Consider the following 72,089-nt stretch of genomic DNA (forward strand, 5'->3'; position numbering starts at 1 on the left):
CATGGCCCTCGGTTAAATAATTTTAATCCTTTAGAAAATCGAGATGTGCCATTTAGCAAATTTTCATGGCCCTCGCAAAGTTAACAACGCGTTAGTTGCTTTTAGGCACATTATTTAATAATTTTACCTTCTTGAACTCGGGTGCGCATTTCATGTGACCTAAATCAAATCTTAAAACGTTGAATGAAATATGTTTAGGATTGCGGGTGCATTTCATGTGGCGCGATCCAAACACGTGTTTTAAACGACGTTCAATCTTCTTTAAAAGTCAATTAAAAGCGGTTAAAAGGTTACAATTGCACATAGGTTCAAAATGTTTTAAAATCAGATTATTAAGCCAAATATAACAGTTGAGCGACCGTGCTAGAACCACGGAACTCGGGAATGCCTAACACCTTCTCCCGGGTTAACATAATTCTTTACTCGGATTTCTGGTTCGCGGATTGTTAAATAGAGTCAACCCTTTCCTCGATCCGGGATTCAACCGGTGACTTGGGACACCATAAATCTCCCAAGTGGGGCTCTGAATCTTTTAACAATAAATCCCGTTTCAATTGTCCTTTAATTGGAAAAACTCCTTTAGACCCTTTCCGGGGGTGTAAGGTAAAAAGGAGGTGTGAGAGTAGGTCATTTTGAAGTCATTTGCTTAAAGATAGAAATTTGAAGGTTTTTGGGAAGTTTGACCGAGAGTTTGACCTTTTGATATCGGGGTCAGATTCCAATTGTGAAAGTTGGAGCAAGTCCATAATTTCGAATATGACTTGTGTGCAAAATTTGAGGTTAATCAGACGTGATTTGATGGGTTTCGACATCGAATGTAGAAGTTTGAAATTTCAAAGTTCATAAAGTTTGGTTTGGAGTATGATTCATGATTTTGACATTGTTTGATGTGATTTGAGGCCTCGAGCAAGTTCGTATCATATTTTGGGACATGTTGGTATAATTGGCTAAGGTCCCGAGGACCTCGGGTGGATTTCGGAAGGTTAACGGAATGAATTTCGAACCAAAGAGTTCCCGAAATTTTCTGCAGAAAACTGTTTTGACAGCAACTAGTGCAATCATGGAGCTGGATTTGGAATCTTATATCTTAAAATTTATAAGGAATCAGAAAATTTGCAAAACATAAAAATTGTTTGCCTTGCATTTTAGTTTCCTGAAAGATAAACCATTCATGATTTGGACATTCTATCATAAAGTTATGATCGATTGAAGATGGCTGGGGGAGCAGTTTCGACAGAATTTTCTGATGCATGGAGCCGACTTTAGAAGCTCATATCTCGGAATATATAAAGATTTATATGGTGTGCAACCTATCAAATGAAAGATCTTCGAGTCTAGTTTGAACGGGATTTGAAGGGGCAACTAAGGTCTGATTTTGAGGTTCTTGGTATGTATAGTCTCGTGAGAGGATAAGGAACCTATTGATGTAAAATTTATTGGAATCCGAGACGTGGGCCCGAAGCCGGGTATGAGAAATTTCGGGATTTTTGATGTAAATTGGATATTTTTAAGTGGGCTTTGTTCCCTTAGCATATTTTAATGGTTATGTACTGATTATGGATAGATTTGTAGCATTCGGAGGTCGATTCGTGAGGCCAAGGCATCGCGGGCTAGAGTTTGGACCGGATCGAGGAGAGTAATGATTGTAAATGTTGTCCTGAGGGTATGAAACCCCCCATTGCACATCGTTGTTCTATATTGAGATGATGCACATGTTAGATGACGAGCGTGGGGTTGTGTAGTGTTGGGGATTGTGACTTAGTCCATCCTGAATACTATTTTACTGTGTATTTGATTGAAAACTATTTGCTATCATCATGTTTTGGGATGAATGCCATATTTAGGCCTCGTGACAACTATTTGAACCCTTTGGGGATTTTATTGATATTTCCTCACTGTATTGACTTTAAACATGTACTCACTCATGCTATATTCTACTTTTTTCAAAACTCAGCCATGTTTACTCTGCTTTAACACTTGAAATGATATTCCAAATAATATTTTGGGCTGAGCATCATGTTTTACTGTTGCCCAAGTGGCTTATGTGATTTTTGACTAAGTAAGGCGAAGGGCCTGTGTTGTGAGGATACTTTTGGGTCGGGCTGCACGCCGCAGTGGTGATACAGTGATTTTGATTATGAGACTGACGGCCGGAGATATGTACGCCACGAAGTGGCTTGTTGATATGAGGCCGAGAGCCTAGAGATGATGCCACGAGATGGCTTGATATTGCGCTTGGGCTGTAAGGGGCCCCTCCAGGAGTCTGCACACCCCCAGTGAGCGCGGGTACCCATTGTGATATGAGATATAGTCCGAGGGGCTGGTAATGTTCCATGTTGTTGCCCGAGGGGCTGTTTCTGTTGGTTTTTATGCCCGAGGGGCTGTTTCTGTTGGTGTTTATGCTCGAGGGGCGGATTTTCTGTGCTTATCTATTTTAGTTGCTTTGTATTTAATTGCTTAACTATTAAAAAGATATTTCTAAAGAAGTTTTAAACTGAGCTACGATGCTTAAAGAGATTTCACAACTTCATTGCTTTCTTTCTGGTTTTGTACTGCTTCTATACAGCATGTTGATGCACTTTTCTTGATTTTTTATCGCTCAGTCTTTATTTATGATTAATACTCACTGAGTTGGAGTACTCACTTTACTCCTTGCACCTTGTGTGCAGATTCAGTTATTTCTGCACCCGGTATCAGGTATTGTGTTAGCAAAGGCAGAGTCATTGGAGTTTAGCGAGGTAGCTACCCGACGTCCGCATCACTGCTTTACTCCCTCTTGATGTCATTAGATTGTATTTAGTATTTCTAAAATTCCTGTTGTATTTTAGACCTTAGTAGATGCTCGTGACTTGTGACACCCCGATGTCGGGCTGCATATATTTTCGCACTGTTTATTTAAATTTACATTATCAATATCTAATTAATTAAAAAGGCTTAGTTTGATCTATTAAAATTATTGAAATGGATTTGGGGATTGTGTCGACTGGCCTTGTTTTCACGAGAGGAGCCATCACGACTGAGTCCGGTTTGGAGTCGTGATATAATCAAAGTCCTAAAGCGGGATTTCTAAGTGATTATGCAGAAATAAACCACTTTCAGATACATAAGTCATAACATTATTAGCTTCCTAGGACTTCCTCTTTAAAAGCTTATTAGAATTCAGAGACGTCGAGTGACTAAAACAACTTCAGAGAAACGCAAGTTTTAAAAATGCCCTAAGGCTTTCCTATATGCAGAACTGTGTCTATGTTAATGCAGAAACAAGCAAGTTTTCGAAATAGAACCTTTCAGAACCTATAGGCCAAATATCTAACGGGATTAAAGCAATTATGAACGGACCCGTTTTAGAGAGTTATCGCTTGACAAAGCCAGTTTTAATAAGTAAACTAGGTGAGATAAAATCGACTCATTAGGCTAATTAGATTATCAAAGATAATTGCGAGTAGAAGTCCCTATAGGCATGGTATCTAGGTGTGTCACTGGTTTTAGGCAATTTGCAGTAACTTATTGAATCGAAATTATGTCCTCTAGGCATAGTATCTATACTTGAATTGATTTAAAACATGATGGCTTGGAACCTGGAAACATGGTTTCTAATATGACAAATGCATAATTTATGAACATGGTTTATATCTGATGCAAATGACATTAAAAGTGAAAACCTATAGACATGATGTCTATTATGCAAAATGAAATCAGATTCAACAAGAGTCACACCCTATGAACATGTTTTCTATTGAGTAAAGTAGGCAGATTTGAAAGTAAAATCCTAAGAGCAGGATTTCTACCCATATTACCCCACAACGTATACATCTACCCACCCCTTTTACTAAATTACCCCGAATATCTGTTTACAAAATATTACAGGCCAACAAATGAATTACATAAATGAAATAAAAAAACTAAGAAGCTATTCTATAGTGAGCCTGCAATAAGGACCAAGTTTCCCAAAGTCTCCAATGGTCTTTCAAACCTCATTTCCATAGACAAATCAGGGTCTAGGTGCATCAAAGTTCCCTAAGGGTCTCAAGGACCCCGGGCAATGCTTACACCTAGACATAGTAGCCAAGCATTGAACCAGTGCAGTGTGGAAAGCCAGCCTCAGTATGCCAGAGTTCCAAGGGTTCACAAGAGGATCCCAAGGCAGTACACATACTAAAGAGAGCAGAACTTATTAACTAAAAGTAGACTGAAAGTGCAGGACACATGTTTGAAAGAAGTTTATTAAAGACTGGACTTAAAGGTCTGTTTTGAAAGCAATTAGTAAAGCAATAGAGGTTGTTTGAAAGAGGTTAGAGTAGTAAAGAGAGTTAAAATACTTCAGGATAAGACCACACACATCAAGTTCACAGAATCTAAATGTATTCAGTAATCACAGAATGGTTAAAGGGTTTGGGGATACATAGACATTGCCTGCAGACACCTGACCCCAGCAGGAGTATTAGGACTGGTATGGACATGCTTAGAGATATCTTGACACTGGCATAATAACAAACCAGTCGTGAGGAACATAAATATTTAGAGGGAAATATGGATTTGGGGCTCACAAAATGGTAAGTGCACAGTAGATAAAGGAAAATAATTGTCCAGACATGCTTGAATCACACAAGGGAATACATGAGCTTAAGGGGAGGGGTGTCATACTAGCATGTTTAACTACAAACTCCACAATAAAACCATAAGTAAAAACAGGCTAGAAATAAAAGAAACATGTTGTTGTTGTGGCTGTAAATTAAACTAGGACATACTAGTGAAGATAGAAGTAAGCAGAAATGAAAGAACCAAAGAGCACAAATGATTATCCTTGGCTTGCAGTCGGCTAATGGTAATAGAATAACACAAAGATTTTAAATAAGAGAGGGATTTTTTTGAAGCCAAGTCTATCTTGTTTGTGAAAGACTTAGGGTATTTATAGTTGAAAGTAGGTAGTGGAATAAGGTAAAAAAATATAGTAGCATACTAATTTAAGAACTCAGAATCAATCACTTAGAGAATCAAGGAAGTACTTCCTTGAGTTAGGGGAATCAAGGTCAAACGAAAAGATTCAGTACCACATAAGGGGAAAGGAGGAATCAATGCATAATTAAACAAGGAAAGGAGCCAGAGTCCATTAGGCATAAAATAGTCGATTAGGACCAAATTTAGAAAGACCCAAATAAGAAAAGACTATGTAAAACTAAGTATCATAGTAAATAAGGTAATAAAATCAGTGAATTCAAACAGACGAGTAGAATTCTAGGGTCTTGAAGGAAAATCTTTCAATTGTCAATAGTTAAGAAAAATCATAATCAATCATGAGGTGTCATGATTCTGCGTGTTTCAACATCTAAATAGAGACGAATGAATAGAAGTAGCAAACAAAACAAGGTCAATTATAAAGGCAGAAAGAAATAAGAGAATGATCAAACACAGTCATATAGAGGTGATGTAAGTAGGCTGGAGATTCAACAGAGCATATTTGAAGCATGGTGACCATGAGAGATTAACAAGACCAAAGAAGATCAGGCTAACACGCAGAGCCATGGCAAAGAAAATCATGCCAACACATGGAACAAAAAGTGGAGAAAATCATGCTAACACACATAAGCAAGTAAAGGAAATCATGCTGAAACAAGTAAAGAAAAATCTTTAACACAAGTAAAGAGAATCATGCTGACACACAGATCAAGTAAAGAAAAATCTTTAAAAAATAGGGCCTTTAATAGAGTCGAGTTAAAAAGCAGTATGAACATAAAATTGGTCAAAATAAACAAGTTAAAAAGGTTTAATCATGAAGAAATTGGTTGAACCAGGTATAGAAAGAATTCCGAGAAAACCCTAATTTTCAAAGAAAGTAAGAACGGTTTAAACTAGAGGATATTTCAGAAGAAAGCTAAAAAAATAAGCAAATCATAGAAGGAAACAGGTTTAAAGCATAAAAATAACACAGATCTGAGAGATCCAAAAGAGAGTTAGGGTTTCAAAAGGAACCTAGGTAAAAATCGAAAGAACATGTTGTAACTTCGTAAATTGTATCATACATGGTGTGATTTTGCCCAAAATCGCACCAGATAAGCCTCGAACAACAGAATAAGAAACCCTAGGTCCGAATCGACATGGCCCATGACCCTTGAATGCCTTAGAGATGATGAGCAAGGTGATGAGAGTGACCATTGGAGGCTTGGGGTTTGAGAGATGTCGTTGGAGATGACCGGAGAAGAAGGTGAGTGGAGGAGCCTAGGGTTAGGTTTGAAAGAAGAGTGGAGATGAGAGAGCATCTGAAGGCGGCGCCTTTGGAAAAGTGACTTAGGGTTAGGGGTCGTTTGAAAATTAAAAAGGAAAGAAATTATTTGGACCGTTGATTTGGGAGATCAACGGTCAGGATTAAAATGGGTAGGTGGGTTCCGGGCTTGGGTATGGATTAATAGGGTATGTGTCGGTGATTTGGGTGTGAAATTGGGCTGGAAAGGGGTCCAATTTTGGCTATAATTGAAAGCCAAATTTGACTGTTATTTAAATAGCCAATTTTCCCCTATTTAATTGATAAAAACTAGTAGGTAATATCTGGAAAATAAATTAAGGTACCAAAATGATTTAAAATATATAATTAACAATTTAAAAATACAGGATCCAATTTTATGCATATAAAGTTAATTATATATAAAAATGGCTAACATTGCAATTATATTCAATTTAGCTTTAAAAATACCAAATGTAATTGTAAAAAATACATAAAAATTACATTAGCCAAATTTTGGCATAAATATAGAAATTAAATAAAAGAATTTTAAAAATAATAATATTGGAAATAATTATTGGGATTTTTATGGATAAAAGGGGAGAAAATAAATCAATTTAAACCCTTAAAATTACGGGGAAAATATTAAAAACCTTGTGCATGATTATATATGCATATATATGCTATTTTGAAGGTATTTGTGCATATTTAAATATATAGGAAAAAATTAGGTATCAACAGGTATCTTTTTGAGATTTTTATTTATTGTTTCCTATTTGTGACTTATAATTGGTACTGCCTTCCTTAATTATGCTACTAGCCTGATTTCTTGGTTTGATTTGTTCTGACCAACCTACAAATGGTCTTTGACTTATTTCCTACCTTTTTAAACCTCACTTCTGTCCGCTAATTGATTTCGTATGAGATTTTCCCTAATTTAAGGGGTCTTTCCGGATCCTATCATGTTAATTGATTGAGTTTAGCCTTAATTAATTGATTGAATGATTTGTATACCTTATTTGTGAACTCTTAATTTCATTTACCTTATTTGTTTTGTATACCTTATTTGTGAACTCTTAATTTTATTTACCTTATTTGTTTTACTCTGCTGAATGCTATATAACCTCACCATTCTGATTTTTTTTTAAAAAACACACGAACACACACGTTCAGATTCAGGCATCTATACTCACAAGCACACATTCATACACACTTACACACTTACAGTTCTTTGATTTATTGCACTGTCTAGCCGGCTGAAAGCCAAGGCTAGACCCTTGGATTTCATTCATCTTCACCTTCCTGTTTACTACTCTCTTAACTGGTATGCTTCCATTTCTGTTATCATTTTTTCTTCCATATGCTATGTAGTTAGACTTCAATATGATTCTGTTTGCCCTTTTGTTTCCTGTTAACAGCTCTCTTAACTAGTATGCCACAATTCTTGTTACCATGTTCTATTCTATATGCTATGTAGTTAGACTATTATAGACCTCAACATGTTCCTATTTGATACATGATTCATGGTCATCTTATTCTCACATGTTATGCCTAAGTTATTGTTGTTCCATGCTTGTTTGCCATGTGTTTCTTGCTTGCATTCTCCCTGACTAGTATGCCTCAAATCCTATTAATTTGCTTTGTTCTATTTGTGGTGGGCTTACCTTAGCATGTCTGGCCCTTGATTTCTGTTTACTTCTTTCTAGACTAGCGAGTTTTAGTTCTTGCTATCCTGTGCTATATGTTTGTTTGGCTAATTATTTCAAACTCATGCATGCTTTATATTCAATATATGTCTATATGATTCCACCTAGTGATAGTTAATAAACTAAGTTATGTGAAACACTATCTAAATCAGTTGTATATTCCCTGTTCTGAACATGATACTGCAAACATGTAATGTGGCTAACTCTGTTTGTTAATTCAAGTGTCCTTGCCTTTTGTAATAACTGATATCCAGTCTAAACAAATACCAATCTTCCTGAATCATGTGCTGAGTATGGACTCTGTTTGTACAACTCTATTTGCAAACCTTGTAGCCTGAATATATTTGCTTCTAAAACTAAGTTGTTTCTAAAAATTGTGCCCCTTACCTTCTATGTACTGGTTTTCAAGTTGCTACTCTTAGTCCTTCAGGTTTCTACCACCCCCAGTGTGAGCACTACCTAGGGTCCCTCAGACTCCTTTGAACTCTGACACATTGGGGCTGGTTTTCCAATCTTTTATGAATTCTGTGTTGAACACATGGCTTTAGGGTGAGCACTGCCCGGGGTCTTTAAGGCACTTTAGGAACTTTGACACACTGAAAGTTTGGTTTAATGTTCTATGAATGGATCCCTGCTACTGTTTCAAGACTGTTGTGCTGAAGACTTGGCTCTCAGATTTATATTGGGCCTGCTAAGGCTCCCTGTAGTATAATGATTCTTATTGTGTAATTTATTCATATTGGCATGTAATAATCTCTGTAATAAACAGATATGGGTTTATTAGTAAAAGTTGTGGGTCTATTCTCATATCTCCTATTGAAATTGGGTAGAAATCCTGTCTATAGGACTTAGCTATGTTGATTGCACTATATGGATATTGTACTGTGATCCTGGATGTAGGATTTTAATGATTGTTTGATTCTATTAGAAACCATGCTTATCGGACTTTATGTTTAATTCTGCACATTAGAAATCATGCTTATAGGATCTACATGTATTTTCAACTCAACATGCACTAATGACCATGTCCATAGATTTCTGTCTGTTTGATTAACAAAATTTTCCTGGCGTTGTGCTTGAAAAATTCTCCCCCACATGTGATTAATAGATATCATGCCTATAGGTTTATAATTATAGATACAATACCTATAGGATTTCAAAAATCAGTTTTTGTACTTAGAAATCATGCATATAGGTTTCCAATTGTAGATACCATGCCTATAGGGTTTTAAAATCAGTTTCTGCATTCAGAAATCATGCCAATAGGAAATAAAGGAATCAATTTATGCATTTAGAAAGCATGCCTATAGGATTTAAGATAAAATCTGCCTATTAAAAATTAGTAGTCAATTTACAGCTTAGATGCCATGTCTATAGGGTTCTGCCCGACTATCACTTAGGCAAGCTTATAAGCTAATTAAATTTTGAGTCTAAAAACTATGATTGCTTATTTGACGTATGCTAGGATTCAGAGTATTAACGAAAATCAGTAGGCAACTGATGGGTACTCGTCTGCTCGCTTAATAAACTATTGTACATTATGTTTATGTCCATTAGATATCCTGTATAGGATCCTAACATCATTTGTTTGAATAGCGTGCATTTGTTTGTCTACTTGTGGAGGTTAATATGAGCCCACTTAATTGCTCCTTATGTGACAGTCCTACTTGACTTTTGTTTGTCGCTTAGTTTTCTCCTTTTAAACAACATATGTGTGTTTAGAATCACCTTAAATAGAGGCCCTAAACACCTCCAGGTCCAGAGGTAAGAGGCGAGTGGTAGTACATGCATAAGGTACGCACTGGATGTTATTAGAACGCTTAGGTAATAATTGAAAAAGGGAGGGTAATTGGGTAGTAAAGGAAATGATGATCTGTTCCCTAATGCTATGTGTAGCACCCCAACTTGGGGACGATTACCAAGTATTGCGCAAAAGTGATCCTATAGGCTAAAACACCTAGGACCCCTTTACTCCTTGTTTTAAAAGTAATATCGATTTGTTTAAACTGCTTTATTTCCTTAAAAGACTAATTCGCTTAAATTGATTTTGACCGGGACCCACCGTTGTGGACCTCGAGGGGTGCCTAACACTTTCTCCTCAAGGTAATTTCGAGCCATTACCCAATCTCTAGTAATGTAAACTAGTTCATGAGTTATTTGCTCTAGGTACCCTAACGCACCTTAATCCGTTAGGTGTCGACTTTTCAAATCTCATACCCAATTCCCAAAAGGAGAGGAGTTGTCCCGAAATGTCGAAACCCGGACTCCGTGAGGAAAAAGGGAGTACGACAACATGGAGACTCTGCTGGGAATATTTTTAGGCTCTTTACGTAACAAACTTGTTTTTGTGAATTAGTCTTAAGCATTCTTTATTCTGCTAATACATGTGCACCCTTTCCCTTTCCCCCTTATTTTGATTTAATTGCCTATTTTTCAAGCATTTACAATTTCCTTTATTACAGAACTGACTTGTCTCCTTGTTTTCTTTCTTAAACGTATTTCAATTATTAAATACTGCATTTATCATTTTTAATGTGCAAATACATGACAACATGCTATTTATTGTTGCATAAATCATGCTCAACATCATATTCCGCTCGTGTGTAAATAATCCTATAGCAATACTTGATGAGTGTTTGCGTCCTTCCTATATATCACCATTTAAATTCGAAAAGGCGTATTTGCAGTAAAACTAGTCAATCAGCGGTGCAGTCAATGGTTCCGTGCCCTTCCCCTTCAAGTTGTTAACTTGAGTATACCAGTCTAGACTTCTCTATAAACCTTACTCTGATTAATTGTACATGCATCATGGTAAAACCTAGCGGGTTATTATGTAGTCCATATAATAACCCTTTAAGACAAGCCTCGTCCAAAAGTCCATCGGGTTTTCCATAATCTCAACGGACGCAACCACGATTGTGTGCATTAATTTTGGAGAAATAAGTGCCAAAATGCTAATTATTGTTGTATAAATAGTCTGATTTGGAGGGGGCAAGGGCCTAACCATATTTGTATTGCAGAAAATAAGGCACGGAGCCCCCAGGTTTGGCATGGTCCGTAAAATACCACCATTGTTGCTAGATTGGTGGGAGGATCTTCCATCAAGTGATAAAAATATGAAGCAAGTCTTGGGAAATTTGCCTTCTTTATTGGACCTCCAACCGAATAACATGTTAATCGAAGCTGCCACAATGTTCTGGTACAAAGAAAGAGCCGTGTTTTGCTTTGGAGACATAGAAATTACCCCTCTCTTAGAAGAAATAGGGGGATTCGCTAGGCTACCTTAGGATAGTCCTGGTTTATTGGTGCCGAAAAATCACTTCTAAAGATGATGGGATTAAAGAAGAATGATGGCTTGGAGTGCCTGAAGAATTCCTACATACCTTTCGACTTCCTCAATGAACGATACAGTCACAACAGATCTTATCGTATTTTCGATCACGAATTCTACATCACTTCTTTGGGTTGGATTCACCGTAGGGTTTTAGTGTTCATCGTCTGTTTCTTGGGTATGTTAGTGTTCTCGATCCAGGGCGACAAAATCCACACCAGACTGGCCATGGTAGCCAAAACCTTGATAGATGGGATCGAGGGTCAAACATATACCATTGTCCCTTTGATCATAGAAGACATATATCGGGCCTTAGAGCGCTGTGAGAAGGGGTACAAATACTTCGAAGGTTGTTATTTGCTGTTACAAGTTTGGTTGTTAGAGCATCTCCAAAAAGGTCAATACCATCAAGAGCTTTCGTGAAGGCCATGGAATGACCACATAGCTTTCCATCATCCTAAGAGAATAACTTATATCCCAGACAGGTTTGCTCATCCCAAAAATGCTATAGGATGGGCGTAGTGTTTCAACAATTTGACCGAGGATTAGGTTCAGTGGATGTTCGAATGGTTCCCTACCGATGAGTTCATCATCATATCTAAGGATGTTCCATACTTGGTACTGATCGGATTGAGGGGCATATACCCTTATGCTTCCATCAGGGTTGTGAGACAGGCAGACAGGAAGCAGGTCATACCGCGAGTTGATAAAATGAGTCACTACAAGGCAGATTTTCAGGATGATGATGTCCCATACAAGTGTAAGGCAAATGTGGCATTTGAAAGTTATCGTGGAAAAGGATACCATCGAGGCAGATCAATATCATGCTGGTCATGTGTACTTTTATCCATCATGGTTATAGGATAAAATAACAGGAATATTCGAACCAAGGGTTGGTCTAAGAAATAAAGTCATAGATGAAGTTGCCGAGGCACAAGTGAAGTACAACAAACTGTGCAAAAGAGTTCATGAGTCCGAGGACGAGCACATGGAGCGACACAAGGCCGATATGGAACTAATTAATGAATGGAGGGAGATGGTTGTTAAATCAAGCGAAAGGTTGGAATATCTGGAGTAGAGTCTGATGGAATTGGAGGGAAAAATGAGGAAGAGAGTCACCGTTTGCCAGAACACTGAAGGAAGTGAAGGAGGACATTTAGCAAGGGCATACCTACTATTGAACCTACGCGAACTAGGGAATCTAATCGACGAAGCCAAAAACATCCAGCCTGGAGAAGGTCCTTCTAGGACCAAGTAGATTAGGTTTATTTTCTTTTTCAAATGTAATAAGGCGAAGTGCCATTACTGACTTATCTTATTTAGTGTCGTTTTAGATTCGTATATTTTTAGATTAATGAAATGAGGCAATTATTGGCATTGAAATTCTCCAAATCTATTTGTAGCCAGGCCTACCTGGGGAACAACGAGGCTCCCAAATTAGGACGCAAATTTACATTCCCGCAATATGTGTTTAAATACTGCAAACACTTTTAGAATCCTTACTGACTTGTTTACCTTTTGTTTTTCTTTATTTTTATTATTCCCATCCCCTAAGGTTGGTTGGCACATACTGGCATCATCAGCATATCATACTAGATCTAAAGGCCCTCCACCTCCTCCTCCTCCGAGTAATCCGGAAAGCAGAGGAAAAGCTATGATGGATGACTTGAGTGGTATACGAAAAGAAAATGCTAAGAATATTGAAACTTCAGACGATCAGAGTACTCCAGCCAGAATGATTTGGTCTTGCGATTAGAGCAGAAAATACTGGAGTTACAAGGAGAACTTGAGCAGGTCCGCAACATGGAAAACCTCTCCCTCACTGTGAACGTCCCAGATGTTAGCCAACAAAATGTTCAAAACCCGGCACCTCCTCAAAATACGCCAAACCAACATCCACGAAATCCTCCCGCACCCCATCAATACGCCACACCACCTCAAAATCCCATTCCTCTACCAATACCAACTCCTCCACAACACCCCCATCAACCAATCTAGTACCCTCAAACCACTACATATCACACTCGTCAGAAAACACCACAACCTATTCCCGATCCTCAAAACTCGACCAACGACCACCACTACACCTAAATCCCTAGCACCTATCAAAACAACCCCATATACGTGGAAACCATACCTCACTCTACTCAACCAATCTCCTATACACCAGAATTCACTGAGAAGGACCTGCTCATCAAGAATATGGCCGAAGAACTCAAGAAGTTGACAAGTTGAGTTCAGGGTGTAGAAGGAGGTAATAGGATAAACGGTCTGAACTACGAGGATTTATGCATACAACCAGATGTGGAACTGCCGGAGGGTTACAAACCTCCCAAGTTCGAAATGTTTGATGGAACGGGTGATCCCAAGGTTCATTTGAGAACTTATTGTGACAAGCTCATGGGGGTTGGAAAAGATGAAAGGATGCGAATGAAGCTCTTCATGAGAAGTCTTACCGGAGATGCCTTGTCCTGGTACATAAGCCAAAATCCTAAGAAATAGGCCAATTCGGTGAGCATGACATCAGACTTTATGGACCGGTTCAGGTTCAATACGGAGAATACACCAGATGTCTTCTATATCCAAAACCTAAAGAAGAAGCCAGCTGAGACTTTCCGCGAGTATGCTACTTGGTGGAGGTTAGACGAGGAATCGATGAACAAGTTCTTTGTCTGGGCACAAGACCCACAATATTATGAAAGGCTAATGTTTATTGAGAATCATAATTTCTCCGATATCATCAAACCCGTAGAGAGGATTGAAGAGGGCATTAAAAGCAAGATGGTAACAAATTTTGAGGCACTACAGGCCACGAACAAAGCATTGCAATCAGGTGGCATATCAAAGAAGGAAAAAGTAGGGGCAGTAATGGTGGCCAAAGCCCAAAATCTCCACTCACATACCAAACACCTCCACCTACATACTAACCCTCACCTTCCAGATACTCTCAACCCGCCACCACCTATCACACTTATAACACCTAGCTAGCCTACTAGCATTCACCTCAAACTCGTCCAAATTACCAGAAACACCGACCTAATTTTGATAGTAAACCACCCAGACAATACACAGCCATTGCTGAACCTATCGACCAGCTGTACGAAAGATTAAAGGCTGCTAGTTATGTCACCCCTATTCCTGCCGTGGCAATGTAGAATTCATCTCAATGGGTCAACACGAATAAAACCTATGCATATTATTTTGGTATGAAGGGGCACACCATTGATGAGTTCTAGACATTGAAAAATATGATTAAGACATTGATTGATAGCAAGGTCATACAGGCAAAGGAAGCTGCACCCAACATCTGCAACAATCCTCTTCCAGATCATAGGGGCGAATGGATCAATGTCATAGAAACTAATGAAGAATGGAATCCCAAGGGATCAATTGGACTTATCAAAGAGGGAGACGATCCTAAGAAGCCCGCAGTCACGCTTAATCCTATTGTGGTCCAGGTATAGCCCGCAGTTGAGGTTGAGGTATCCACATTAGTTCCATTTAAGGTAGAAGTAACACCACCTGTAGCCACACCTGTTCCATTTGAGGTAGAAGTGGCCACGCCTTTCAAAGTGACAGTAGCAACTACGCCTCCTTTCAAGTCCAATGCCATACCATGGGAATACGTTGCCGAAGCTAGGCGAAAAGGAAAAGCAAAGATTGAAGAATCTGGTGCCGCACAAGGAATGACCAGAACTGGAAGGATCTATACACCTGAAAATTTGGGAGGATCAAGCAAGGAGGCTGCTACCAAACAACCTGTCATTGAAACTAGACCGGACATTTTTTGGAGCGTTATTATTACTTTTCCTTATGAATCGATGACTGTGACATATAATGAGACACTGCAATATAAGGATAGTGACTCAGAAGTAGTAGATGAAATACTTGAGGAAGTTGTCCGAAAAGTTGAGAACTTTGAGAACAAACCTAAGTTCAACCTAGATGAAACCGAAGCAATCAATTTGGGAGATTCTGAAACCATCAAAGAGGCTCGCATAAGCATTCACTTATAGCCGTCAGAGAAGGAAGAGTACATTTTTTTCCTGAAGAAATATGAGGATATCTTACTATGGTCATATGATGACATGACCGGTCTGAGCACATCCATAGTGGCTCATAAGTTGCCTACCAATCCAATGTGTCTGCCGGTAAAGCAGAAACTAAGAAAGTTTAAACCAGATATGAGTCTGAAAATCAAGGAAGAAGTCACTAAGCAAATCAAAGCCAAAGTCCTCAGAGTAGTTGAGTACCCAACCTGGTTAGCCAACATTGTACCAGTTCCGAAGAAAAATGGAAAGTCAGGGTGTGTGTTGACTATCGGGACTTAAACAAAGCAAGTCCCAAGGACGATTTCCCACTACCAAATATACACATCCTGATGGACAATTGCACCAAGCATGAACTCCAATCCTTTGTAGATTGTTTCGCGGGTTATCACCAGATCTGAATGGATGAAGAAGACGCAGAGAAAACAACTTTCATTACACCTTGGGGAGTGTACTGCTACAAGATGATGCCATTCGGTCTAAAGAATGCTGAGGCTACTTACATGAGAGCCATGACAACCATATTCCATGATATAATACACAAGGAAATAGAGGTGTATGTTGACGGCATCATCATCAAATCCAAGAGGGCCCCAGATCACAAAGGAGACTTCAGAAAGTTCTTTGACATGCTAAGGAGGTACAATCTAAAATTGAACCCCGCAAAATGTGCATTCTAGGTTCCCGCAGGAAAACTATTGGGATTCATTGTCAGTCACCGAGAAATTGAGTTGGACCCGTCCAAAGTTAAGGCTATCCAAGAATTACCACCACCAAAGAGCAAAAAGGACGTGATTAGCTTCCTAGGACGTCTCAATTACATCAGTCGCTTCATATCACAGTCCACGATAATATGTGAACCCATATTCAAAATGTTTAGGAAAGATGCTGAAACCAGTTGGACCGAGGATTGTCAGAAGGCTTTTGACAAAATCAAGGAATACTTGTCTACAACGCCAGTCCTAGTCCTGCCAGAACCTGGGAGACCTTTGCTACTCTATCTATCGGTATTAGATGGAGCTTTCGGATGTGTTTTGGGACAACATGACGAGACAGGAAGAAAGGAGCAAGCCATATACTACTTGAGTAAGATGTTAACACCTTATGAAACACAATACTCTCTGTCGGAATGCACTTGCTATGCTTTGACCTGGACAACTCAGAAATTTAGGCATTACTTCTGTGCCTCTACCACATACCTCATATCTAAGATGGAACCTCTAAGTACATCTTTCAGAAGCCCATGCCAACCGAAAAATTAGCCAAGTGGAAGATATTGTTAAGTGAGTTTTCTATCATCTATGTAACTCAGAAGGCGGTCAAAAGACAAGCATTGGCAGACCATCTTACTGAAAATCCTATAGGATGAGAGTACGAAACGTTAAAAACGTCTTTTCCTGATGAAGAGGTATCATTCGTAGGAGAGGACATTGCTAAAGACTATAACGATTGGAGAATGTTTTTTGATGGGGATGTAAACTTCAAAGGAGTGGGCATTGGAGAAGTTTTGGTATCAGAAACATGTCAATATTACGCGGTATCGACAAAGCTTAGGTTTTCGTGCACCAACAATATGGCAGAATATGAGGCTTGCATTATGGGGCTCAATCTGGCCATCGATATGAATATACATGAGTTACTGGTAATTGGTGATTCGGATCTTCTGGTACATCAGATTCAAAGAGAATGGGCTACGAAAAACAACAATATACTAACATACTTGTATCATGTGCAAGAATTAGTGAAGAGGTTCACAAAGATAGAATTCAAACATGTCCCAAGAGTCCAGAATGAGTTCGCAGACACACTGGCCACCTTCTCATCAATGATATAACGTCCAGATAAGAATTTCATCGATCCCATCTCGGTGAGGATCCATAATCGACCGGCTTACTATGCTCATGTTGAAGAAGAAACGGATAGAAAACCATGGTTCCACGACATCAAAGAATATTTGGTGAAAGGAGAGTATCCAGAACAGGCAAACCATACTCAGAAACGCACCCTGCAAAGGCTGTCTAATCATTTCTTCCAAAGCGGAGGGACCCTGTATTGAAAAACTCCTGATTTGGGATTGCTAAGGTGTGTCGACGCAAAAGAAGCTTCCAGATTACTTGAGGAGATACATGCCGGAACTTGCGGACCACATATGAACAGTTTTGTTCTAGCCAAAAAGATACTCAGAGCTGGATATTTCTGGATGTCCACGAAAACGGATTGCATCAGGTACGTTCAGAAATGCCACCAATACCAGGTACATGCATACATGATAAGGGTAATGTTATACCCCGAGAGCATAACAACCTTGATACCGTTGTATATATTGATATGGTATTTTGAGTGAAATTTTTTTAAAATAATAGTGTATGTATTGATTTTATATGGTACCACATGCACCATGATAGTAAATTATATTATAGTATGATATATAAAGTGTATTAAAAGTGAGTAGTATTTTAAGTAATTTGGGATAATATTTAATTACATGGGTAATTGGTTAATTATCGGATAATGGATCTTTACCTAAATAATTAATTAAATATTTGGACAATACTACCCTCTACACGTGGCAGCACCCCCTCATTTCCATGAATGACTCATCCAACATGATACCATGCTCAACCCAAATTACACTGCAATATGAAATGGACATAGGGTAAGGTCTCAAGGTGGTCTTTCGTTGTGATTTTGACTCATCCAACATGTGAGAGACATTGTGCTTTATTTACCTATTGCTAAATTTTGATTTTCTTCACTACGTTAAATTGCATGTTGCATTCGAAGTTTGAACTGATAGCAACTCCTAGTGACAACTACTTTTAGCAGAACTACTATCATTTGGTGTTTACTGAAACTACTTGAAGCATATAGAAATTTCATATATCAAGGTATGTTTTTTTTATCCTCCATTGTTGCTTAAGTATTCTGCGATCATTTTTCCTTTTACTTAAGTACCATGGTTGGTTTTCTTCAACTGATTGTGACAAAGATGTACTTGGTAAATATGTGCAAAATGGCCTATAAAAATTAAAATAATTATGTAGCTAGTTTGAAGGGACGGATGTATATTGCTTACAGTGGACATCTATAAATGAAATGTTGTAAATATATGTAGTTATATAAGTATGTCGCAATTGTTATAGAGAATTAGTGGGTGTATTGAAATGCGCACTCACAATTGTAAATTTTTTTGTAAAATCTGAGTAGTATATATGTATAATAATTGTTATATAGGTGGAGATATTCCTTAGAAATTCTTGAAGTGGGAAACGAATGGCCAGATGAAGAACGATTTAGAATATAAAAAGATAGTGTAACGGTTCGTTTTAGTTAATTTCAACTTGAATATTGTTTCGGGGGGAATATTTTTCTGTATGAACTCCATTAGGAGTTGTTGGAAAAAAAAATCAATGAAAAAAATTTCTCTCCATTAGGAGTTACTTTACCATCAACTCATGTCAAGATTTCTTCAATTTCAGTATCAATCTTCTAAAGTTATATGGATTTTTTCCTATTAAATGTGGATGTTTTATCCATCCAATAAGTACATTATATACGACACATACGAAATGAGCAAATACACAAATTCCGTAAATGACTCTATTCATAGAAGTATTAGGGTGCCTATGTTATTGAATTTTCATGTCTTATTATTCTATCGTCTGTTCATGGGTCTTAGAAAATACGTAAGTTGAGTCCAAGTTTACTTCATGGTATTAATCAGAGGCATAATGGTCTTATAATGTACTGAGAGATTTTATCAATGTAGTTCATATGCATTCCATGCATTTATACATGCACGTTGACCCATGACCAGATGGTGTTATATACGCATATATATGTATATATATGTATATGGGATATGGGTAAAGGTTACGGTGTTATATACGCACCACTACCTGATCAGCTGGTATATGATGATGATGTTCTCCATAGTGGCCGAAATATGACTAAGATGACGTTTATACACGTATATATGTATATATATGTATATGCGATATGGCAAAAGGTTACGGCGTTATATACGCGCCACCACCTAATCAACTGGTATATGATGATGATGTTGTCCACAGTGGCTAAAATATGACTAAGATGACGTTATCTACGCTTATATATGTATATGGGATATGGGAAAAGGTTACAGCGTTATATACGCACCACCACCAGATCAGCTGGTATATGATGATGACGTTGCCCACTGTGGCTGAAATATGACTAAGATGGCGTTATATACGCGTATATATGTATATATATATATATATATATATATATATATGTATATATGTATATATGTATATGAGATATGAAAAAAGGTTTCGGTGTTATATATACACCACCACCTGATTAGCTGGTATACGATGATGATGTTGCCCACAATGGCTGAAATGATATGATGGGATACCCTCAGAGGCTTGATGATTATATGTACGTACAGACCTATGCATTACATGACGTTTACACGCATATGCATGACGTTATAAATATTTCATAATTTACATATCTATCCAGATATACAGGTTGAGTCCTTTACTCCATGTTTCTTCCATGTCCTTTATATACTTATTTACATGCCTTACATACTCAGTACATTATTCGTACTTACGTCCTTTTGTTGAGAATGCTGCATTCATGCTTGCAGGTATAGATAATCAGTTTGACGAGCCCTCATAGTTGACGAGATTTGGTTCAGCGAATGATCGGTAAGACTCCACCTCATTCGGAGTGTAGCCGAGTCTATGAGTCATCGTGTTAGAGTTTTGCTACAGACTTATGGGTAGGCCGGTACCATGTCCCATTTTATGTCAAATAATCTTTGAGACTGTAGATATAGGTTTATTATGTACAGTATGATAGAGGCCTTAACGGCCCATATGTATTTATGTTTTATGAACAATGGTTCATTGATATAACATCTGCCCACTTACAATTATACATTCCGATTTGTGGCCATGTTGACCCATGATAGTTACTAAAGGAATGAGTCCGGCTAACTCGACCTATGTATGTTCTAGTTTTGGTCGAATGATCATGAGTTACAGAGTGGTTCGCTCGGGCCAGCTCGACACAGGGTGCCAGCTACGCCTCCTCCAGATTTGGGGTGTGACAAAGTAGTATCAGAACGGGTCGTGTCCTAGGGAGTCTACAAAGTCGTTCCTAATAGAGTCTCACTTATGGGTGTGTTGCGCGCCACATTTATAATTGAGAGGCTATAGGAAATTTAGGAAATATTACCTTTCTTTTGTTTTCAGATCGTGCCATAGAGCTAAGTCGTAAGAAGTCAGCATAAAGCTTTTGCCAGATTTTGTATGCACCAAAGGTGTAGGTATCACAGTAAAGCTTTAAGGTATAATTTCTACCTATGTGGAAGGGATGTTATGAAAGCGGCAGAAGATACGATGAGATATTGAGAAGAAAGTAAGGTGAAGGTGAAGAAGATACGAGATACTTAAGTACAAAAGGCTGTGAATAGTCGAGACTTTAGATATAGTTTGGGTTTTAGTTTAATTTGCAAAGGAGGCCCTAGTAAAATTTTGTAAGTCTCCAAAAATTCGAGGACAAATGTTTTAAAGGAGGGAAGGATGTTACACCCCGTAAGTTTAACAACCTTTATACCGTTATATATATTGATATGGTATTTTGAGTGGATTTTTTTTAAAATAATAGTGTATGTATTGATTTTATATGGTACCACATGTACCATGATAGTAAATTATATTATAGTATGATATATAAAGTGTATTAAAAGTGAGTAGTATTTTAAGTAATTTGGGATAATATTTAATTACGTGGGTAATTGGTTAATTATCGGATAACGGATCATTACCTAAATAATTAATTAAATGTTTGGATAAGACTACCCTCCACACGTGGCAGCACCCCCTCATTTCCATGAATGACTCATCCAACATGATATCATGCTCAACCCAAATTACACTGCAATATGCAATGGACATAGGGTAAGGTCTCAAGGTGGTCTTTCGTTGTGATTTTGACTCATCCAGCATGTGAGAGACATTGTTCTTTATTGATCTATTGCTAAATTTTGATTTTCTTCATTGGGATAAATTGCATGTTGCATTCGAAGTTTGAACTGATAGCAACTCCTAGTGACAACTACTTTGAGCAGAACTACTATCATTTGGTGTTAACTGAAACTACCTGATGCATATAGAAATTTCATATATCAAGGTATGTTTTTTTTCTCCCCCACTACTCCTTAAGTATTCTGCGATCACTTTTCCTTTTACTTAAGTACCATGGTTGGTTTTCTTCAAGTGATTGTGACAAAGATGTACTTGGTAAATATGTGAAAAATGGACTATAAAAATAAAAATAATTATGTAGCTAGTTTGAAGGGACGAATGTATATTGCTTACAGTGGACATCTATAAATGAAATGTTGTAAATATATGCAGTTATATAAGTATGTCGCAATTGTTATAGAGAATTAGTGGGTGTATCGAAATGCACACTCACAATTGTAAATTTTTTTGTAAAATCCGAGTAGCATATATGTATAATAATTGTTATATAGGAGGAGATATTCCTTAGAAATTCTTGAAGATGGGAAACGAATGGCCAGATGAAGAACGATTTAGAATATAAAAAGATAAAGTAACGGTTCGTTTTTAGTTAATTTCAACTTTAATATTTTTTCAGGGGGGGTATTTTCCAGTATGAACTCCATTAGGAGTTGTTGGAAAAAAATCAATGAAAGAAATTTCTCTTCATTAGGAGTTACTTTACCATCAACTCATGTCAAGATTTCTTCAATTTCAGTATCAATCTTCCAAAGTTATATGGATTTTTTCCTATTAAATGTGGATGTTTTATCCATCAATAAGTACATTATATACGACACAAATTAAATGAGCAAATGCACAAATTCCATAAATGACTCTATTCATAGAAGTACAATGTTATTGAATTTCCATGTCTTATTATTCTATCGTCTGTTCATGGGTCTCAGAAAATACGAAAGTTGAGGAAAAGTTTACTTCATGGTATTAATCAGAGGCATAATAGTATTATGACGTACCGAGAGATTTTATCAACGCATTTCATATGCATTCCATGCATTTATACATGCACACTGACACATGACCAGATGTCGTTATATACGCGTATATATGTATATGGGATATGGGAAAAGGTTACGACATTATATACGCGCCACCACCTGATCATCTGGTATATGATGATGAGGATGCCCACAGTGGCTCAAATATGACTAACAAGGCATTATATACGTGTATATATGTATATATATGTATATGGGATATGGGAAAAGGTTACGACATTATATACGCACCACCACCTGATCAGCTGGTATATGATGATAATGTTGTCCACAGTGGCTGAAATATGACTAAACGACATTATATACGCGTATATATATATTGTGGAAAAAGGTTACGGCGTTATATACACACCACCACCTGACTGATCAGCTGGTATACAATGATGATGTTGCCCACAATAGCTGAAATGATATGATGGGATGCCCTCAGAGGCTTGATGATGATATATATGTATAGACCTATGCATTACATGATATTTACACGTATATGCATGACGTTATAAATATTTCATAATTTACAGATCTATCCAGATATACAGGTTGAGTCCTTTACTCCATGTTTCTTCCATGTCCTTTATATACTTATTTACATGCCTTACATACTCAGTACATTATTCGTACTGACGTCCTTTTGTTGGGAACGCTGCATTCATGCCTGCAGGTATAGATAATCAGTTTGATGAGCCCTTATAGTTGACGAGATTTGGTTCAGCGAAGGATCGGTAAGACTCCACATCATTCAGAAAGCAGCCGAGTCCATGATTCATCGTGTTAGATTTTGCTACAGACTTATGGGTAGGTCGGTACCCTGTCCTATTTTATGTCAAGTAATCTTAGAGGCTTTGTAGATACAGGTTTATTATGTATAGTATGTCAGAGGCCTTAACGGCCCATATGTATTCATGTTTTATGAACAATGGTTCATTTATATAACATTTGCCCATTTGCAATTATACATTCCGATTTGTGTCCATGTTGACCCATGATAGTTACTAAAGGAATGAGTCCAGCTAACTCGGCCCATGCATGTTCTAGTTTTGATCGAATGATCATAAGTTACAGAGTGGTTCGCTAGGGCCAGCTTGGCACCGCGTGCCAGCCACGCCTCCCCAAGTTTGTAGCGTGACAGGTACCACCAAATGAGCTCAACGCAACAAGTGCACCTTGGCCTTTTACTACCTGGGGAATGGACATCATTGGTCAAATCGAGCCCACCGCTTCTAACGGGCACTGATTCATTTTAGTGGCTATCGACTATTTCACAAAATGGGTAGAGGCCGCATCTTACAAAGCTGTAACCAAGAAAGTCGTCGCATATTTTGTCAAAGATCGTATTGTTTGTCGATTCGGGGTTCCCGAGTCCATTATCACAGATAATGCCACCAATCTCAACACTGATATAATGAAAGCCATGTGTGAAACCTTAAAAATCAAGCACAAAATATCTACAGCATACAGGCCTCAAATGAATGGAGCTGTGGAAGCTGCCAACAAGAACATCAAGAAGATACTAAGGAAGATGGTAGAAAATCACAAATAATGGCACGAGAAGTTGACCTTTGCACTATTGGGGTACCACACTACGGTCCGCACATCAACTGGGGAAACTCCCTATATACTAGTTTATGGCACTGAAGCTGTCATTCCAGCTGAGGTAGAAATTCCTTCTTTAAGGATCATACAAGAAGCCGAACTCAGTGATGCAGAATGGATAAGGAGCCGCTATGAGCAACTAGCCCTCATAGATGGAAAAAGAATGAATGCAGTATGCCACAGTCAGCTTTATCAGAACATGATGTCTAGAGCTTTCAACAATAGGGTCAGACCAAGACAATTCGCACCGGGTACTAACAGGAGGAGCACTCATATTTGCAGAAATGGACGTAGAAGTTTGGCCAAAACCCATCAATTCAGATTCAGTCAAGAGATACTATGTTTAGATTGTTTACACTCATTCATCTGATGTAACTGAACTACGCTTGACCTGATTCCCATTTAAGAGAGTATACATAGGCAGCCTTGTGGGTTTGGTCATATCTTAATAAAATCTTCATTTCCTTCAGGACCAGAAACTGGGGCAGAATTTTGAGAAGGACCCTCAAAATTCCAGAGCAAGTCCAGCCGACGCCATCATATGCTAGAGAGTCAGAAATCGGTTAAGTAACTAGGGAAGAATTTTGAGAAGGATTCTCAAAATTCCGGAGCAGATCCAACAAAACATCGCCACACACAAAATGACCGAAGAATTGAAGTAGGGAAATTTTTTGAAGAGGACCCTCAAAATTCTAGTGCAAGGAAGCCGAAATATCTCTAAAGTGTTACAGTCATTAGTTCATTTACTTGATATTATGTACCATTATGTTTCTAAAATAACTCTATTTCATTAAATAAGTGCATATTTTTCGAAAACTTTATATCTATGGTAGCCAGGTGTTACCTATGACAACTCGAACAGGGCTCCCAAAGCAAAGCAAAGCAAAGCAAGCAGACGAAGACATGAACCAACCTCCCCTACAAAACTCACGACTTTTCTTTGGATTCAGGCACAATAAACATAACAGGGGTATTTACAAGTATACACATATCAAAATCACTACCCTTATAACACTCAAGCCACCAGACGCAAATATATCTCCAGCTAAGAAATATACTTCTCCTGCTTGCTATTTTTCCACTACATGAGACTAAGCTCTGTCTCAAATCTTGCATAAGGCTAAGCCATGCCTTCATATTTGCATAAGGCTAAGCATTGCTTTCTCTTTGCATGAGACCAAGCTTTGTCTCAAAGCTTGCATGACGCTAAGACTTGCCCCCCTATTGCATAAGGCTAAGCACTGCCTTCTCCCTGCATGAGACTAAGCCCTGTCTCAAATCTTGCATGAGGCTAAGCCTTGCCCCCTTTTTGCATAAGGCTAAGCACTACCTTTTCCCTGCATGAGACTAAGCCCTGTATCAAATCTTGCATGAGTCTAATCCCCGCCTTCATATTCGTATAAGGCTAAGCATTTCCTTCTCTTTGCATGAGACTAAGCTCTGTCTCAAATCTTGCATGAGGCTAAGCCTTGCGTCCATATTCGCATAAGGCTAAGAATTGCCTTCTCTTTGCATGAGACCAAGCTCTGTCTCCAATCTTGCATGAGGCCAAACCTTGCATCCCTACTTGCATAAGGCTAAGCACTGCCTTCTCCCTGCATAAAACTAAGCCCTATCTCAAATCTTGCATGAGGCTAAGCCCTACCTCCATATTTGCATAAGGCCAAGCATTGCGTTCTCTTTGCATGAGACTAAGCCCTGTCTCAAATCTGGCAGGAGGCTAAGCCTTTCCTCCATATTTACTTAAGGCTAAGCATTGCCTTCTCTTTTCATGAGACTAAGCTCTGTCTCAATCCTTGCATGAGGATAAGCCCTGCCTCCCTATTTGCATAAGGCTAAGCATTGCCTTCTCTTTGCATGAGACTAAGCTCTGTCTCGATCCTTGCATGAGGCTAAGCCCTCCCTCCCTATTTGCATAAGGCTAAGCATTGCCTTCTCTTTGCATGAGACAAAGCTCTGTCTCGATCCGTACATGAGGCTAAGCCCTACCTCCATATTTGCATAAGGCTAAGCATTTCTTTCTCTTTGCATGAGACTAAGCTCTTTCTCAAATGTTGCATGAGGCTAAGCCCTGCTTCTATATTTGCATAAGGCCAAGCATTGCCTTCTCTTTGCATGAAACTAAGCGTTGTCTCGATCCTTGCATGAGGCTAAGACTTGACTCCATATTCGAATAAGGCTAAGTATTGCCTTCTCTTTGTGTGAGACTAAAATCTGTCTCGATCCTTGTATGAGGCTAAGCCCTACCTCCCTATTTGCATAAGGAAAAACATTGCCTTCTCATGAGACTAAGCTTTGTCTCCCCTGCATAAGTGTTGCTCTATGCTAAACTTTGCATTATCTTCTTTTCTCGGGGCTAAGCTCTGCCCCAAACTCTGCGCAAGGCTAAGCATTGCCTTGTTATTACCTTTGGTATCATGTCTTTGCATTTCATTGGCTGATGTATAGCCGACTTGTCCAAAGGCGTCATAGTCCGAAAGCATCATCCTCATAGCCTGAAGACACCATGTCATGGTCTAAGGATATCTCATTACTGCACGTCATTATTCAAAGGCGTCATGGTTCAGAGGCGCCATTTTTATGGCCCGAGAACATCATTTCATGGCATATGAATCTCTTATCTCATGATTCATGGCCCGGGACGTCATGGTCTAAGGACATCATCCTCTTTGTCCAAAGATAACCTTCATGGTCCAAAGGGAATTTGCATCATGCATCGTGTTTTATGTTTTGCAGGACATCCAAGAGGTAACTGTTCTTCAAACAGGAGCAACTTTCGCTCCGGTTTCTGCTCATACCTTGATATTATTGCAAACATAATCGATTCTCATCAATTGCTTGCCTTCACTCCACGACCGTTCAGATATCTGCCCTATGATACATCCATTACACTTTAGACTCATATTCATAAACCCATTTGATACTATCCTCCCCAAAAAAGGAACCTTTCCAAAACATACTACCATTCCTTTAATAATTCATCAGCTTCATTCACCGTTGGGTTAAGAACTACACATAGACTGATTCCTATAAAACTAGGGATATATAGGCAGCTCAGAGACCAGGTGGGGCCTCTGTTTTTTAAAACATCTCATTCGGTCAAAATCGGTCATCATTTCTTTACACGACAACTCTTTCATCATTCCCGGATAAAGAAGGGCAGTTATTGATACTCAATGTTTCCCTCATATATTTCAAAATGCATATATACTTTCAAAATAGTGCATGAGCTATTTTTCCATAATTTTTTTAATTTTAAAAGGATTTTAGTTAATTTATTCTAGCATTTTATTATCCAAATAATTACTAATTGCATCCCAAATGGTTTTATGATAATTTTATTACTTTATATTTATACTGAGCTTTAATTATTTCATAATTAGACACATTCACATGTTAGGATTATAATTGCAATAACTTTGCAATAATGACCCATGTGTGCATAATTACCTTATTTCATAAGAAAACTATTTTTACAAATTATTTTATCAATTAATTGGGTATTTAACAAATAGCCTCTTTAATTTTATTTAATTTCGGACTTAGCCCAAAACTACCCTAGCCCAATTAAACTATACCCGCGACCCAATTTCCTAACCCGACCCAGCCAAAGATTTAATCCTGGCCATTGATCTCAGAAGATCAACAGTCTAGGATTAATTTTCCTTTTTTTTAACTTAACCAAGCCCCCAAACCCTACCCCATTTTACAAAATTTGCCGCCCTTGAATCCCCCCCCCTCTCTTCTCTCTCAAAACCTCCCCTAACCCTAGCCCGCCATCACCTGCACCCCTTCAATCTAAGGGGTTTCTCTTCGATCTTAGGCCCTATCCGACCTCTTATCTCTATTGGTTGTTCCACTTCTTTGTTGTTTGATGGAATCTCAAGGGGATTCGAACAGACTTGGTTCAAATCCCTCAATCTTCTGATGAATCCGTATGTATTCACCATTTACTTGTGAGTATTATCACTTTTGTGTTTTCGTGGCTTCAAGTCTCCGGTCTAAAACTCGATTTTTACACCTTCGTCTATTTTTTGTACAAACCTAACTATTTTTGGTCGAATAGGTTCAGATCTCTTTAGATCTGAAGTGTTTGGGGTTTGTTTAACCATTTTCCTTCAAGGTTCTTTCGTTTTTACCGTTATTATCTACCGATTTCACTTTTTCCTAAGAACTGGGGTTACATCTTTTAAAATTTCTGCAAATGTTTTAAAACATTTAAAGGCTCAACTGCGGCCTTACTTCTTTACTATTCGACTAGTTTTCTTTGCTTGATGTTTCATCTTTGTGCTTCTACACGCTTAAAGTTTTCCGCTATTCAATTATTTACCTCACTGATCTTGCCTTTTATTTTGGCTCTGTTAAATAAACAGATTAATTGGGTTACTTGCTCAATTATTGTTTGAAATTGTATTTTTCTATTTTTTTTAAATGGGTATCTTTCTGAGATTTTTATTTATTCTTTCCTATATGTGACTTATAATTGGTACTCCCTTCCTTAATTATGCAACTGGCTTGATTTCTGGGTTTGATTTGTTCTGACTAACCTATAAATGGTCTCTAACTTATTTCCTACCTTGTTAAACTTCAATTCTGTCCGCTAATTGATTTCGTATGCGATTTTCCTTAATTTAATGGGTCTTTCCGGATCCTATCATGTTAATTGATTGAGTTTAGCCTTAATTAATTAATTGAATGATTTGTATACCTTATTTGTGAACTCTTAATTTCCTTTACCTTATTTGTTCTACTCTGCTGAATGCTACATAACCTCACCATTCTTATTTTTTTAAAAAAAAACATATGAACACACACGCTCAGGCTCAGACATCTATACTCACAAGCACACCCTAATATATACTTACACACTTACAGTTCTTTGATTTATTGCATTGTCTAGCCAGCTGAAAGCCAAGGCTAGACCCTGGATTTCATTCATCTTTACCTTCCTATTTACTACTCTCTTAACTGGTATGCTTCCATTTCTATTATCATGTTCTCTTCTATACGCTATATAGTTAGACTTCAATATGATTCTGTTTGCCCTTCTGTTACCTATTTACTGCTCGCTTAACTAGTATGCCTCAATTCCTGTTACCATGTTCTATTCTATATGCTACGTAGTCAATCTATTATAGACCTCAACATCTTCCTATTTTATACATGATTCCTGGTCATTTTATTATCACATATTATGCCTCAGTTATTGTTGTTCCATGTGATTATATGATTAATTTCTGTTTGCCATGTGTTTTATGCTTGCATTCTCCATGACTAGTATGCCTCAAATCCTGTTAATTTGTTTTGTTCTATGTGTGGTGGGCTTACCTTAGCATGCCTGGCCCTTGATTTCTGTTTATTTTTCTAAACTAGAGAGTTTTAGTTCTTGTTATCATGTATTATATGTTTGTTTGGTTAGTTGTTCCAAAATCCAGCAAGCTTTCTGTTCAATATATGTCTATATGATTCCATCTAGTGATAGTTATTAAACTAAGTTATGTGAAACCCTATTCTAATTTAGTTGTATGTTCCCTGTTCTAAACATGATACTGCAAACATGTAATGTGGCTAACTGTATCTGTTAATTCAAGTGTCCTTGCTTTTTGTGATCATTGATATAAGTATCCAGTCTAAACAAATACCAATCTTCCTGAATCATGTGCTGAGTATGGACTCTGTTTGTACAACTTTGTTTGCAAACCTTATAGCCTAAATCTATTTGCTTCTAAAACTAAACTATTTTCTAAAAACTGCCCCCCTTACCTTCTATGTACTGGTTTTCAAATTGCTACTTTTAGCCCTTTAGGTTCCTACCACCCCTAGTGTGAGTACTGCCTAGGGTCCCTGAAACTCCTTTGAGCTCTGACACATTGGGGATGGTTTTCCAATCTTTTATGAATTTTGTGTTGAACATATGGCTTTAGTGTTATTATTGCTCGAGGTTCTTGAGACACTTTGGGAACTTTGACACACTGGAAGTTTGATTTAATGTGTTATCAATGGATCCTTGCTACTATTTCAAGACTGTTGTGTTGAAGGCCTGACTCTCAGGTTTATATTAAGCCTGCTAAGGGTCCCTATAGTATAATGATTCTTATTGTGTAATTTATTAATATTGGACTGTAATAATTTTTGTAATAAAAAGATATGGGGTTATTAGTAAAATCTAGGGGGTCTATTCTCATATCTCCTATTGAAATTGGGTAGAAATCCTGTCTATAGGACTTAACTATGCTGATTGCACTATGTGGATACTGTACTATGATCCTGCCTGTAGGATTTTATGATCGTCTGATCCTGTTAAAAACCCTTCTTATAGCACTTTATGTTTAATTATGTGCATTAGAAATCCTGCTTATAGGATCTACATGTATTTTCAACTCAACGTGCACTAGTGACCATGTCCATAGGTTTCTGTCTGTTTGATTAACAAAATTTTCCTGGCGATGCGCTTAAAAAATTCACCTCACATGTGATTAATGGATATCATGCCTATAGGTTTATAATTGTAGATACCATGCCTATAGTATTTCAAAAATCAGTTTCTGCACTTAGAAATCATGCCTATATGTTTACAATTGTAGATACCATGCCTATAGGGTTTTAAAATCAGTTTCTGCATTCAGAAATCATGCCTATAGGAAATAAAGAAATCAGTTTCTGCATTTAGAAAGCATGCCTATACGATTTAAGATAAAATCTGCCTATTAAAAATTAGTAGTCGATTTACAGCTTAAATGCCATGTCTATAGAGTTATGCCCGACAATCACTTAGGCAAACTTGTAGGCTAATTAAATTTTGGGTCTAAAAACTATGACTGCTTGTTGGACGTATCCCAGGATTAAGAGCATCAACGAAAATCAGTGGGAAACTAATATGTACTCGTCTGCTCGCTTAATAAACTGTTGTATATTCTGTTTATATCCATTAGATATCTTGCCTATAGGATCCTAAGATCATTCATTTGAACAGCGTGCATTTGTTTATCTACTTGTGGAGGTTAATATGAGCCCACTTAATTGCTCCTTGTGTGACATTCTTACTTGACTTTTGTTTGTCGCTTTGTTTTCTCCTTTAAACAACATAGGTGAGTCTAGAACCGCTTAAATAGAGGCCCTAAACACCTCCAGGGCTAGAGATAAGGCATGGGTAGTGCACTCATAAGGTACGCACTGGATGTTATTAGAACGCTTAGGTAATAATTGAAAAGGGAGGGTAATTGGGTAGTAAAGGAAATGATGACATGTGTGCTAATGCTATGTGTAGCACCCCAACTTAGGAACGATTACCAAGTATTGCACAGAAGTAATCCTATAGGCTAAAAACCTAGGACCTCCTTTACTCCTTGTTTTAAAAGTAATATCTATTTGTTTAAACCGCTTTATTTCCGTATAAGACTAATTTGCTTAAATTGAGTTTGGCCGGGACCAACCATTGTGGACTTTGAGGGGTGCCTAACACCTTCCCCTTAAGGTAATTTCGAGCCCTTACCCAACATCTGGTAATGTAAACTAGTTCATAAGTTATTTGCTCTAGGTGCCCTAACTCACCTTAATCCGTTAGGTGGCGACTCTTCAAATCTCATACCCAATTCCCAAAAGGAAAGGAGTTATCCTGAAATGTCGAAACCCGTACTCCGCGAGAAAAAAGGGTGTGCGACAATGTGATCTTCGATTTCTAGGTGATCTTGACACATGTTTTCTCATGTCACCACATCAACATTTTATTTTTTGATTAAGGTAATCTTTTATGATTATTTTGTTTTCTTGCATACTCGGCGCATTATTTTGTAGTGATGTTCTTTTTGCCGGTGATGTTGTATGTTCAAGTAGTTATTTTGGCGGACCTTTGGAGTATATAGATTCAAATCTAGCAGTTGATTACCGAGACTCCATTTCATCTGTAGTGCAGTCGAGTCTAAACGTTATGTCAGGCCCCGACCTCGAGGAGCGCGACCGATGCTCAACCGAGATACCCCAGTCAAGCAAGCCTACTTAATGCCTTCCACTCAACCTTACCCATTAGAAATATAATAATCAATAACAAGGGATAGATATGAGAAGAGTAAAGTGTTCCATATTCTATTTCCATTACTCAAAGGATATTCATTTACGGTTTTCAAACTGTTACAAGTTTATAGATACGAGGAAAAACATGTTTGCCAAATACAAATACATCTAGTTCATTACCCAACATCAAACACCATCCACAACATGTCTACGTAGCCTCTAAGTACTTTCGAAGAGTAGTATGGAAGTGCCGGTGATAAGGCCCCGGCTATACCTCAAAACACAAAGTACAACATCAAATGACATAAGGCCCGGAATAGAGTAAGGCTCACCAAAAACCTACTCAATAGAGGGTAACTGCTAACGAGGGTCAAAGTTGCCTGCCGACGAATCACCTGCATCCATTGAAGATGCAGCACCCCCGCAAAAGTGACATTAGTACATATGGAATAGTACAAGTATGTAAAGCTAAATGTCCTCTTTCGAAACAGAATGCCAATATAAGAAAAGGAAAATCATGGATACAACAAGCAACAATCAATGATATCCAAATGACAAGTTAAAACATAATAATTTTCAAAATACGTAAATAATATATATTTTTGTTTGGGAGATCTTTAGCACCAATATACCATCGTGTTTTTAGTATAGAGTTTAATCATGCCCGATCGGCTAGTCCATATTTCCACGAACAACGTGGATTGATAGGTGATACGAAAAAGAAAGGTGTTACCAAGAGTAGGAACCACCATGAACGCGACAGTGCATCTGATCTCCACCCGTTCGGCTAGGCCGCCTTCCCACATATATCGTGTGGGTTGACTTTATCGCTTTCAATTCACAGTATCATCAATTTTATCCCAATTAAGGGGAATAATCTCATCCCAATTAAGGAGAATAATCACAATGCACTCCTACACCGGTAGGTGTAATTTCGGGTGTGGGCCGTTTTAACCTACCCTTCCTCGGTTTGCTAATGATACTCCCAACCATATTTTGTTTTGCATACGAACGAAATAGAAAATACAAGAACATTCACCTCATAACCTTTCACACCATATATTGTTTTATTAGTACTTTCAACCACTCACAACATTATTATTTCATTGGCTCCCTTGGCCATACATGTGATTCTTCATTCATTGCACGTTGGCCGTGTTTAATATTCCACACTTTCATTTCTTTACTTTCAAGGATCATCATCACAAACATCAACATATAGAATATTTCGAAAATCACTACTTTAGGTTCATTAGTAATGAAGGCTTTAAACACAATAGATTCATTTCCAAAGAATGGAGCAAAATGACTAGCAATTGAAGCACAAGTTTAAATCATAAATGATTAATACACCATTTGATTTGAAATACTTCTCTAAAAAGGCAATGCACAGTTTCAACTCATGGGCAAATAAGAACTCAAAGCATATTGGAAACTCTTATAAAGGAGGTCATGGTGATTTATAATTGAAATACAAATTCAAACCAATATGCTCTAGTTACAACAACCATGGCCACATTTTATATCTCGCTCTCACTTCTTCTACTTCCGAACATTGTTGTAATTTATCAACAATATGGGCATTTGGTAATAGATATCTAATATGTATATGAACTATATGAGTCTTAATCACATTGGGTTTTTGTTCCACAATTTGGCATAATAAATTTTATTTGAAACACGAATTGAAGTAATAACATTTAATTACATAACCCATACTTAAACACATTACCGAAGGGAGAGCATAATGTGATAGGAGCAATTGAAACACATTTGAGTATATGCATCTTTCAATACAATGCTTCCTTGGGATAATCAAATCTATTAGGAACAACTCGGAACATGGAAATAGGAACCTAGGCCAATCATACTTGAACTTACGGGGACATCATGGAATTTGATTCTAAGAGATAATTTTAGCCAACATACCTTTCTTGAGCTTTTATTAGATTACTACAACGTCCTGACATTTCTAGAAATATCAATCTAAAGGAAGATAGCGAAAGATCGGATAATAATTAGAAGAATTCTCATGATATAACTCTCTTGGGAATTTTGTCAAACACCTACTATGCAAAATCGAATGCAAGGATCTACAATGGTAATCCCTTTCTCCCTCAACCAATTTCCACAAGAAGCTACTCGAAATTGTTTAACAAGCCCAAATACTTCATCCTATTGGCACATGCATGGCCTATCCCCAACTCTACAATATACTTAGACTCTAAACAAACTTGTATGGATGATGTATGACAAGAAGTCACCCGAATAGATGATGGTCTACTGAGTGGGTTCCATGATTCTTTAAGATTGGGCCAAGAATGGATGATTATAATGGTTTGTATTCTCCCTCTCGCTCTAAGATACTTTCACTTCTCTCTAAAATCGTCTGATATATATGCTCCAAAATGAGCCCCAAAGGCTTTTAATCAAAATGGGGTCGGCTTATAAAAACACAAAGATGGACCCTCTGAACACAACTCTGCGATCGTAGAGTGGACCGCAAAATAGGTATGTGGAATGCATAAGGGACTGCAAAATTGACTTCAAAAATTGGGTTGGCATGGCCGGTCTGCGGCTAGGTCTGTGGTCCGCAGACCAGTTGTGCGGCCGCAAAATGGGCCGCAGAATCACCCTCTGAATTTCTTCATGCTTACTCTGTGACGGAAGTGAGGATCAAAAAATAGATATACGATTTCATAATGGAGCGCAGAAACGACCTTCAAAATTCAATATTTTTCTTATCAACTCCACGATGGGTATGTATCCCGCAGATCAGATCTGCGGTCACGAAATTGACTGCAGAATTGCATTCTTCTGCCAAAATTTTTCACCAACTCTTCAATGCATTCTACAACCCAAAAATTCCATGTCGCGATGAGCTTGCTCGCCGCGAAGATTAACTACTACCTTCGTACCCACTAGTCTACCTCAGTACTACAAAACCTTAAATTCCTTGGTGAAATTTTGTAGAGCCTTACAGGTTATTTAATTTTGTGATGTACATGGTGTTATATATGTTTGAGATTTTTTTATTGCAGGTGTTAGAAATGTGGTATGTTTACTAGTTTTACGTAATGTATCGCCCACGTACGTAAGGCATTAAGTTCTTGTCCACCTCACCTAGGTTGGGGTGTGACAAAGTTGTATCATAGCAGGTCTGTGTCCCAGGGAGTCTACAAAGTTATGTCTAGTAGAGTCTTATTTATAAGTGTGTTGTGCATCATATTTTATAAATAGGAAGCTACAAGGCATTTAGAATTGGTTTCCTTTATTTCATTTCCAAATCGTGCCATAGAGCTGAGTCATAGGAAGTTGAGTGTCACTTGCATTGATATATACTGTACAGGGATGCTTAAGTCATAGAAGTTTGATTGTAACCTATGTTTTGTTATATGTTGACATAAATGATGATAGGTAAGAAAATGACAGTGGTTCATCAAGCTACAAATGAGGGGCCTAGTAGTAGACCACCAGTAGATGGTAGTTAGACTGAGACCTAGCATGGGTTGACATCTCAGATTCGCCCAACTTTATCAGCCCTAGAGGAGCTTCGAGGAGCTCTAGTACCTCCAGTACCCCAAACATCCTTATCTGGTGCATTCGAGCAGAAATTGTGGGAAGTAGTATAGTTATTGACCTAGAGAGTAGCCGCACAGGCACAACGGTAGGTAGAGAAACTTTAGGTGCCGTACCTTCATATATATCGACTAGTTTGAGTGTACGAGAGTTTCTTAATCTAACCCCCTCCCTGAATTTACAGGATAAGATTCATACAAGGACCCATAAATTTTCATAGATGAGCTCCATAGAAACTTCAGAGTCATGCATGTTATAGAGATAGAGGTGATAGAGTTAGCAGCATATAGGCTTAGGGATGTGTCTATATTTTGGTACGATGCTTGGAAGCGATCTCGAGGCCACAATGCACCCCTAGCGGTATGGGAGGAATTTTCCAAGGCATTTTAAGATCATTACTTACCGATAAAGATCAAATAGTCTAGAGTTGAGCAGTTTTAGACCTTAAGTAGAGAAATATGAGTGATAGAGAATATAGCTTAGATTTGACTCATTAGCCAGGTATGGTCCGACTACAGTGGCCTCCATGAGAAATAGAGTTCACAGATTCGTGCAGGGTCTAGAGCCATACTTAGTGGGTCAATGTGCAGTGGAATCCTTGAATCCGAAGATGCACATTTTAAGAATTCATGTCATTGCCTATGTTTTGGAGGAGCAAAAACAACAACGCCAACTTAATCAGGGTAGAGATAGTGGACAAAATAAGAGGGCGAGTTCAGGCAGCATTATAGGGGATCCTAGAGTGATAGGGTACCATACACCTCTAGACGATTAGTCAGTCTAGCCAAGGGACCAATATATGACCAGAGGTTGCTAATAGTACCGAGTCAGAGTTCACAAGTGTTAGGACCCCATCAACAGAGAGACCAGAGCTAGCCAGGGCTATCTAGACCTTACTGTAGGCAGATTGGGAAAGCATGCCTAGGTTTGTGTCGTCAGGCATTAGTGTATATTATTAGTGCGGAATTTCATGTCACATGATGTAAGAATATTATTGTAGGGTAAGGAGGAGTGTTATGGCATCTGCATCCTCTGCAGCATTTCCTCCTATAGAGGATCAGTATGGATTAGAATCATCGCATGATAAGGATATAGGTATGTCCTTGTTTCCTTTATTTAATATTGTAGATAGAAATCAGACATTGTTATATATGTTAGTTACCAAATAAGACCTCATGTTAAAGAATAAGAATTGTAAGGACCAGTTAGGACTAGTATTAACTTAAGGTGAATCATTACACATCCAAACATAACATTATGAGTGAATAGTTAAGCCGAGAGCATATTAGTATGCCCGTATGTTATGAGTCAGTTAAGTGAGGCGAGTAAATTACGATTATTTCCGTTCCTATGTGAATAGTTCAAAGTAAGACCATTCCATTAGCTTTGCATAGTAAGTATAAGATGAGTTATGATCAAGAGACTTAGTGTTTCCGTAATTAGCTTCTAGGATCGTGTAAGAAAGTCTATGGTGTTCGTAAGATAAATGGAGATTTAAGAAGATCTATATACCAATAATTGATTGTTTTAAGCTAAAGTATGGTAGCGTAATGGAGATTCAAGATATATAGGAGAAAAATGAAAAAAAGGGGGTGAATAGGGAAGCGACAAGAGTAAATAGACCTAGAGATTAACCCGGAAATGAGTTGATAGAGTGATATATCATGAAGTGAATTAGAAAAGTTCAGGTTTAGGAGAATATGGAGAAGATAAGGCATTATAATGATAGTATAATCAGTGTAACGGGAATAAGAGGATAAGTGATGGGGATCTTATAGTAAATTGGCTAAGTTGAGTAGAAATAGACTATACAGCCTCTAATTCAAGAGTACGTGATAAGCCGGTGAGAAGAATATATCAAACATAGCATTTATACTTTTACAAAAACATAAGATTTGATTATAAGTTAGCCGAGTAAGTTCAAAGGATTATAAATGATTAACAAACGTTGTTGATAAGTGTGGATTTTAACCATTTATTAGTACTTTCTTGCTTTAGTTTTAGTCTGAAAGTGTTGATTCTAGTTCCCAAAACTAATGAAATTGCGCAAATTGCAGATATGTTGGAGAATTGGACTTTAACGAAGAATTCTAACTCAAAAAGGAGTCTTCTAACTCATAAAAGCAAGAAGGAGTTCGGCAGGGCAAAGTGCGGTCCACAAAAATACATATACTGCCACAAAATTGGTACTTGAAGCTCAGAGGATTATTGGAGAAATGTGTTCCGCACACTAAATGTGCAGCCGCAGAACCTGGTCTCACTGACAAGAATTCAAAAAGTTTAGAGAATGTGCAAAAAGATCAAGTGTGAAGCCTTGCAAAAATGCAACCCAGACGGAAAAGTGTGCCTGCAGAAGCTGAAATGTAACCATAGATGGAATTGTGCAGCTGCAGAATCTATCCATCTGAAGAATCCAAGCAAAGTGCGGACCACATATGGAATTGTGCGGCTGCAGAACCTCTCGGAAGGGCATTTTTGATAGCAAATTTTAGGGCACTATAAATAGACGAAAAACACTTTTTAGGGCAAGTTTTTAATATTTTTGAGTTGTAGCTGTTATATTTTACATTTTTAGGAAATTAGTGATTATTTTGGGTGAAGAAACATTATTTTTATCAATTTAATCTTGTCTTATGGCTTTAATTAGTTCTTCTTTTTTGTTTTCTTCACTCTCTAGCATGAGTAGCTGGATTTTCTCTAGGATTGTGAACCAACCCTAGCGTGTAAACCTTATGGGTAATTAATTTAATAATTATTTATGACTGGTATTTATTATTTAGCCTTGTTCATGCATTGTTTCTAGTATTAATGGTTGCAAATACATGTCTATTTGACTTGGTTCTTACTTGAGAAAGAGGGACTTAGTCTAGGAAAACTTGGCTTACAAGAAATTGGGCTAGTTAAGGTTTTGGCTAGTCTAATTAAAGGGTTTGAACTAGAGATATGGAAAATCCGACTTGAGCTCATTATCAACTCTTTGAATAGATACCCAATTGGGCTTGAGAAAGCCAATGTAGGCAAAATCACTCTATAACCGAGAGGTATTAAGTGGGTAATTTAGAGCTGAGAGTTATAATACGCCCTTGTCACTAAAACAAGCATTAACGTGATTTACTCATTAGGTTATCACCTATTGAAGGTTATATCCCTAGCCTTTTCCCATTTGATAAAAACATCAAAAATAGTTACCTACTTTCTAGTTTCTTCTAATTAGTTTACAATTGTTAGTGTTAATTTTAGACTTAGAAAACAACAAACTCTATGTTGGAAGCGCAATTGAGCTATTTCATGTACTATCATCAAGTGTACACCCTAACACCCGTATTAAATTCCCTATGGAAATCGACACTAAATCTTGTTGGTTACTATTCTTCCCACGACCGTTTCCACTCACTAATGAGAGCGGATTGACGTGGATCAATTTTTTGCACCGTTTCCGGGGAGTTTTAACGGTGTTAGCTATATATTTGAGTATGTTCTTGAAATATCTTCTTTCTTTCTGTGTTACTTACTTGTTGAAAAAATCATAGGTAGAAAATAGTGAAAAATGAGCTCGAAAATATGCCATTCGGGGAGTTGGACGACGAGGAGTAACAACTTGATAAAGCAACTTATGTGCCACAACCAAATCATCGATGCCGAGGTCAATAAGAAAACGTTCCCGTACTACCACACCTCCACCACCACAACCACAAGCGGCACAATACTAGATATTGCCTAATGAAGGTTATGCTAGTGCAATAGTACACCTTCCTATTAGGGCGGACAACTTTCAAATTACCAATGTGATTCTCACTTTGCTAGAGCAATGAGGCTTTTTCACCGGTCCGCCAAATCAAAATGCCTATAAATATTTGAAGGGCTTTGTGGATACGTGTTGGGGGAGCAAGAAAACTAATGTTTTCGAGGATGCTTTGAGGCTATGGCTTTTTCACTTCTTTTTACGGTGTAAAGCTTTAGATTGGTTGGAACGCTGGCCTAATCATTCAATACATACTTTGGATGAATTGGTGGCAAAGTTTATTGCTAAGTTTTTCTCTCCCGGGCATATGGCTACTCTTAGGGATGAAATATTGGCTTTCAAACAACAGCCCAATGAACATTTGCATGAGATTTGGGAGAGGTATCAGACAATGGTGAAGGAGTTCCCGAACAATGATATGATTGACAACATGATCCAACAAACTTTCTACCGTGGTATTAATTATATGAACCAATGTGTGGTCAATCAATTGGCCAGTGGCAGCTTTAAGACAACATCTTATGCGGAGGCATGTGCCATTCTTGATGAGATGGTGGAAACATCGTCAGTTTGGCAATCCCGAGATAATATTCCACAAAGTGATCCCAATATGATACACCTCTACAAAGAGCTGCAAGACCATGGGCAAGCCATTGCTGAATTGACAACAACCATGACTCAACTAGCAAATGCTCAAATTAATCAAATGCAAGCTCTTAAGAAAGTTCATGCTATAGAGGGAGTAAATGTGCTGATAAACAAAAAGAGGACCAAGGGTCCATAAATGCAAACCCGAGAGAAAAATTATGTGCAAGATGATGGTGTTTTTGATCAAGATAATTCTTATCATGAGCAAGAAAAGGAGGTTCAATTTGTGAACAACTTTCAAGGGCAAAGGAATAATTTCAAAGGCTCCAATCAATAATAATGGCGACCACAAAATAACCAAGATAACTAGAGTTATAACAATCAAGGGAATTGGCATAATAACAGCAATCACCGAAATTGGAGTGAAATCAACAAAGAAAATTGGGGAGGCAACAATCAAGGTGGTTGGGGAAACAATTAAGGAAACTGGGGTCAAGTTTTCAAAGGCCCCCAATATATCAACAACCTATCAACCCACCTCTTTATCCTTCCTATGGTTCAAGTTCTTCAAATAATGAGATATGTTGTATTGAGAATGTGTTTAAGAAAATGATGGAAAATAGTGTCAATCATATGCCCAACTTACCTCACACAACACATCAATCCGCAATTTTGATGTTCAAATAGGGCAAATCTCCCAAGCTCTAAATTCTTGTCCTAGGGGTGCACTACCAAGTGACACGATCGCATACTATGGCAATTATCACAAGAAGTGAAAAAGGCGGGAATTCCCCCACCTCAAATGAAAGGTGACTTGTGGATGATGACCAAGTGATACAAGAGGAGGAAATGCCAAACAATATTGTTCAAGAAAATGATGAGGTTCGGATTGACATTGATGATAGTGTTGAAGAGACTCAAGAGGAGGTGAACCCATCTAGAAAGCACATCATTGACATACCGGAGTTGGTAGTGCAAAAGGCCAAGGCACCATTTCCTAAGCCTCCACATCACTATCCTAAAAGACTTTCCAAGCAAAATGGTGAGAACCAATTCAAGAAGTTCATTCAAGTGATGAAGAATCTCTCAGTTACAATGCCATTGCTAGAAGATTTGGAACAAATGCCCAGTTATGCAAAGTTTATGAAAGATTTTGTGACCAAGAAGCGGTCAATGAATTTTGAAGCTATCAACGCCACTTATCAAGTGAGTGCAATTGTTCATTCCATGGATCCTAAGTTGGAGGATCCCAATGCTTTCATGATTCCTTGTACAATTAGCAATGCCGAGTTTGCTAAACCTCTTTGTGATCTTGGGGCAAGTATCAACTTGATGCCCTATTCAGTTTTTAAAACTTTAGGAATTGGGAAACAAATACCCATATCTATGAGGTTACAAATGCTCGATCATACTATGAAGAGGCCGTTGGGAGTGATTGACTATGTTTTGGTCTGTGTTGATAAGTTCATTATTCCGGTGGACTTTGTTATTCTAGATTGTGAAGTTGATTACCTATCATTCTTGGGAGACCTTTCCTTGCTAAGGGTAAGGCTGTTTCTGATGTGGAAGACGGAGAACTCACTTCCCGGGTTGGTGATGAACAAATAGTATTCCATGTGTGTAAGTCTATACGGTAACCAAATAACAATGAGGTGTGTTCTTTTGTGGATTTGGTGACCGATGTTATTGTTGATGATACAAGTGCTACAATCAATGTTGGTGATATGCTGGAAGTCGTTTTGCTCAATTTTTATGATGAAGAGATGTATGGTTTCATGGAATGTGTGAATTGTTGCAAAGCATGGGGTCGTACAACTATTGGCCCTGAAAATTATCTTTGGATCTTGAGAATAGGAAGGCTCCTCCTACAAAGCCTTCTATTGGAGAGCCACTTATGTTGGAGTTGAATCCATTGCCTCCACACCTTCAATATGAATTTCTTGGCCCTTGTTCTAGTTTAGCAGTTACTCTTTCCTCTAGTTTAAATAATGTGCAGGTTGATTCCACATTGGTGGTGTTGCCAAAGAGGAATAAGGCTATTGGGTGGACTTTGGCGGATATTCTGGGTATAAGACCCGCATTTGCATGCATAAGATCAAGTTGAAGGATGGTGCTAAACCGTCCATTGAACATCAAAGAAGGCTCAACTAGGCTATGAAATAATTTGTCAAGAAGAAGATTATCAAGTTGTATGATGCCGGAGTTGTCTACCCCATCTCTGATAGTTCATGGACCCCTCTGGTTCAACGTGTCCGAAAGAATGGGGGCCTGATGGTTGCTACCGATGATAAGAATTAGTTGATTCCTACAAGAACGGTGACTAGTTGAAGAGTTTGTATGGATTGTCGAAAGCTCAATAAAATCACAAGGAAGGATCACTTTCCACTTCCTTTATGCCTTTCGGTTTGTGCAATGCACCGACGACTTTTCAACAGTGTATGATGTCTATTTTCACGGACATTGTAGATGATTAACTTGAAGATTTCATGGATGACTTCTTGGTGGTCGGTGACTCTTTTGATGATTGTCTTGAAAATTTGGACAAAGTGTTGGCTAGATGTGAAGAGACCAATTTGGTGCTCAATTGGGAGAAATTTTATTTCATGGTTGAGGAAGGCATTTTCCTTGGACATATAATTACAATGAATGGAATTGAATTTGACAAGCCGATGATTGAGGCAATTTCTAAGATTCCACCCCAACTTCGGTGAAGGGTGTGGGGAGCTTCTTAGGCCATGCGGGTTTCTACCGGTGTTTTATCAAATATTTCTCTAAAGCGGGAAACCAATTATGTAATCTGCTTGAGAAGGATACTAAGTTTCATTTCAGTGATGATCGTATGGGAGCGTTTGAACAATTGAAGCTCAAGCTAACAACCACTCCTATCATTACCGCTCCAAATTGGAGCTTGCCTTTTCAACTCATATGTGATGCAAGTGACGTAACAGTTGTTTTGGGGAAACATATTAATAAAGTTTTTTCATCCTGTTTACTATGCTAGTAAGACCATGAATAGTGTCCAAATCAATTACACTATTATGAAGAAAGAGCTCCTTGCTATTGTATTTTCAATTGAGAAGTTTCACCCATACTTAATGGGTGCCAAAGGTATAGTCCATACGGATCATGCAGTGCTTTTCTATATTATTGTCATGCCCCGACCTCGGGGAGCGCGACCAATGCTCAACTAAGATACCCAGTCATGAAAGCATGTACAATGCCTTCTACCCAAACTCACCCATGAATAAAGAAAGGATATATTTCATCAATTAGACAATGAGAGATCATGTGATCAACACCAGTTCATTACCATTAGTTACGTCATTAATAAGTCACAAAACACATATACTTTCATAGTTTGAAGTGGGACATGTGATACAGTTACAACATTACTAGTTTGTCTTTCTCAACACCAATATACAACCCACACTATGTCCACAGATCCTCCAACAAGACTCCAACTATACCTCAAATCACTATACATAGAGGACAAGAGATACAAGACCCCAAAATGAAGTGGGTCTCACCAAGTCAACTAAGGAAAGGGTGTACTGCTATCACTGACCAATGCCGCCAACTATGGAACCACCTACATCCATTAAAGATGTAGCACCTCCGGCAAAAGGGACGTTAGTACATATGGAATAGTACTAATATGTAAAACTAAACACCCTCTTAATAGAATGAGTAACAGTAAAATGAGAAAGAAACATGGAATCGATGAGGGCCGCAAACAATATTAAAATATCAAGTTAGGAGAAAGATAAATTTCAAATAAGTTTCAACACTTTTAAGTTGGGAGATCTTTAGTACCAATACACCACCGTGCTTTTAGCACGGAGTCTGATCTTAGCCTGATTGGTTATGCCATATCACCCTGAGACATCCACTCATAACATCACTATGTGTGCGGCATGGCCTCTGATCTCAGCCCGATCAGCTAAGTCGTCTCACCACAATGCAATGTGGATCGACATCACATCACATCCCGTTAGCAATCATCTAATCCCATTTAAAGGGAAATATCTCAATACATCAATATCATCCCATATAAGGGGAAACAATCACATCATATCAACATGGGATTTACACCTTAATCACTCATATACCGACACTTGTAGTTTCAGGGTTAGTTTATTTCGACCTACCCTTCCCCGATGACTATATGAGACTCTATAAACATTTATTATTTAAAGGATCTTCATCTCATATCATAATCTTTTACACATCTCTTTTCATTTCATTGGCACTAGCGGCCACAAACGTAATATCATCCTCGACACGTCGGTCGTATTTCGTATCTCCTTCTCTCTTCTATAACTTTCAAACATCATTATGGATTATCGAAAATAAAGGCATTTATGATCAAAACGAAAAGTACACATATGAGCAAACAAGAGTCTTAAGTACCATGAGTTTCTCTTCCACAATTAGGCATACTATCTTGCAATTGAAACATGATTTTTAAATCACAACTCCTATAATACATTGACCATACTAGATTACATTCTTGGAGGGAATCATGATAATATGGGAACATTTGGAACATATTTTGAGTATATATATATTGCATCACAACACTTGCTTTAGAGTAATCCAACTCAATAGGAAGGACTTGGAATATAAGAAGCAAGAAATTGAGCCAATCATAATCACCACTAACGAAGACATCATGGAAATCGATTCTACAAGAGGAGTTTAGCCAACATACCTCACTTAAGCTTTCTTTTAATTTACTACAACGTTCTAAAACTCTTAACGACTTCAATCTAATTAAAGACATGATAAATTTGAACCATTACTAGTGAGAGGTTTATGAGTTAAATCAGCAGATCAAGTATGAGCACTAGAGACCGGTAGGTTTGCTTTAGAAGATTTATATACCAGAGTGGAAGAGGGAGCATATCACTATGGATTTTGTGGTATGGTTGCAAAGAACCTTGAGGAAGTTTGACGTTGTTTGGGTTATTGTGGATTAGCTGACTGAGTCGACATACTTCATTCCTGTCATGACTTGCTACACTTCAGAGCAGTTAGCTAAGAACTATATCCAGGAGATTGTTCACTTGTATGGTATACCTATTTCTATCACCTCTGATTATGGCACTTAGTCTACATCGCACTTCTAGTGGGTTGTACAGTGTGAGTTAGGCACGCAGGTTGAGTTGAGTACAATATTTCATCCTTAGATGGAGGTGTAGTCCAAACGGATCATTCAGATCTTACAGGATAAGTTGAGAACTTTGGTTATAGATTTCGGAGGCCAGTGGGATCAGTCTCTACCATTAGTAGATCTTGTGTGCAACAACTGATACCGGTATAGCATACAGATGCCTCTATACAAGGCATTATATGGGAGGCTATATCGTTCTCCAATTGGTTAGTTTGAGTACGATGAGACTAGATTATTAGGCATAGATTTGGTTCGAGATGCTTTGGAAAAATTGAAGGTGATTCAAGAGAGGCTTCGCACCACTCAATCTAGGAAGAAGAGTTATGCTGATAGGAAGGTTTGTGATGTGGCATTCATGCTGGGTGACAAGGTTCTACTCAGAGTTTCTCTTATGAAGGGCATGAGCCTGGGGTTTATTGGTCCATTCAAGTTTTGGAGAGAGTTGGTGAGGTGGCTTACAGGCTTGCTTTTCCACCCATCTTATTGGGAGTTCATCTAGTATTCCATGTCTCCATGCTTCGGAAGTACTATGAGGATCCATCACATAAGTTGGATTTCTGCTCGGTGCAATTGGACAAGGATTTTATTTATGATGAGGTGCCAGTGCCTATTTTGGCTTGGTAGGTTTAGAAACTGAGGTCAAAGGATATTGCATCACTGAAGGTTTAGTGTAGAGATCAACCAGCTGAGGAGGAAACTTAGGAGACCGAGCACGATATGCAGAGAAAATATCCTCATCTTTTTGGCACTTCAGGTATGACTCTAAAATCGTTCGAGGATGAAAGTTTGTTTAAGAGAGGTGGAATGTGACGACCTCACCAGTTGTTTTATGTAATACAATATCGACTTCACATACAATGGAAGCTAAGAGTCTTATAGCTCAACAACGGGGGACCCTTCTCATACCCGCTCTTATAGGAGCCTAATGGATAAAAGGCTATGCCCCTGATCCACCAATTGTTGTGGTCGTGTCAACCAAACCCTCAAGTGTCATAGATTATTCCTTGTCCATGTTCCCCTATTTGATGTTTGTTGATGGCAGTGATGGTTGGGATTGGTTTCGAGAAGGTTGTGGAGTGAATTGAGACAAAGTCACATTTTAGAAGTTTAAGTTGTAAGAGTTGACTATGGTTTGACTTTGCATAAACAACATCAGATTCATGTTTTGATGGTTCCAATAAGCTTGCATAGTGATTTTAGACTTAGGAGTATGTCCGAATTTGGATTAGGAGGTTCGTATGATTTTTGGTAATTTGAAGGTTTAGAGAATTCTTATGTTTGATCGGGAGTTGACTTTGATGATATCGTGCTAGGGTTGTTGTTTCGAAAGTTTGAATAGGTTCTTTTTGTTATTTGGGACTTGTGTGCAATGTTTGGATTCCAGATTGTTAGGCTTGAATCGGACGCTTGGTTGTAAATGTTTCAAGTTCTTGAATTTGAAGGAATCCATTATGTGTTTTGGTGTTCTATTCTTGATTATGGGTGTTATTTTGATGTTTTGTGCTTATGAACAAATTTGCGTATGTTTTATATATTTACTGGTATTATTGGACGGGGTCCCGAGTGGCTCGGGTGAGTTTCAAACCACCCAAAGGATTATTACTTTTGTAGAAATTTTACTGGTGTCAGGTCTTCATTTTGATCGTATAGGAATAGTCACAATCGTGGAGTGTATTTTGTAGATGGGAGATTTCTTTTTCGTATTTGTGATAGGGCAGTCGCATTCGCAGAGTGTGATCTTGAGTTGGGCAGTTTCCTTCTTCACGTTTATGTCTAGTGTCCGTGTTCGTGAAGGTAGCTGGGAGTTTGGGGCATTAGCCTATGCGTTTGCGTTGTCCTGGTCGCATTTATGTAGGGGCAGGCTGGTTATGGATCGTGTTCACGAGGGGCTTCCGCGAACGTGAAAAGTTATTTTGGTCAGTGAATTTTTGTGCTTCGCGAATGCGAGGAACGTTTAGCATTCGTGAAGGGTACCCCTGGGTGGACCCTTTAAGAGTTGTATTTCGGGATTTTAGCAATTCTTCCATATTTTGAAACCTAGACTTGGGAGACGCGATTTTAGCTTGAAGATTTTCATACAAGACTTGGGGTAAGTGATTTCTACACTTTTTTTAATGTTATTTTAAGAATCTACAAGAATTACTAACACCCAAAACATGGAATTTTGAGGTAAATTTGGGAATTTTTCCTATAACTTAAGAGAGTGAAAATCAAAAAGGCCGAATTGGACTTGGATTTGAAATCTAATCACATATTTGGACTCATGGAGTTATGGATAGTCGGGATCTAGGCCTTGAATCGGGTTTTGAGCATGTGGGCCTCCCTCAACTTTTGTTGATTTTTAGGGATTTGATTAAAGATTAAAGCTTTATTGTTTGGGTTTGTTTCATATGGCTTTATTTGACGCTATAGAGTTTTTCTTAGCCAGATTTGAGCCGTTTGGAGGTGCATTCGTGTGGGAAGACATTTTTGGAGAGTAGACTTGGCTCGTTTGAGGTAAGTATCTTGCCTAAACTTGTTTGAGGCACTAGTTACTTGAGTTATTAATGTTATATACCTGCTAAGGGTGGAGTACATGCGAGGGGCTGAGCCCATGTGCGTGCACAGTATTTATCCATATTCGGGGTGGTTTATGGGCTATGTTATGCCTTGTTCGGTTATTGTGATCCTTGATATTATGCTTTATATGACTATATGATTATCTAACTTCGTGAATAATGCTAGAAATTATGTGTAGGATTGTTTTTCCTTGTTCAAACATGATATTCAATGTTGTGAGGTGTAATTTCCTAATTTAAGATGTATTTGTACACATAGTACATGCATACACGTTAGCATGCTATTTTATCAGTTCAGAAGTACATGATTTAATCTCTATTGACTGTGTATATGTATTCTTGTATATGCTTTCGATGTAATGGACTAGTTGGACAACACATGAATTGTTTGCTTGGGCTGAGTTAATTATGGCACATGAGTTGTCTATGTGGATGTTTGATTATGACACATGAGTTGTCCTTGCAGCATGTATATAAGGATCTATCCCCCTAGGGTCGTCCTCTCATGTTTATCCTTGATGGCGTACACACAGTTGTGAAAAATTGATCAGTGTTAGGTCTTTATATATCTCCTCTTTATGCAAATTCCTTGGGTTTATACGTGATCTTACTGCATATCACCTCTATATGGTGGCTCCGTACCTATATATTTGACTTTTTATGAATATGTTCTTTATATGCTACTTCTATTAATGAAATAATACACACTACACATCTTCTCTATATGTGTCTTTTTGTGTAACTGGACTTGCCTTTATATATATATATCCTCTATATGTTGAACTGTTATCTTGTTTAATGTCCATGCATATCTTCGCTATGTGTACCATGAGCTTTACTTGCAGCTATGTATAGATTCGGGTATTGCTACTGTGTATTTGTATGTATTCATGACTTGTATAGATTTTATCACGTGAGTATCATTGATGATTCTTACGACTACCTCTTCGAGGTTAGTCCTGATACTTACAAAGTACATGGTGTTAGTTGTACTCATACTACACTCGGTATTTAATTGTATAGATCCAGGTGTGGGGCCTAGTTAAGAGCTGTATTGGATCACTATGGAGTTGCTGAGAGACGAGATAGAGTTGCATCCTTTCGTAGACCTTGGCATGTGTTTCCATTTCTATCATTGTTATTGTTGTTCATATATTAATTTTATATTATCAAATCTGTACTCCTATTGTAGAACTTATAGCTCTATATTACCAGTTTTAGGGGATTTATTGTATTGTCGCAGTCTTTATTTATGATATTTGGCTTCTAAACTTGTATTATTTTGTAATTCATTATATTGATTCATTACTTTTATGCTTGGCTTGCCTAGCAAGAGCGTTAGGTGCCATCATGACCGAATGGTAGTTTTGGGTTGTGACATATTCGATATGTAATATATTTGGAAAAGTATAAAAAATGTTAACCCGAGCTCATATTGTCGAATCCGTAATTAGTACCAAATCCCATTTACCCATCCTCTCCCGAGGCCAAATATATGATTTTTTTTGAGATTCAACATCAAATCGAGGTCTAAATCTTTTAATACCAAATCCTAATCTTCTACCCAAAAGCCCATAAGCCTCAGATCTCGCAATTGAAACAGAGACATTGCAATTGTGGAAGTCGTAAATGCGACAGGAGAATCACAAAAGTGAAGGATCAACCCCTCGCAAAAGAGATCTATGCGACGCCACCCAACTTCCCACCAGCATCGCAAATTCATGTTTCGCACTTGCAAACTGACCATCGCAATTGCGATATTTGCGATACTAGATAACTCAAGTCTTAGAAATCAATCTGAAACCAATTTAAAACTCACCCAAACCCCTCGAGCCCCAATACAAATATCCACACAAGTACAATAACATCATACAAGCTCGCTCGTAAGATTAAATCATCAAAATAACATCTACAATCTATAATCAAGCATCAAAACTCAAATATTTCAAAGTTCATACCTTCAAATTTCAACTTTTCGCAATAAGCGCTAAAATAGCCTCGGTTCGCTCGGACCCCAACTAAACATGCATACAAGTCCAAAATTATCATATGAACCTACCAGAATCGTCAAAACACCGATCTGGGGTTGTTTACCAATAATATTGACCGTGGACAACTCTAAGCATATTCATGTTCAAAAAATAAGTTTTCTTTAAAAAATCATATTTAAACTTTCCAAAAATCAAAATGGACCATGCCCGCAAGTTATATATCATCAAATAGAGCTATGAAAGGTCTTAAATCATGAAATTGGGAGCTTGAACTCAAAATGACCTTTCAGGTCGTTATTTCTCCACCTCTAAAAGAAACATCCGTCCTCGAACGGACATAGGAATACACCTAGAGTGGTAAAAATGGTGCGGATATCTACTCTTCATATCGAGCTCGGACTACCAAGTAGCCTCCTCAGTCGGCTAACCTCTCCAATGCACTTTCACCAAAGAAATATACCTATATCTTAACTTTTGAACCTGTCATTCTAGAATAGCTACCTGCTCTTCTTCATAAGTTAAATCCTCATCAAGCTACGCTATGTTGAAGTATAAAACATGTGACTTATGTTCATGATACTTTTGAAGCACAAAAGCATGAAATATCGGATGTACTTCTGCTAGGATGGGAGGCAATGTAAGACTATAAGAAACCTCCCCAACTCTCTCGAAGATCTCATATGGGCTAATAAACCTCGGGCTCAACCTACCCTTCTTCTCTAATCTCATCACTCCCTTCATAGGCAAAATTTTTAAAAGTATATTCTCACCCTCCATATAAGTCACATCACGAACCTTCATGTTTGTATAATTTATTTGCCTTCTATGCATTGTACGAAGGTCATCCTGAATCAACTTCACCTTCTCTAAAGCATCAGGAACCAAATCCGTACCCAACATCTTAGCTTGAATGGGCTCAAACCAACCAATAGGATAACGACAGTGCTTAGTGTATAAAGCCTCATACGACGACATCTATATGCTAGACTGGTAGCTGTTGTTGTAAGAAAACTCTGCCAATGGTAGAAACAGGTCCAACTAGCCTCAAAAATCAATGACACAGGCCCTTAACATATCCTCAAGGATCTATATAGTCCACTTGGACTTGACATTCATCTACGATGAAATGCAATGCTGAGCTCCACCTGCGTGCCCAACTCATACTGAACACTCTCCAAATATATAAAGCAAACCACATGCCATAGTCTGAAATGATAGAAATGGGCACACTGTGCGGAGGAACAATATCTCTTATGTAGATCTGAGCCAACCGCTCTAAAGTGTAAGAAGTCATCACCAAAATAAAATACGCAGACTCGGTCAATCAGTCCATATGATCAAAATAGCATCATACTTCCTCAAAGTCCCTGGTAAGCCTACCACTAAGTTCAAAGTGATGTTCCACTCCGGTATCACCAACCCTTGAATCAAAGCACATAGTTTTTTTTATGTTCATACTTTACCTACTGCAAATTCAAGCACGTGAGACATTCCCAACAATATCTTTCTTCATCTTTCGCCACCAATAATGCAGCTTCAAGTCACGGTACATCTTCATGATACCTGGATGAATAGAATACTGTAAGTTGTGAGCCTCCTCAAGGATCAACTCTCTCAAACCATCAAAATTCGAAACATAAATCTAACTCTAAAGTAGCATAACACCATCATCCCCAATCACAACCTTCTTAACACCACCCTGCTGCATCGTTCCTTTTAGCACCAACAAGTGAGGATCATCAAATTGGCAAGCCTTGATTTGCACAAACAAATATGACTCTACCACAAACAAGAATGAATCTTATTAGGCTCTGATATATTGAACCTCATTTTCTTAGCCAAGGCATGAACATCCATAGCCAATGGCCTATCCGTAGTCGGTATAAATGCCAAGCTACCCATGCTCTCCACCTTCCTACTCAAGGCATCAACCACCATATTAGCCTTCCCCAGATGTTACAATATAGTGATATCATAGTCTTTCATAAACTCCAACCATCTCTGCTGCCTTAAATTTAGATCCTTTTTCTTGAATAGATACCGAAGACTCTGATGATCGGTGTATACCTCACATGTCATGCCGTATAAGTAGTGCCTCGAATTCTTGAGTGCATGCATAATAGCTGCCAACTCGAAATCATGCACGGGGTGTTTCTTCTCATGGATCTTCAACTGATGAGATCCATAGGCAATCACCCTACCATCCTGCATAAAAAATGCGCCAAGTCCAAAGTGTGAAGCATCACAATACACAGTATAAGACCACTAACCTAAGGGCAGCACCAACACTATAGTTGTAGTAAAGGAAGTCTTGAGCTTCTGAAAACTCTCCTCACACTCATCACAACATGAGAAAAACATCACCCTACTAAGTCAACTTGGTCAATGGGCTGCAATAGATGAGAACCCCTCCACAAAGTGGCGATGGTATCCCACCAAACCTATGAAGCTCCGAATCTCTATAGCTGAAATAGGTCATGGCCAATTTTTAACTACCTCAATATTCTTATGATCCACCTTGATACCATCACAAGACAGAACATGGCCCAAGAAGGAAATTGAGTCTAACCAGAAACACACTTTGAAAACTTGGCATAGAGCTGATGATCCCTCAAAATCTGAAGCACAATCCGCAGGTGCTCTGCTTATGCTCCTCTCTACTACGAGAATAAACCATATTTTCATCAACGAAAAAATCAAAGGAATTCAAGTAAGGCTTGAACACCTATTTCATCAAATCAACAAAGGCTCGGAGCATTAGTCAAACCAAATGACATCACCAAGAACTTGTAATGACCATAGAATGAGTCCTAAAAGCTATCTTAGGGACATCCGATTCCATAATCTTCACCTGTAGATAGCCCGATCTCAAATCAATATTGGAAAACACCTTGGCACCCTAAAGCTGATCAAACAAATCATCAATCCTAGGAAATGAATACTTGTTCAGGATGGTAAACTTGTTTAAATACCAATAGTCAATGCACATCCTCATCGATTTGTATGCGGCGAAATCAGAGGGCTTAATTTATTGCTATCAATCCACTTTGGAAGAATATCTCGAAACCCCGAGGACGTGGAGTTGCGACTGAGTCCCTTCCCCAGGGCTCATCTAGTCTTGACTCAAAGAAGATAAAGATCGAGGCTAGAGAAAAAGGTGGAGTTCCTAAGACACGTGGCTAAGTCTGACAAGAGTCGGCCTATCCAGAGCCTATGTCAAGGTGTCACATCTAGCCGTCCCATCTCCGTTCTTTTATTATTAATGTATGTTGTACTATAACCGGGTTCCCCTCCTATATAAAGGGAATTCAGACCACTTTGTAAGGGGCTATTGTTGCTCCAACTATTCTACACAAGATCAATAATATCACTCTCTCCTTCTTCTCTCTAACTTACTCGCTCTTACTCGCTCGAGGCTAGTCTCAACATTTATTGTTTTCATACTTGTTCTTCGTTTATTGCTTGGTATTGACCGTAAAGAGCAATATTTGATCATATTCTAACCGTTATCCCTTTCTCGGTTACTCCCGGTAGCTCGATCTGGAGCCAGATATCGACCTAGAGGCCTTACATCGACCAGTCCAATGTTCGGGCATCAAACCCCTCAGTTGATTACTGCTTATTTAGCTTATATCTCATCGTTAAACTTCATACCCCTAGCATCAACTGCTCTAACAACTATCATAAAAATATATCACGTATTTTTAGAGTCCCATTTACAAATTTAATTGTTGTTACCATTTCCACAGTAAATAATTTGGCGCCCACCGTGGGGCTAAAAATAATAGTGATTATTTTATTGATGGTTTCATTGCATAAACACAAGTTATCTTTCACACTTTTTCTATTCCGAGATCTCTTGATTTCAGGTCGAAATGTCTGGCTCGGTAAACAGGGTTGAGAATGACTACGTTGACAAAACCTCACACACCTATGAAAGCATACAACACGGCGACCAACAGGAAGCCCAAACCACCCCGGCTCGAGAAGCGTAGGAAGTTAGTCTTCGTGTTATTTTTGAAATGTTGCAGGCACAACAGTTGGTCATCGCTCAGTTACAAAGCTATCCAAAGACTCCCAGCACAGCAGAGCCGGAAACAGCTCCCCTTACCGAACAAGCACCCAAGAGATCAAGCAATAACGGATCAGTAGCCGACCATGCATAGTAAAGATGCTCGAGGATCTCACCAAAAGGATCGAATTGGGTGAGAAAATGATAGCATCCAGGTCGAGACCTACAACTCTAGGGTCGACCATATACCAGGTGTGCCCCCAGTCCTCAAAGGAATGGATTCGAAGAAGTTCATACAAAGGCTGTTCCCCGAGGAAGCTACCACAAAGCCCATTCCAAAGAAATTTATAATGTCGGAACTCCCTAAGTACAACGGGGCCGCCGACCTAATGAATACATTACTCCCTACCCCTGTACATGCGCTGTGAAAGGTAATGACACAAAAGACGAGAGATCGAGTCCATCTTATTAAAAAGGTTTGGGGAAGCGCTCCTAAAAGGGGCCGTGATGTGGCACCATAGCCTAACCCCCGTCCCCATAAACTCACTTACTATACCGGCAGATTCCTCCATAAAGGCACACGCCGGTGCCATCGAAGCAACGACGAGAAAGCCCGACACATCTAAGACCGAGCAAAGGGAGCATGAAATGCTGCAAGAATTCACATCTCATTCCTATATGGAAAGAACAGGATTACCCCCGATCTCAAATGATTGGGTGGTAAAGGCCTTCAATCAAAGCATAAACAAACCAAGCCCGACGATTTCAAGGCAGGTAAAACAAAACTTGATCAGGTACCCAGCCAGGATCTGGTCGGATGCCCATATCCGGCACCAGTCGCAAACCAAGGTCGTAGATGTCCATATGGAAGCCCCCTCTGGCTTAGTATACCCAAGCAGGCTCTTGGCAAAGAAACCAATGCCGAACAGAGAAAGGTACCGCATGTACACCGCAGATAGGAGGAATGCCCCGAGATGCAATATACCTCGCAATGATCGGAGAATGGATTGATGATAATATCCTCGAGGAATCATTAATAGAGTCGGATCTGATGGGGAAACAAGGCCAGCGAGGGTGCTTCGCTCATCAAGATACAATTTCAACATTACTGTATCAGACATCGTGTTCACCGTCAGCGAAACCAGGGACATCAATTGGCCTAGACCTACTCAGTAGAGTCCCTCTTAGAGGAATCACAACTTGGTGTGTGAACTGTATAACACGCACGGCCACGAGGAAAAAAATGGCCACTAGCTCAGGAAGAAAATAACCGAGCTACTCAATAGAAATCACCACCGAGAACTGTCAAACGATCAGGCTCGAGTTCAGTTCCAAGTAATGAAGACGGCCAAGAAGAACGAAGCAAATAAGTCGTGACGTATTTCCACGATAGTGGAGGAGCGATGACACTCTCCAAGAACTCATAAAAAGGAGAGTAAAAATGCTCGTCACTAGAGAAAAACGGATTCGGGGATATATTCCCAAGGACGCAATCACATTCAGCAAAAAAGACACCGAGACCTTATCTCGGCCTCACACTGACGCATTGGTAACCTTCTTTCTCATTCGATCCATTTCAAATAAAACATATGCTCATGAATTCAAGTGGCTCGATCAATGTTGTCGAGCCGAGGTTGATAGGGTGGCTCGGACCGATGGACCAAATCACACCCACATCTCGAATCCTTGGCAGACTCCACATGGTGACAATGAGAAGAATGATCATTCTCTTAGTCAACGCGGCTAGCGCAGACCGGAACGCGAAGTCCTGTATCATAAAAAGAGGCGCAAGGCATGAAAGCCTTATTCAGACGGTCGCAGACACACCGCATGAAAACGGTACCTTTCTCTCTTCGCCAAAGAATGAAACCCCCAACGAAGGACGAAGTTGAAACCGTCTGCAGGGAACGACACGCAACAAGGAAAATGTTTGCATCATATAACACATTGCCTGCACCAATATCTCCACTCTCGAAAGAGTCAAAGGGTAAGTGAACCACGTCTTCGGCCATGCCCGATTAAACATAGTGGAGGGTTGTACTAGAGTCCTCGCTCCAAAACAGCAGAGATATATCGAATCTCGGAACATCGTCTGTGCACCCCGCAGTAAAGTAAACCTGCCTCCCTCCTTCGTTATTTTACACTAACATGTATGTAGACACCCGGCCAGGGTGTTTGGAAGTGCTAACTCTACCCGAAGATCCCAAGGCCTTAATGGCACCCGTTGCACTTTTTCCCCTCGGCTGGACTTCCGCCCCGAAGAGGGTCTCGCTAGCAAGGTTCTAAGAGGAGCAATGTGCCTCCTAAGGAGGATCCAACAAGCTTGTAGGCTTTCTTTAGCAATCAACCCCGAACGAAGGAGGGCGCCCCCCTTGAAGGCGCCGTCCGCTAGGAGGGGCCAGGGAACGACAGACCGAGTTCTAATAGGAAATCATATACTGGGCCAAATGGTCAAAGAAGCTGTGTCCGCGCGGGCCAAGCTCACGACAACGAAATAACATGTATTTATGCCAAGCAATTAAAGATATCTTTCAACATCTCGTACTCTAAAAAAGAAAAATGTGGCATGCTTTCGGCAAGGATTCCCCCCCCCCCCATCGAGTACATCCCGAAATACTCAGAGTCTTAGCGTCAACGATCCAGCACCTGCACGACCTCAGGGTCGGAACTCCATGCTCATAAGGCCCCAACGAGGCAATTCCGAACTCACGAATAATGGTCTTCGGGCCTAAGCAAACTCGATGACTTAGAGACTGTCGTTAATTTCCATTCACTGTGAAACCCGAGGCCTTAAGACCCCGAGTGGGCAGACTCGGTCTAACCAGATCTATTTTATATAACAAACTGTAAGACCTCAACATGCATGAAAAAATTGTAAGACCTCAACAGGCATGAAAAAACTATAAGACCTCAACAGGAATGACAAACTGTAAGACCTCAACAGGCATGACAAACTGTAAGACCTTAATAGGCATGAAAAACTGTAAGACCTCAACAGGCATGAAAATTTTGTAAGACCTTACTATAGGCATAAAACTCAATCCCGAAGTTTAGCCTATATGTCGCATTTGTAAGACTCGCGAAAGGGCATACCCTCGATGTAAACACCTAAACTATCAATCGAAATCAAAAATGGCTCCGGCCAAACACATATTACTACGGTCAAAATGGTTGCACCAGCCAAATTAACGCCACTCGGGAATGCCTGAGCATCGCTAACAAAATCACAGACCATTACTTCGAATCTACTTCGAAAAGAACCGATTAAAACAAGCTATACTCAACAGGCAAACGAGCTTCGACCATGTCAGCTCCAAATCACAAGGCTTCGAGCTACTCAACCTACGAGCCAAACCTTCCGAGGTGCTCGAACATTGCCGCTAACGACTTGAAATCGAGGTTCTTCCCGAACCAACGATGGGTCCGTCAAAATTATTTCAAAAAGACTATAATGAGAGGAAAAAATCCTACATATGCCCATGGGCAAAGCGTAAAAGCCATTGTCGCCAGCCAAACGAGCCTCAGGGCCACACGCTAAAAGGTCTCAACAACTAAAAGTGTAATAACCACTGCCGCTAGCTAAAATATTGAAAACTTAAGGATTAAAATGAGCTCGAGTGGTAACCCAATTCGAAGACCGGATCCAAAATAGTTAACTATACATGCCTAAGGGCATAACGTAAGAGCCACCGTCGCCAGCTTCACGAGCCTCAAGGCCACATACCTAAAAGGTCACTTCGACCCAAGGCATATAAAAGCCATTTTCATCTACCCATGCAGGCACAAAAAACTTGAGGGTCAATTAAACTCGAGTCACAACACGACTCGGAGACTGAACCCAAAATAATTAAAATATAAATGCCCAAGGGCAAGGCGTAAGAACTGTTATCGTTCGCCCATGCAGGCACAGGAGATTGAAGGTTAGGAAAGCTTGAGTCAAAGCATGACTCAGAGACTTAACCCAAAAACAGGTGGGCAAAGCACAAAAGCTCTAACGTATACTCGTGTTAAAAATCGCACTTGACCGAGCATGAAAGAGCCTCTAGGCCTGTCTAATGAGCTCCAGATCCATAGGGCTCTCGCCAAACACTAAAACCAGCTCGCCTGGTCGAAAGCAATGCAGAAAGAGATAAAGCTTCAAGTTTCTTTTATTTACATACGCAAAAGATGTGTTCTCCATCTACAAACATGCTCCGCAAATGTCAAATACAAAATGGCAATATCTACGCTCTGCTCCAGAAGGCTACGGCCTACCAACCCTACCTTCGCTCTCCGTGATGTCCGCAAGAAATGATCGAGCATTATGCTCGTCCGCCCTCGTACGAGCCAACTCCTCGGAGAGAACAAAACCTCTGGCGCCCATCTCTTCGAGTAACTCTCTTCGGGATCTACAACGAACATATTCCTCGATCCTCTTTTCACGATCGAGTGCCCTTTTCAACTCGGCTTAGGCATCAGTAGCGTCTTTTAAATGAATCACCATCTCCTGATCAACCTTAGTCAGACTCAATATTGCTTCGTCCCGAGCATCAATTTTATCAGCCCTGACCTTCGAGAGATCGGCCTCAAGCTTCGCAATCATATCCACTTGAACTGGAGAATTGTCACAAGCCAAGAGGAGTTGGGCCTCGAAGGCGGGAACTTTAGCCAAGGCACCCTTCTCCTCTAGAGCTTGAACCTGCACATGAGCCCACAGTTCACCACAAATATTCCTAACTCGGTCGGCTTCGCCCCTAGGGTACTCCACAGCCTCCATCTTTTTCTGCAACTAAGATAGGCAAAAGGATTAACCTTAAGGGTCAAAAGGCAAAATGCGTACAACAAGAGGTTACCTGCTCCATCAAATAACTCTCATAATTCGAGCTCTGGTACGGCTCATATCGCCAGTGCATCAACTCAACCTCCTTCTCCTTGCTAAGGATCCTAAGGGACTCACCCTAATCTAGAGCTTTCCAAAACCTAGCCCCATGACGGAGCAGCTTAGACCTGAGTCTATCAAAGGTCTGCAGAAGAAAAACTTGATAAGAAAAGGAAGATGCAAAATACAGAAGGACTAAGCCGAAACTCACCGCGAAGTGAAGCTGGCAGACTTCGTCGAAGGCCGAGCACACTCCTGTTGGTCCAGCCCCTCCGGCCTTGGAAGAACCAAGTTAAGGCATAATCACTCAGAGGAAACACCGGTCCGGAACCGAAGACATCGAGAACAGCAGGCTCGGGCGATGTTCTCTCCTTGAAGACACGGGCATGTTTAGCCCCCTTAAAAGATCCATCGTCGTCCCTTAGCTTGGAGGCCGACGACTCCTCCCCCTCTCCGGGGGAACACAGCCTCGCCCCAAGGAACCGCCTGTTACCTGCAACGGCAAATCCAATACAAAAGAAGGAGGAAAATATAATCTCAAACATACAAAGGCCAAGGTAAAAGCAGCATACGCGCATACCTTGGTGTTTCGCTCCCCATCTTCCCCTGGATGCAGCTCACCACCTACGCTCGTTGCAAGTCAAATGGGTTACCAACCTCCAAACCCAGCCGGGAAAATCGAGAAGTTCGCCCTGTGTCCATGATGTTGCTGTAGGAAAGGAGGAAACACAATTACTCAACTGGTTTTTGCTATAAGCGAGTCTAATAAAACACGAGATGCTCCACTCACGAGCATAATTCCATCCCTCAGGAAATGGCATGAGCTCTACGGCGATAATGTCAACCATCCGAACCCGGACGAATCGACTTACCCACTCTTGATCCTCATCTTCCTCATCGTCAATAATGAAGGGCGTGGGCAAACAACATCGTAGGGTTAGCAGGTCTCGATGGTGAAAGGGCTGGTACAGCTTGACAAGGTGACTAAGCGAGAATTCAAGACCGGCCTTCTCCGTAAAGAATCTCATCATCAGCACCACTCGCCAAAATGACGGATGTATCTGAGCCAAAAGTAACCCTATACTTCAGGCAGAAACCAAGCACGACCCTATCAAGGGGGCCTAGTGCGAAAGGGTATAAATATACGTTCAAGAAACCATATGCAGAGTCTGTAATACTCTCATCCAGGGAAAGCACCTGCAACGCTACCCCCTCGCCCTATTTGCAGTCTCTTCTTACCCTCTCCAAAATTTACTCTCCTATCGAATACATAGTCTTCAGAACAAACTCCCGCGGATCATGAGCACTGGGAGTAGAACTCTCCCCTCCCTGCCAGGCAGGCCCTGAAGTAGCAGTCACAACTATGGTGGAATTGACAAACTAAACTAGGGACGTATGCCAACACTTTTTGCGCTTGAGATAACGAAAGACTCGATGCCAAGGCGAAAATATGACTATATAAAATAATGGTATCTTCCAAAGAAGCGAGAGCCGCCCCATGTATATGCGGGATACAACGCCAATTCACCTAACCAAGATAAGCCCCGGGAGACCAACGACCTCGGAATGGATCCCGAGGTGGTGCCTGACCCTGTATATCTCCGTTAAGAAGAAGTTAGGCCACAGAGGGTTAGCAATATCGTCTCCAATTCCGAGGTGGTACCCGACCTCAAAGTTTTCCCTCGAGAGGAAAAAATAAGCACTTCGAGCCCCGATCACAAGGGCCCAACTATAGAAAATTGCCTAAATATGAATAGCCCATTCCTCAGAAGCCTACCTACAACACCTCAAAAGGTTATCGACGTCAAGCTCAAAGTAAAAGCTCCGAGCACCCGACGTCGACTTTCGCTTTGGTGCTCTATCTCCATAGGTCTCGAGGGCCCCGATGATCCAGGTTTATCGGACCACTTCGGGCTTGATTCCGGGAATAGCGATGAGCTCAGAAAGGAGCCATTTCTGTCGAATAAAGTCCAGAAAAATATTGGCAATTGTCAATAGAGACATACATTCAAAATTTCCGCGAACGCACAAGAGTATACGAGAACACGACAAAAATCAAAAGCAGAAGTAAAGGAAACATTTTCATATTTGGTAATTATTGGCTACAACGGCCCTCGAAGGGTCCTTACATAACAATTGCAAAAGCCTGCAAGGGGTTCTTACGCAGAAAGGAAGAAACAAAAGGGTGCACACGCATGGTAAAAGCCTAGAAACTGGTCTACTCTTGAAGGTCCACCTCCTGCAACAAGCGCCTCTGGGCATGCATCTTCAAAAGCCTCATCCCGGCCTTCCATACTTGTATCCCCAAAGGATAGGGCAAGAAGCAGGGAGGGATAAAAAAATGCCATAACTCGTCGAAGGTCGAGGACCGTTGCTTGCAAAGAGAACCTCAAAGAGACAGCAGACCGGGTGAGCCTCGGCCTCGCTTGCATGGCTACTTAGAATCCACTTTTTGGAACATTTAGCCGTGCAAGCTACCAGCTCGGGGAAGAGTGTGATCGCGGCCTACTCCGCACTACTATTGAGTAGCGAGAGAGGGTCAGAGTAGTTTTTACCTGATTTAGGGTCGGGATCAATTTCCATAGAGAGCTAGAATTTGGAATCAAGTATCTATCTAGCGTAGAGTTGTGTATGTGTTCCAAATTACACTTCTATTCATTTTTGGGGTTTTCTTTTTACTACTACTATTATCAAAATACAAATGGTAAATGCAACTAGATTAAGCTAAGAGTTAAACTAAAAAGGGTTGTTCAACTGGTTTAAAAGGCACTAGGGTAATGACTTTCACCTAGGTGGTTAATTGACGGGTAATTGAATCTAAAACAAGATTGACATAATTGGGGGGTATGATATAACTGTTGCACGATATTACCCACTCTACATCTCTCGGTGGTTCGAGTGATTTTGCTCGAATTGACTTTCTCAAGACCAATTGGGTATGCAAATTTGCACAATCAACTAGGGTTCAAGTCGGGTATTACTCTCTCAAAGTTTAACCTTTTAATTGGGGCTATAAATCTCTTGAGTACGCCCCAATTCCTTGTTGGACCAATTTCGGAGACTTAGGCTCTCTTTCTCAAGAAGAGCCCTAGTCAACTAAACACAAACTAGTGTTTGCAATCACTAATTCAGCAATTAACCATGATATTGGCCCAAATATCAAACACCCATAGTCAATCTAACCCTACAATACAAGACCCATCAATTACCTACACTAGGGTTGAGCCACAACCCTAGATTATGTGTCTAGCTACTCATAATTAAAGAAGAAAAACAAGAAATAGATGAAGAACAACTCATATAAATTAATCACTAAGGTAAATAACAAGATTCAATGATGAAAAGTAGATAAAATTGCCCAAAATGGATGAGAAAGTCGAACCCACGAGCGCAGCTACGGTACAAAACTATCTGATACCCTAAAAATGGAAAAAGAAGCTATTTATATTAAACTGAAAAATCTGGACAAAAATACCCCTACAGGGTTAGTGTGGACCGCACAAAATGGAGTGCGGCTGCACTAGGGCTCTGATCTTGAAAATACAGCTCTCTGAACTCAGGCAATGCGGACCGCACAAAATGGACTACGGCCGTGGAGGCTTCTAGTGTGGTCCGCACAGAATGGACTGCGGACCGCATTGGCTTGGAACTTCACATCTGGCATCTCTCTGATCCTTAGGTCTGTAGACTGCACTAAATCGAGTGCAACCGCATTAACTCCAGTGCAGACCGCACAAAACCTAGTGTGGCCGCATTGCCCATTTGCCTAGAAATCAGCCTCTCTGAATCTCCTAGTGCGAACCCCACAAAATGGTGTGCGGCCGCACTGGGCTTGTTTTGCCTGAGCTTGTCTTCTCTTTGGCACTTGTGCATGTTTCACTCCTTTTGAGCTGATCTTTGACATCTTATCACTTTGTTGATCAAACCTGAAATCAAGCACAACTTGAGCCTTTTGGAACTATTTTGTACAAATTCCTAATCAAAACATAAGCAAGAAGGAGTATAAAAGGTATCAAAATCCCTAGTTATCAACTCCCCAAACTTAAGCCTTTGCTTGTCCTTAAGCAAACAAAATAAGACCCACACCTTAAGAGAACATCCAAGAAAATTTTAGCTATCCTAAAGTGACCTCGTCTAGCATCAATTGGGACTAACAATTTCCCTCAATACAAATGAATCATTAAAAAATTTTACTCTTTTAAACACCATGGATTAAGTGTGAAACAAGAGCATCAAGTGTTGAGTCAACACATCAAATAACTCTTTCTATTACTTTGGTTATTGTGGAACCCAAATTCACACATCCTCAACTCTCCCTAAGCAAACCTCATATTTAGAATAGTGGCACTCAAAACGAGGTTAATGGAAGTTTACTCATCTCTCTCAAGAAAAAGTCACAAGTCCGACTCTAAGTACCATATGCTTGACCATTATGTAAGTCACCACTAATGTAAGTTGCATTCAACTCAAGATCAAATAGGGATTTTGTGTAGTCATGGTGAAGGCTTTTGGTTCAGGGTAGGAAATGTTTGGTCTAAGTAGGTTCCATCTTCTCTTAAGAACTTCTTTTTCTTCATTTGGCACACATTCACTTGACTCTTTGAGTCATTTCACTTCTTTCTAAGGTGTTAGAGAGACACACTGCCACTCTTTCTTATACATTTCAAATCGTTTCTCCATTTGCAACTTTCTACACCTTTCATTCATTGCTTTTCTTGAATACCTTTTTATTCTTTTTCATATTGAACATTCTTTTTGTCTTTTTTGCTTTTTCTTTCTTTTTCATTGACTTTCCTTTTCCTTATTTCTGTGCCTTTTTACCACTTTGCTACAATCCTCATCCCCCCCCCTAAACTTATATTTTTAGATCGGGTGCCAAGAGAGGGTATATTTTAGAACGGGTATAGGCTTGTGTTATGGGTCTTGAAAAGAAAAGGTCTAAGGCTCAAAAGGGTTGACTGGGGATCTTATCATTGGTAGGTTATGGAAGTGTTCAAGCTATCATTTGGACCAAGGAGAGCCTATAATCATGTCTCAGGTCAAAATTCACTTAGGATTTCGCCTCAACAAACATTCAGGGCAAGTTCTAGACCAATGGCTCGGGAATTGGACTTGCAATGCGATTACTCACCACACAAGCTATGGGATTGCTAAAGACATAGAGTCGGGGGCCCACAACGACCTTAGATAATATTTGAGCAAACAATGGTCCTGAAAAACCACTTGATGATTATCGGTCAATACAAGAGTCTCAAGGTCACTACTTTCACCATCCTAAACACAACAATTTGTTTTTGACCATAAGATCAAAGGCAAATGTGCTAGGCCTAAGTGAAGCTTTTCTTGAGGCATCCTTAACTACTAGCTACTAAAAACAAAAAGAAAAACAGACTCAAACCCTTAATAAGCTTGTCACACCATCCATCATTGGGAAGAGCCACTCGGTTCACACAAAACTCCACCTTTGAAAAGAACCGTGGCATTAAAAAAACCAAAGGCTTATTGTAAACTTTCAAAATAAGAAGCTACGAGCATAAATAAGAAGCTAGAACGAAAAGTTGTGGAAAGTAAAATGAATATATACAAGAGGGGATTTGTCGAATATACAATAGATGTGATGAATATGTATAATGTAACATAACTTTATATACATACCCAAAGTAAACTAAAAGTACGATAAATGTAACAAAATGCCAAAATTATATACAGACCAATGATGAGAAATCAAGAAAGCATAAAAAATGTCAAATATATACAATCATCCGAATGAATCCATCAAAAGTAGGGCCTACCCCCTGAAATGAAAGTTGGCATTGTCCCCAATGCCAACTAAACTAAATAAAGCACCAAAAAGAGAAAGGGAAAATGATGTAGAAACTCCCTATGGCATGTTTGCCTGCATGGGCTCCTGAGTGGCCCCTGGGTCCTTACTGTGCTCGGGAACCTCAGACTAGTTCCCTGTGGCCTGTTGCTGTGCTGCTGGGACCTAGGCCTGGACAGGCTCCTGAGGTGCATCCTGTGGCTGATAGGAGGAGGTCTCCGGTGGGTCTGCCAACTGGATGACTGCATCGTCCGCTCTGGAATCATCCTCTTTCTCTTTGGAGGCCTCTATGACTGCTCTAGCTGGGGATGAGTTGCTGGCATAGGATCGTCGAGCAATAAGTCAAAAGTCAACTGGTCTGCCTTCAACCGGTCAACATCAACCCTCAGAGCCTTCACGGACTCCTTGGAAGCCTGCGTCTTCCTGTATTTCTTGTGCTCCCTAGCAAGCTCCTTGAGAGACTGGCTGTGTGAAGCAACTGCATCTGTGAGCACCTTCTGAGTGTAGAGGATTTTCTTCTGGTTGTCTAGTATCTCCTTGAGAGCATCCTCTATCGGCTGGGGAACCTGCGGGGGTGGAGGTGCCGGCTGAGCCTCTACCATAGTAGTGACTGTAGACAACTGGAAGACGTACTCTGCATCCAGTTGTTGATACTAAGAAGTGCCTAGCTCAATCGGTGGGCAGTAATAGGATATGCACGGGAGGATGGAATCTTCGGGCCCGCTGAGGTGGATGGACCAGGAGGGATAGCAGTAGAAGTAGAGGCAGGCTCAGTAGGAGTCACTACCACAACTCGCTCTTCAGACTGGCCAGCTAGAGCAGTAACTGTAGCCTTGAAATTCTTGCTCTTGGGGTTATCATCCCCCTGCATGTTGTACCAGGAAAAAGGGGACTTCTCTTTGACTTTGATGTCGAAGGGCCTCTTTTCCACTCTCAGATCCCAGAAGTACATAGTGAGAAAACTGGGGAACGGGTAGTTTCTGTCATGCTCAACACCCACTATTGTAATAATTCTTGACATCACATTCCCCACATTTATTGGGTACCCTGCCATGATCGACGCCACCAAAACTGCCCGGTGAAGAGGTAGGGAGTTATCATCTGTTGTGGGGTCCAACCTGCTACATACAAATGTCTCCCACCCCGTGCCTCGAAATTCAGACTACATCTCAGAATCTTAACGCCCGCAATCAACCAGTCAAGGGTGGTACCCGGGATTGCCAAGTATTATGCTAGCTAGGGACGGACCTCCTCGCCCATTTCCATTTTTTCCATGTATAGGGTCTCATCCTCCTCATTGAAGCCAAGGTAATAGTTTATTATCTTCCTGTCAAACAACACTTTCAGGTTTCGAACCTTGGTCACCTTGGAGCCCTTTTTGATGTGGGCAACATTGGTGTAGAATTCCTTGACCAAGTGTTTGTTGGCAAGGAACACTTGTTCCCAGCCTACTCTCGCCCTAAACTATCTCCTCACATTGGGGTTGTGAGGTAGCAAGTCTCTATCTTCAAAACTCCTCTCCGAGATCAACTTTCTCACCGGCCACCATTCCCGGAATTTATGATATGCTACCTCACTAACAAATCGGTCCTGCCACACCTCCAGCTTCCTAGTTCTAGTAATACCCCCCCACCTGTGGTTCACCTCCTTCTCCTATTTCTCCTTCTCCCCCTACTTCCCCCTCATCACCTACTGCACCCACTCCAGATAATGAAGCTGTGGGAGAGGTGGAGTATTCATCCCAACTACCTGCTGCTGAGCCCTCAAACAACCCAGAAGATACAATCACTGACGCTTGGGCAGTGGGGGATGCTGGAGGTGTGTCTCTTAGTCTGTTCCTCTCCGGCCAGTCAGGGATGTATTCTGGCACGGAGTCTGAAGAGATCTTCGGGAGGGCTCGTACTCACTCCCCGACATGTCAGTGGCTCTATCAGCTGCTTTAATCATCTTTCTCATGATTTTGATGTTTTGCCTGGCTTGGGGAGTGAGTTTAATCATTTTCTATTTCCCTCTCCGGGAGGATTCACCTTTGCCTGGTTGTTTAGATCCTTTACCTTGCTGTTTCACCATTGTCTGCAAACACAATCCAAAAAGACTTGTTAGTATTAGTTGCAGCAGTTAAGAACAAAGTTGCAGAATCAGAAATGAAAAGTTGTAGACATGTTGCAGAAGTCACCCAGTGTGGACCGCACAAAATAGTGTGCGGCCGCATAGGGGCCAATGTGGACCGCACAAAATGGCCATGCAGTCCGCACAGAGATGGGGTTCAGACTACCCATTCTCTGTATCCAAGCAGTATTGACCGCACAAAGGGCAATGCGGTCTGCACAAAATGTAGTATGGCCGCATTCCCTGAGGTTCAGCTTTCAGAACAATAAATAGTGCGGTCCGCACAAAATGGTATTGCGGACCGCACAGGGGCACTGCGGACCACACAAAAATGACCGCGGTCCGCACTGAGTGCCCTGCTGTGGCACTAAATTAGGGTTCATGGATTTTTTATTTTAAGCTTAATTAACACCCAAATCCTGTCCCTAAGAGTTTGCCCAGCATATGTAACTAACTATGTCTATATTAATCCAAAGATTAACTACCCTAATTTTTCTCACAAAAAAATACGGGAAGAAGAGAAAGGAAAGCAAAAAAACACAAATTAAAAGAAATTAACAAAAGAGAACAAGTAAAAGGAATGTAATGGTACCAGATATGAGATGAAATGAATAATAACGAGTCCAAACAATTAGTTACAAGCAAGGGAAGTGATGAACAATGTCTTAGAGCTTCTGAGATCCAAAGATTCGAAAATGGTAAAAGGAGGGCCTCAGGCCATATCTATAGAAAAGGACCTGGGGCCCAGTCTCACCAACTAGTACGGACCGCACAAATGGACAACGGTCTGCACTGCACAACTATTTTCAAGCTTGAAGAGGCAACACACTACGGTCCGCTCAAAATGGATTGCGGCCGTAGTGCTCCACCGCGGACTGCACAAAATGTAGTGCGGCTGCAGTGGCAAACTTCAGAGAGGTCTACATTTCACCCTCACCAGTGCGGTCCGCACTAAATGTAGTGCTCACGCATTAACAACTTCAGAGACCTGCCACTTTTTTCCACTAAGTCATGCACTGCATCAACACAACCCTGTAACATCTCACAACCAGTTAGGCCAAAAATCAATCCTATACTACAAAGAGAATAAAAAAAACAAGAAGAAAAACACATGGGTTGCCTCCCAAAAAGCGCCTGATTTAACATCGCGGCACGACGCAGGTTACTATCATATCATTTGAAATGAAGAAGTGCCACCACATGGTTGTCATCAATTTTTCCAATATAATGCTTGACCCGGTGCCCATTAACTCTGAATACCTCTCCATTTTTGTTTTTCAAATCAAGAGAACCAAAAGGGGTCACCAACACCACTTCAAACGATCCGCTCCATTTTGATTTAAGCTTACCCGGAAACAGACGTAACAGGGAAATGAACAATAGAACCAAATCACCTACTTTAAACTCCTATTCACAAGCATATTTATCACGAAAGTACTTCATCTTGTCCTTGTACAAGGACAAACTGGAGTAGGCATGGAATCGAAATTCATAAAGTTCATTAAGCTGCTCCACAAGAAGATTGGCTGCAACATCCCATTCAAGATTTACTTTCCTCAAAGCCCACATGACCTTGTGCTCTAACTCAACCAGTAGATGGCAAGCTTTCCCAAACACCAACTGATACGGAGACATACCAATCAGAGTCTTGTAAGTAGTCTTATAAGCCCATAGAGCGTCATCTAACTTCTTCGACCAATCGGTCCTATTTGCATTAACCGTTTTTTACAATATTCTTTTTATTTTCCTATTGGAGACTTCAACTTAACCACTTGCTTTAGGATGATAGGGGGTAGAAACTTTGTAATTGACACCATACTTTGAAAGCAAAGTGTCGAAAGATCTATTGCAAAAAAGAGACCCCCCATCACCTATGATTGCACGAGGAGTACCAAACCTTGTAATAATGCTCTTCTTGAGAAATGCAACAACACTCCGGGCCTCATTGTTGGGCAAAGCCACGGCTTCAACCCACTTTGAAACATAATCAACCGCCACAAGAATGTAATGTTCCCGCAAGAGCTAACAAATGGGCCCATGAAATCAATGCCCCATACATCAGAAATATCAACCTTAAGAATTGTATTGAGAGACATCTCATCTTTCTTCGAAATTCTACCCGCTCTTTGGCATTCGTCTCATCCCTTCACAAAATCACCCGCATCTTTGAACAAAGTTGGCCAATAAAACCCACAACTAAGAACTTTAGAATCTGTCCTTGCCCCGCTATGATGTCCACCATAGGGGGAGGAATGACAAGCCTCCAAGATACTCAATTGCTCTTCCTCCTGGACACACCTTCGGATCACGCCATCCGTGCAAATCTTGAACAAGTATGGCTCATCCCAATAGAAATCCAAACTATCCCATTTGAGCTTCTTGCTATGTTAGAAGAGAGCTCACACGGGATTATACCAGTCACAAGGAAATTAGCAACATCGGCAAACCATGTCATATCATTCATTGACACCAAAAGGAGTTATTCGTCGGGAAATGAATCATTGATCTCTAGGCCATCACGAGGCCTCCCCTCCTCCAAGCGGGACAAGTGGTCCGCCACTTGGTTCTCACTACCTTTTCGGTCCACAATCTCCAAATCAAACTCTTGAAGTAACAAGACTCATCGCATCAGTCTAGCTTTGGAGTCCTTCTTCGTCATCAAGTACCGGGGTGCGGCATGGTCAGTATGAATAATAACCTTAGCACCCATAAGATACGGCCAAAATTTTTCCATAGAAAACACAATAGCCAAAAGTTCCTTCTCGGTCACTGTATAGTTCACTTGAGCATCATTCATTGTCTTGCTCGTATAGTACACTAGATGAAACATTTTGTTCACTCTTTGACCCAAAATCGCCCCAACCGCAACATCGCCCACATCACACATGAGCTCAAAGGGCAAGCTCCAATTAGGCACGGTGATGATAGGAGTGGTGGTCAACTTATGCTTGAGAAGTTCAAAGGCTTCCATACACTTGTCATCAAACACGAACTTAGCATCTTTTTTCAACAACTTGCACAAGGGATTCACTACCTTAGAAAAGGCTTTGATAAATCTCCGGTAGAACCCCGCATGCCCAAGAAAACTTTAAACTCCCTTGATAGATGTAGGGGGAGGGAGCCTTGAAATCACATCGATACTTGTTTTATCCACCTCAATGCCATGCTTCAAACTTTTATGCCCAAGAACTATTCCTTCTTCCACCATAAAGTGTCATTTATCCCAATTGAGGACAAGATTGGTTTTTTCACAAAGGGCCAACACCCTATCAAGATTCTTCAAGCACTCATCAAATGAATCCCCCACAACACTAAAGTCGTCCATGAACACCTCCAAAATGTCTTCCACCATATCGGTGAAAATGGCCATCAAACATCGCTGAAATGTAGCCGATGTATTACACAATCCAAAAGCCATCCTAGAGAAGGCAAAAGTGCCATATGGACAAGTGAATGTGGTCTTCTCCTGATCTCCCGGAGCAATCAAGATTTGGTTGTACCCAAAATACCCATCCAATAAAGCAGCAGAAGGCACGCCCAGCAAGTCGGTCTAACATTTGGTCAAGGAAAAGCAAAGGAAAGTAATCCTTGCGGGTCACTTTATTCAACTTGCAGTATTACATGCATACCCTCCAACCGGTGACGATTCTTGTAGGAATCAACTCATTTTTGGAATTTGTAACCATGGTCATGCCATCCTTCTTCGGTACACATTGTACCGATGAAGTTCACGAGCTATCAGAGATGGGGTATACAACCCTGACATCCAACCACTTGATCACCTCCTTTTTCATAACTTTGTGCATTGCCTCGGTCAACCTCCTTTGATGCTCCAAGGAGGGCTTTGCATCATCTTCCAGAATAATCTTGTGCATACAGAATGCGGGGCTTATTCCCCGAATATCAGCTAAAGTCCATCCAATTGCCTTTTTCCGCTTTTGAAGCACCGCCAATGTGGCATTAACCTTCATGTTAGTAAGGCAAGAAGAAAGAATAACTGGCAAAGTAGTATTTGAACCTAAGAACTCATACCTGAGGTATGGAGGCAGTGGTTTCAGCTCCAACACCGGAGGTTCCTCAATTGAAGGTTTAGTTGGTGGAGTCTTTCTATTCTCGAGATCCAAAGACAATTTCCTAGGCTCATAAGAAAAAGAGCCCATTCCATGTAAAGCATTCACGCACTCCACTGGGCTTGCATCCTCATTGACATCAAGATTCAACAATACGACCTCCAATAGGTCCTCCACATTGATCATTGCACTGGTGTCATCAATTATCACTGTTGTGACTAGGTCAACAAAAGAGCACGCCTCAGTACTGTTGGGCTGCTTCATAGACTTGCACACATGAAAGACCACCTTTTCATTACCCACTCAGAAGGTGAGTTGCCCTGCTTCCACATCAACCAATGCCTTCCCCGTAGCTAGGAAAGGTCTTCCCAATATGATAGAAACTTCATAGTCCACCTCGTAGTCCAAGATCACAAAGTCAGCTGCCAAGATAAATTTGTCCACCCGGATTTGGTACCGATTGGCCTCTACCTCCTCCCCTGCAATCACGTTTCCAAGAGGGTCATTAGCGTTGTTCGCTGCCATTTGGTTCCTAAGTTGTGACACAAACAAGTAAGTAACAAAGAAGAACAATACACAAAACTAACAAAATAGATAGCCAAAACCGTTAGCTCCCCGGCAACGGTGCCAAAACGTGATCGCGGCCTACTTCGCACTGCTATTGAGTAGCAAGAGAGGGTTGGAGTATCTTTTGCCCGATTTAGGGTCGGGATCAATTTCCAGAGAGAGATATAATTTGGAATCGAGTATCTATCTAGTGTAGAGTTGCGTATGTGTTCCAAATTACACTTCTACTCATTTTTGGGGTTTTCTTTTTACTTCTACTATTATCAAAATACAAATGGTAAATGCAACTAGATTAAGCTAAGAGTTAAACTAAAAAGGTTGTTCAAATGGTTTAAAAGGTACTAGGGTAATGACTTTAAACTAGGTGGTTAATTGACGAGTAATTGAATCTAAAACACGATTGACATAATTGGGGGGTATGATATAACCGTTGCACGATATTACCCACTCTACACCTTTCCGTGGTTAAAGTGATTTTTCCTGAATTGACTTTCTCAAAACCAATTGGGTATGCAAATTTGCACAAGCAACTAGGGTTCAAGTCAGGTATTACTCTCTCGAGGTTTAACCCTTTAATTGGGTCTATCAATCTCTTGAGTATGCCCCAATTCCTTGTTGGACCAATTTCGGAGATTTAGGCTCTCTTTCTCAAGAAGAGCCCTAGTCAACTAAACACAAACTAGTGTTTGCAACCACTAATTCAGCAATTAACCTTGAAATTGGCCCAAATATCAAACACTCATAATCAATCTAGCCCTAAAATACAAGACCCATCAATTACCCACACTAGGGTTGAGCCACAACCCTAGCTTATGGGTCTAGCTACTCATAATTAAAGAAGAAAGCAAGAAATAGATGAAGAACAACTCATATTAATTAATCACTAAGGTAAATAATAAGATTCAATGATGAAAATTAGATAAAATTGCCCAAAATGGCTGAGAAAGTCGAACCCACGAGCGCAGCTACATTACAAAACTATCTGATACCCTAAAAATGGAAAAAGAAGCTATTTATACTAAGCTGAAAATCTG

Source organism: Nicotiana sylvestris, chromosome 5 (assembly GCF_000393655.2).
Source record: "Nicotiana sylvestris chromosome 5, ASM39365v2, whole genome shotgun sequence".
NCBI classification, from domain to species: Eukaryota; Viridiplantae; Streptophyta; class Magnoliopsida; order Solanales; family Solanaceae; genus Nicotiana; species Nicotiana sylvestris.